This window comes from Schistocerca piceifrons, chromosome 8 (genome assembly GCF_021461385.2).
Source record: "Schistocerca piceifrons isolate TAMUIC-IGC-003096 chromosome 8, iqSchPice1.1, whole genome shotgun sequence".
Classification (NCBI taxonomy): Eukaryota; Metazoa; Arthropoda; class Insecta; order Orthoptera; family Acrididae; genus Schistocerca; species Schistocerca piceifrons.
In genome coordinates, this window is record NC_060145.1 from 257,224,974 (window position 1) to 257,297,062 (window position 72,089).

Consider the following 72,089-nt stretch of genomic DNA (forward strand, 5'->3'; position numbering starts at 1 on the left):
CGGTCTGCACGTCCAGCACGAACGCTGGTCCAACTGAGGCGCCAGGTGGAAATGGCATGGCAAGCCGTTCCACAGGACTACATCCAGCATCTCTACGATCGTCTCCATGGGAGAATAGCAGCCTGCATTGCTGCGAAAGGTGGATATACACTGTACTAGTGCCGACATTGTGTATGCTCTGTTGCCTGTGTCTATGTGCCTGTGGTTCTGTCAGTGTGATCATGTGATGTATCTGACCCCAGGAATGTGTCAATAAAGTTTCCCCTTCCTGGAACAATGAATTCACGGTGTTCTTATTTCAATTTCCAGGAGTGTATGTAATATAGCCTCCACATGCGGCAATAAAGGCGCTCACTCTGTCATCCAGCCGAACATATAAGTGGCGAATATTACCCTGGGATAACTTATTGCATGCCTGCCGGACTTCTTCACGTAGATCTGCAAGAGCTGTTGGCTGATGAGTCACTGAAGTCACTTCTCATCCCATCATAATCCACACATTCTCGATCAGAGGGAAGTCCAGAGATAGTGATGGCCAGGGAAGTTTGCTGAGTTTCACGGGCAGTGTATGGGTCAGCATCCCGCCCGCTTGACCGTGCGGTCTAACGCACGGCTTTCTGGGCGGGAAGGAGCGCCGGTCCCCGGCACGAATCTGCCAGGCGGATTTGTGTCGAGGTCCAGTGAACCGGCCAGTCTGTGGATGGTTTCTAGGCGGTTTTTAGGCTAGTTCCCCTTATTCCGCCTCAGTTACACTGTCGGCGATTGCTGCGCAAACAAGTTCTCCACGTACGCGCACACAACCATTACTCTACCACGCGAACATAGGGGTTACACTCGTCTGGTGTGAGACGTTCCACTGCCGAACTGCACAATAATCCTGGGTTTAGTGTGGGGTGGCGGAGGCGGAGGGGTGAGGGTGAAGTGGACTGCGGTAGTCGTCGTGGGGTTGTGGACCACTGCAGCTGCGGCGGGGACGGAGTCTCTCCGTCGTTTCTGGGTCCCCGGTTAACATACAATACAATACAGTGGGTCAGCATTATCCCACTGGAACAACACACCACCATCCTATTGCAAGAACGGCAAAAGAAAGAGTCTAAGAACATTTTGCATGTACCAAGAGCTGGTTAGTTTCCTCTCTATAAACACCAAAGGTGAAGGGGTGTTGTCTCTTATCGTACGCCAGATCATAAGGCCAGGATTGGGGCCAGTGTGACGAGTATACTCTACGAGACGGCTCTCATCAGGTCTACGTCGTACCCGCAAATGACCATCACAGGCATGCACGAAGAATCTGCTTTGGTCGCTGAAGACTACGGCGCGCCATTCCATCTTCCAAGGGATCCCCTGACGGCACCAGACGATCCGTGCACGTCGATGCTGTGCCGTGAGTGGAAGACCTGGCTAGAGGTGCAGGTGCCCGTAATCCCACGGTTAACATCCGGATCGCAACATGAGCACACAAGCCGTCTTATCTGTGTTGTAGTACCTGTACGATTTGCGACCACTGTCATTACAACACGACGATCCTAGTGGGCGTCTGCGCTGCGTGGATGTACAGAAACTGATGCAAGGTACGAGAATGATTACGTGGCCACTGATACCAGCGTCGTTGCACAACTGACGCAGCACGTCCAACTTGTGTGGCAGTTCCCCAAAAGGACTATCCGGCAACTCCGAAGGCCACAATTAGACTCCTTTCAAACTTGCTGAGTTGGCTTTAGAAAGCACGAGTGCGTCTCCGTGGCCTGCTTGCTTCACAAGTTTGCACCATACTGAGTCTTCTGGCTGCGAGCATTCCCTATTAAATGGTAGACATAGATAGCGCTCCGGTAGCTATACCACTACGCCGTCTGTTGGTGGACGACGTTGAAACCATTATCAGTACATCTACCATCCCCGAGGAAGCTTATGCCGTCATAGTTTTAAAGTCGACGTCATCTTTCCCGCTGTACTAATACTTTTCCGGTGGTGTATTTTATAATAAGTCACGTACTTTATTCTGGTTTATTTCCTCCTCATGCTAGCAATGTTGGCTGCCTTATTCCCAGCGTAGTCCCTCTTTTTACCACTACAAATAAATCACCTATAAACTCAATGGTTATCTATATTTCTGAATCATTTTTAGTACAGTTAAATAAATCACAACATTATGCCTTATAAAAAATTGTTACGTGTAAAGGCAGCATCTGATAATGTGTTATCGCTAATAATCTTACACAGAAACTACATGACTGACGAAGAACTACAGGATGTCCATAAATTCGCCTTACAACTTTAGAATTTCATTACAACGGCATTTGTTGAACTATTTTAACAACATTTCTTTCATTGTAATCAGTGTTTGTAAAAGTTTTTTGACAGAGTTTAGTAGACCTCTATATGGGCGCCTTTAGTTGCACGAAGCACATCAAGACGGTACTCGATTTCTTGCCATGTTCGCTGATGCATAGCGTCGTTAATGGTGCCAATGGCATTACGAATCCTTTGCTTCAAGTCAGCAATGTCCCGTATCTGTGTTTGATACAGGATATCTTGTACATAACCTCATAAAAAAAAGCCCAAGGGAGTGATATCTGGCGCCGGCCGCTGTGGCCGAGCGGTTCTAGGTGCTTCCATCCGGAACTGCGCTGCTGCTACGGTAAGTAGGCTATTTGCTATGTAAGTTGGCTGTTTATGTTTTTATGTTGGTAACGCCACGTAGCGCTCTGTATGAAAATCACTGACTGTGCTGTGTGCAGTCTGTGGCTGGTTTGCATTGTTGGAATATTTCCTATTGTAGTGTTGGGCAGTTGGATGTGAACAGCGCGTAGCGTTGCGCAGTTGGAGGTGAGCCGCCAGCAGAGGTGGATGTGGGAAGAGAGATGGCAGACTTTTGAGAGCGGACGATCTGGACGTGTGTCCGTCAGAAAAACGAAATTTGTAAGACTGGATGACATGAACTGATATATGTATTATGACTTTTGAACACTACTAAGGTAAATACATTGTTTGTTCTCTATCAAAATCTTTCATTTGCTAACTATGCCCATCAGTAGTTAGTGCCTTTAGTAGTTAGAATCCTTTATTTAGCTGGCAGTAGTGGCGCTCGCTGTATTGCAGTAGTTCGAGTAACGAAGATTTTTGTGAGGTAAGTGATTCATGAAAGGTATAGGTTATTGTTATTCAGGGCCATTCTTTTGTAGGGATTATTCAAAGTCAGACTGCGTTGCGCTAAAAATATTGTGTGTCAGTTTAGTGACGATCAGAATAAGTAAAGAGAAAAATGTCTGAGTACGTTCAGTTTTGCTCATCTGTTTGAAAATCAAATAACGTAAGGGGTTTACCAGCACAGTAATTCATTAATTTTTCTAAGGGGATGTTTCACTACTGTCGCGGGTTTGAATCCTGCCTTGGGCATGGATGTGTGTGATGTCCTTAGGTTAGTTACGTTTAAGTAGTTCTAAGTTCTAGGGGATTGATGACCTCATATGTTAAGGCCCATAGTGCTTAAGAGCCATTTGAACCATTTTTTTATGTCTGGAGAACGCGGTGGCCAAAGAAAAAGCCCATCCCTCCCAATCCACCTGCCTGGAAATGTTTCATTAAGGAACCGACCAAAATGCAATCTCCACTGTGGTGGTGCACCATCTTGCTGGAAAATTATAGTTGGTTGTAAGTCAATCAGTTGTGGAGCTACATATTCGGTCAGAAGGTCGAGGTAGACATCTGCAGTAATTGTTGACTCGTTGAAGAAAATGGACCAATTATTCGGTTGCACCACACATTAACTTTTGGACTATCGTTGTGAAGCTCTCTAGTCACGTGGGGGTGTTCAGATCCTCAGATTCTCACACTGTGTCTGTTTAATGTCCCAGAAACATGAAAAGTTGTCTCGTCACTAAAACAAACTCGCTTGAGGAATGCTTCATCCTCCGAAAGGCGTTCCAGTATATTGAGTGCAAAATCTGTCCGTTTTGGCTTGTCATTTGGCTCAAGTGTCTGTAACAGTTACACTTTGTAAGTGTACAACCGTAAGTGCTTGTGGAGGACCTTACGCACAGTTGAACGTGGTAGTTGCAACTGTTGACAGCAGTGCTCATGGACTTCGTAGGTGAACGAGTGAAGACGTTTAAAACGCGATCGATTTTTTCCTCGGATGTTCTTGGCCGCCTGCTCCTCCGTCTATCCAAAACTGTCCCTGTCTCCATAAATTTTTTGTGCCATGTACGGCTTGAAGAACGCGATGGTGGATCTCTTCCATACTTCTTTCTGAAGTTTCGTTGAGTCTGGACATCCGATTTTGTCTCAATAAACCAGGGCACACATTGTGCCTTCTCTTGAGGAGGCCATTTTATAGAGGTTCAGTTCCTTCCCCCAACAGATATCTGGAGCACAAAATTTTAGTGTATATAAAAACTTTAGTAAACAGAGGTTACAACAAAAGAAATTTTATTAAAATATTTCAACAACTGCCGTTGTAATAAAATTTTGAAGTTGTAAAGGGACTTTATGGACACCCTGTATTACGGCAACGCGTAAAATTTCATTCCGAAGACTGGTTAGCGTGGTAGTCTACTCGATGCAAGCTTCTCCATCACTTAATAACTAGTGCAATGTACATCCATTAGAAACTACTTACGTTTTCATTCCCTCTACGATTTGTACCCCCACACTCCCTTCCCTTAGCAAAATATTCATTATTATTTCATGAAGTGTCCCATCAGCTGATCACCTCCCTTTCTTGAAGTTGTGTTTAAAATTCTTTTCTTCCCAATACCATTCAGTGTCTCCTCATTACTTACTTGATCTATGCATCTAATTTTCAACATTTTTCTGTAGCACCACATTTCAGTTTGATCGTCCAAGTGTCACTTCCATGTAAGGCTGCAGTCCAGACAAGTGCCTTCAGAAAAGACTTCCTAATACATCAACTTATGTTCCATATTAAGAAATATCTCTTTTTCAGAAATGATTACCTTAGTATAGCCAGTCTGCACTTTTTTTATCCTCTCTGCTTCAGCCATCATCTATTATTTTCAGCACAGATAACAAAGCTCGCCTATTACTTTTAGTATTTCTTTTCCTTTAGTACTTTGTTGACGGCCACATCATGATATCTTTTCAAGACGATGTCCATTCCGTTCAACTGCATTTCCAAGTCCTTTGCTGTCTCTGACAGAATTTCATTATCACCGGCAAAGCTCAAAGTTTTAATTTCTGCTTCCTGAACTTTAATTCTTTCTCCAAATTTTTCTTTAGTTTCCAAAGTGCTTACTCAACGTACAAGTTAAATAACATCGAATGCGGAGTACAATCCTTTCTCAGTCTCTTCTCAACTACGCTTTCTCTTTCATGTGCTTCGTCTCTTACAACTGTAGTCTGTTTCCTGTACAAATTGTATGGCAGAGTGTAAGGTACAATATGACGAAATTTTGAGGACATAGTGTAACAGTGGACAAATATATGTGCTTACCAATAAAATTAGCACTGTAAAAGAAAAAGGATCTTAATGATAAACTCAACATCCCAAGTAACTGAAAGGTTGGACACCAAATTCGACGACATCAATCCCCAAAAATATCATTATCATTGTTTTGAACAATATAATTATCATCAATAGCAACAACTAAATCTAATACAGCTTTCGCAGTAAAACATTTTTTTTTCAATACCGAGTCCGGAAAGATTTGGCGGTTCTCTTACAGCGTACATTGTCTCCGACGCAAGAATGTTGTTGAACAGTGGGGTTAGCACTGGTTAGGAACCCAAAGTGAATCATGGGGCCGCTTGGGCCGATTATTCAAAGGAGGCGCCAGAGGCGCACAAAATCAATTTTTTACACATATTGCCACGGTCCATGGGTAGCATCTTTCACAAGAATGAAAACGTCATCGGTGCCAGATACGATCTTAAAATTTGTCAGCGAAGGAGATCAAAGAGCTTTGGAATAAAGAGTCATCTTCATTCAGCCAGTGATCTTGTCAAAGAAGAATGAGGAGGCGGCGGAGGATGAAGCCACCCTTTACCCCAAAAAAGGAAGAATCAGCAATGATCAATGGCTTGAGGATGTAGAAGGCAATGGAAGTCACTCCATTTAATACACCTAAAACAGTGATGGCTCGTATAAAATCATACCAATGTGCTATGGCCTGTAGCTAATATCCATGGAACTTCTGTACCATTTTCGTTTTGATGAGCTAAATAGATGCTCTGTAACTAGGCGTCTGGCTTTGCTTCGGTGTAACGCTTCACAAATTGCTCTTATTCTTGTGTTGGTTCCATTTTACTCAACTCCGTGTACCTGCAACATCACAGCGAAAACTTTTTTCTGTTGTTGCACCTAAGAGGGCACAGTTGGTTTGTTCGTTCTGCGCCGCATCATTACGTGGGTTCTTTTTTATTTATTCGTGTCAGAAGCATCCTAAAGGAATGAACGAAATCTGCATTCAGATAACATTTCTCCAAACCTGCGGCATTGCTACTGGCAAGCAACAGACACTGTTCTGCCATGGTAATGGAAAGAGAGGGCACTGGCACGTGTGACTGACAGTTTATTTTTGGCTACACTCGCAATGTAGCCACATGACTTAATCTATGACTTAGACCTAACAATTCTTACATGCAGGTAAAATTAACTAACGACTGCTCAACATTTTAAAAACACTCGGAAAAATGACAAATCGTTCCAATTAAGAGGTTCCAAAACCACAAACCAGAGGCAGTAAGTTTAACAAATGACACTCTTTATCACAAAGTTATAATATAGTTAATAATCACATGTAAGTAAGAATTAAATTTCAAATTCATATATTTCCTATCTTACGAACCGTTTCAGCATGTCCCAGTGGCAAGATGACGGCAACAGCGGCCGCCCTCAGGCAAACAACATTGCAAAACACTAACCAACTGGCTATCTAAAACAAAACAAACCGAATTTTAAGACCTAAATAATTATAAAACACTTACACCAAGAACACTGCAGGTGTGCTAGGTAACTTTAATGCTTTTAAAAAAAAGAAAGGCACTTCAAAGCTGCAATGAATTTTAAATAACACCAGCAAGACAGCTGGAAGATCATTTAAATTAATGGATGTTTCTCGTTTGTTATAGTGCAACAGACTTCAAATTTGCGCATTATCACAAACTGGGGTTAGATTCAGGAAAGAGTAATTCACTTAACAACTGGAAAGGCCCCCCACGTTTAAACACACACAGCGTAAAATTTAAAAACACTTAATAGCCTTAAAACACCCAAATTAACACTGTCAGCGATCATGTAATATGACTACTCAGGCAGGAGCCACTAAAACATTCCCGGCTCCAACAACAAGCCTGTGACTTGCATCCTCAGTACGTAAGGACAGGTGCTCACTATGAACAATCGTGCTGTGAAGTACCACTCAAATGACTCCACCAATCTCACTCTCTACCCATCCTGAAACCAAGATGAAATCAATACACTGCTGTAACCTGCGCAGAATAGCACCTTTTCTGCAGCACAGCGGCTAGGCCGACCCAGTTAAGCAGACTGCGATGTTTACTTCCGTAAAAATTCGCGGACTCCAGACGGGTCTGAATCAACAGCCTTGTTCGCTTATCGTTACAAAAGGTACACTGCGACAGGTTTACGTAACTTCACTAGCACTGCTAATCACATATCCCGTTCCATATACCATTGTCCACAGCATGTATCTCTATGCACCAGTATTCTGTCAGAAACCCCACCATCAAGCTCGCTTGACGGTCGGGATACAAACCAAGTCGAAACCGTTTGCTCGCGCTCTTCAAACCTCTGCGAACCCAACCCCTCACACTATCGGCGAGGCTAACCTCGCGCATAAGGTAATTACCGCTGCCATCGACCACAGACGGTCTCAAGTACTTTTGCCTGGCCTAAAGTCAACTTGTGAAATAATTTGTTCGTCCGTAGCCTTGATGGGTCTACAGAGTGCAGAAGTTGTGCAGTACTTTTTTAAGGTTCCAGGCAGCCTTTATGAAGTAAACTAAAGTGTAACTCGATGTCTTAATTGCGTAATGAGATCCTGTTTCTACGCCGTTGTCGTTTATCTTTAATTTTGAAGTCGAGAAAGAGTCGTTCAGGAACATGTAATGGCTGCAGTTACAGATAACTCGGTCGCAAACATAACGACAGAAAGGTGCGTGTTGATCGCCAAGTGAGATTTCGCTGCTTAACTTGACCGTAAAGAACAGTGCTGCCATTAGTTGCGAGGGACGCAATTACTCGCAAGTACACTAACCACAGGGTGGTAACGACCGTTGAACAGCTATAGTTCCGTAGAGCTTAATTACTCTGAGGCCTGTATATCCTGAAACTATAAGCTCTGAATCCGTGTCGATGTTTCCAGAGAAAATCTGCCACATTTCATGTACACAGATCGGCAGCAGATCGATACGCGAAGAGGCCGTAGGGCCGATTTTCATTGGTTCAAATGGCTCTGAGCACTATGGGACTCAACTTCTGAGGTCATTAGTCCCCTAGAACTTAGAACTAGTTAAACCTAACTAACCTAAGGACATCACACACATCCATGCCCGAGGCAGGATTCGAACCTGCTGCCGTAGCGGTCTCGCGGTTCCAGACTGTAGCGCCTATAACCGCACGGCCACTTCGGCCGGACCGATTTTCATTGTTTCGTTATTTTCAAAAATGGCTCTGAGCACTATGGGACTCAACTTCTAAGGTCATTAGTCCCCTAGAACTTAGAACTACTTAAACCTAACTAACCTAAGGACATCACAAACATCCATGCCCGAGGCAGGATTCGAACCTGCGACCGCAGCAGCAGCGCGGTTCCAGACTGAAGCGCGTAGAACCGATTGGACACAATGGCTGGCTCAATTAGATTAGCCGTCTGCTGTGGCCGAGCGGTTCTAGACATTTCAGTCCGCAACCGCGTTGCTGCTACGGTCGCAGGTTCGAATCCCGCCTCGGGCATGGATGTTTGTGACGTCCTTAGGTTGGTTAGGTTTAAGTAGTTCTAAGTTCTAGGGGACTGACGATCTCAGATGTTAGGTCCCATAGTGCTTAGAGCCATTTGAACCATCAATGAGATTGTATATCGAAAAAAGCCGGCCGAAGTGGCCGTGCGGTTAAAGGCGCTGCAGTCTGGAACCGCAAGACCGCTACGGTCGCAGGTTCGAATCCTGCCTCGGGCATGGATGTTTGTGATGTCCTTAGGTTAGTTAGGTTTAACTAGTTCTAAGTTCTAGGGGACTAACGACCTCAGCAGTTGCGTCCCATAGTGCTCAGAGCCATTTGAACCATTTTTTTACACCGAAAAATGTCCCTGTGCAGAGACATTTATTTATTTTAGTGTTCACGATTACACCGATGAGCCACAACATTGTGACTACCTACCTAATAGCCGGTATGTCCACCTTTGGCACGGATAACAGCGATGATGCGTCGTGGCATGGAAGCAGTGAGGCGTCGGTAGGTGGCTGGAGGGCATTGGCACCACATCTGCACACAAACTTCACCGAATTCCCATAAATTCCGTGTAGGGAGACAAGAGCTCTGACGCCACGCTCAGTCACATCCCAGATGTGTTCGATCGGGTTCTGATCTGGCTAGCTGGGGGGGGGGGGGGGGGAGGGGGGGGGGCAGTACATCAACTGGAACTTGCAACTGTGTTCCTCAAACCACCCCATAGCACTACTGGCCCTGTGACGTGGCGAATTATCTTGTTGAAAAATGGCACTGCTGTCAGGGGACATGATAGTCATGCAGGGGTGTACGTGGTCTGCAAGCAGTGTACGATACTCCCTGGCCGCCATGGCGCCTTGCACGAGCTCCACTGGAGCCAAGAATTCCCACGTTAACGTTCACCAGAGAATAATGGAGCCACGGCCAATCTGTCTCCGTATCGCAGTACAGGAGTTGAGGAGCTGTTCGTCTGGAAGATGACGGATTTCCGGCCTCTCATCGGCATGATGAAGGAAGGTATCGGGATTCATTAGCCCATGATACGCTCTGCCACTGCGCCAACGTCCAGTGTTATGGTCACTTGCCCATTTCAGTCGTAGTTGCCGATGTCGTAGTGTTAACTTTGGCCCATCAGCTGCGGAGGCCCATCGTTAGGAACCTTCGGCGCACTGTGTGTTCAGACACACTTGTTCTCTGCCCAGAATTATAGTCTGATATTAGTTCCGCTACAGTTCGCCCCCTGTCCTGTTTTAACAGTCCGCCAAGCCTACGATGTCCGACATCTGTAATGAGGAGTGGCCGCCGAACCCTACGATGTCTGGACGTGGTTTCACCATAGCACTCCTCCAACACCCGACAAGACGTACAGCTTCCGAAATGCTCGTGCCGAGTGGAAGGGCCATCACCATCTGCCCTCGGTGTAACTCGGATATATCGCGCGCCTTCCCCATTCTACGGACAGCACGCTCACTAATACTAAATGTACCATGCGTGTATCTGACTAGCAGTCATTCCTCTGCAAATGCTGCTGCTGTCGCCTGGCCGAGTTTATAATGATAGTAGGTCAGTGGTCATAATATTCTGGCTGGTCAGTGTATCTGTGTTGTGTGTTCAAATAATCTCAGTGGTCTTTACCTATGCTTTTCCTGACTATACACGTATCTGCCACACATAATACATCAGACACAACATCATCAATTCACATTATCACGTATAGTCGTTTACATTCCATAGATACTTAACTACTGAGATAAAACTTGCTTTAGTTTCTTAGATAGTAGATACACTCTGAATATTTCCTAGAAACATATATTTGTCGTGAAACTTGATACACTGTTTGACTGTTTAGTGTTAAATTGCGGCCCACTCGGCTTCTCAACGATAGCACTAACAAGGGAACCTCCCCATCGCATCCCCCTCAGATTTAGTTATAAGTTGGCACAGTGGATAGGCCTTGAAAAATTGAACACAGATCAATCGAGAAAACAGGAAGAAGTTGTGTGGAACTATGAAAAAAATAAGCAAAATATACAAACTGAGTAAATCATGCGCAAGATAGGCAACATCAAGTTTAGTGTGAACTCAAGAGCGCCGTGGTCCCGTGGTTAGCGTGAGCAGCTGCGAAACTAGAGGTCCTAGGTTCAAGTCTTCCCTAGAGTGAAAAGTTTAATTTTTTTTATTTTCAGTTTTTGTGACAAACTTTTATGTTTTCATCATTTTTTTGGGAGTGATTATCACATCCACAAGAAAACCTAAATCGGGCAAGGTAGAAGAATCTTTTTACCCATTCGCCAAGTGTACAGGTTAGGTGGATCGACAACATATTCCTGTCATGTGACGCACATGCCGTCACCAGTGTCGTATAACATATATCAGACGTGTTTTCCTGTGGAGGAATCGGTTGACCTATGACCTTGCGATCAAATGTTTTCGGTTCCCATTGGGGAGGCACGTCCTTTCGTCTACTAATCGCACGGTTTTGCAGAGCGGTCGCAAAACACAGACACTAAACTTATTACAGTGAACAGAGACGTCAATGAACGAACGGACAGATCATAACTTTGCGAAAATAAGGGAGTAAACTTTTCACTCGAGGGACAACTTGAACCAAGGACCTCTCGTTCTGCAGCTGCTCACGCTAACCACAAGACCACGGCGCTCCTGAGTTCACATTATCCTTGATCTTGCCTATCTTGCGCATGGACTACTCAGTTTGTATATTTTGCTTATTTTTTTCATAGTTCCACACAACTTTTTCCTGTTTTCTCGATTGATCTGTGTTCAGTTTTTCAAGGCCTATCCACTGTGCCAACTTATAACTAAATCTGAGGGGGTTGCGATGGGGAGGTTCCCTTGTAAGTACCTACCGGCGGACTATTTGTCTGCTGACGGCAATATTTTACATATGGTTTCCAAGGAGGAATTGTCAACAATCTGGGATATGACAGGAACGATCATTCGAAGTGAAAAAAGTCTAGCAAACATGGACTGTAAAATACACGACTGGCCATTAACATTGCTACATCACGAAGATGACGTCCTACAGACGCGAAATTTAACCGACAGGAAGAAGATGCTGTGATATGCAAATGATTAGCTTTTCAGAGCATTCACTCAAGGTTGTCGCCGGTGGCGACACCTACAACGTGCTGACATGAGGAAAGTTTCCAACTGATTTCTCATACACAAACAGCAGTTGACCGACGTTGCCTGGTGAAACGTTGTTGTGATGCTTCGTGTAAGGAGGAGAAATGCGTACCATCACATTTCCGACTTTGATGAAGGTTGGATCGTAGCCTATCGCGATTGCGGTTTATCGTATCGCGACATTGCTGCTCGCGTTGGTCGAGATCCAATGACTGTTATCAGAATATGGAATCGGTGGGTTCAGGAGGGTAATACGGAACGATGTGCTGGATCCCAACGGCCTCGTATCACTAGCAGTCGAGACGACAGGCATCTTATCCGCATGGCTATAGCGGATCGTGCAGCCTCGTCCCGATCTCTGAGTCAACAGATGTGGACGTTTGCAAGACAACAACCATCTGCACGAACAGTTCGACGACGTTTGCAGTAGCATGGACTATCAGCTCGGAGACCATGGCTGCGGTTACCCTTGACGCTGCATTACAGACAGGAGCGCCTGCGATGGTGTACTCAACGACGAACCTGGATGCACGAATGGCAAAACGTCATTTTTTCGGATGAATCCAGGTTCTGTTTACAGCATCATGATGGTCGAATCCGTGTTTGCCGACATCCAGTAAACGCACAGTGGAAGCGTGTATTCGTCATCGCCATACTGGCGTATCACCCGGCGTGATGGTATGGAGTGCCGTTGGTTACACGTCTCGGTCACCTCCTGTTCGCATGGACGGCACTTTGAACAGTGGACGTTACATTTCAGATGTGTTACGACCCATGGCTCTACCCTTCATTTGATCCCTGCGAAACCCTACATTTCAGGATGATGCAAGACCGCATGTTGCAGGTCCTGTATGGGCCTTTCTGGATACAGAAAATGTTCGACTGCTGCCCTGGTCAGCACATTCTCCAGGTCTCTTACCAATTGAAAACGTCTGGTCAATGTTGGCCAAGCAACTGGTCGTCACAAAACGCCAGTCACTACTCTTGATGAACTGTGGCATCGTGTTGAAGCTGCGTGGGCAACTGTACCTGTACACGCCATCCAAGCTCTGTTTGACTCGATGCCCAGGCGTATCAAGGCCGTTATTACGGCCAGAGATGGTTGTTCTGGATACTGATTTCTCAGGATGTATGCACCCAAATTGCGTGAAAGTGTAATCACATGTCAGTTCTAGTATAATCTGTTTGTCCAATGAATACCCGTTTATCATCTGCATTTGTTCTTGGTGTAGCAATTTTAATGGCCCTAGCGTACTTTCCTCGCGATCGATAGCCGTACAAAATGAATTCGAAATAAAATCGCTGACTGCGAATATAGTGACATCAGCTGTATTAGGTACAATTATATTTCCTATTGGTGACATATGAAAATTTATGCCGAACCAGGACTCGAGCCCGGGTTTCCTGTTTATCGAGAGCGGTCGCCTGAAATACTTCGCCTATCCGCGCACGCCTCCCGGACCGACCCAAACTTCCATGTTTCATACTGTCTACATCCTTGTCCTGGACAGGCGCAAATTATTATCACTCAGAGAATTTATTTCGAATTGATTTCGTACTTAACTGAAGTGTTTACAGGCACAGTAGCTCAGGGTGTTCGGTCACTACTGCCCTCTGTAATAAAAAAAACTGATCGAATGGATCAACAATGAACTTGAACGTGTATCATACGACGTCCGTCCCGAACAAATGCAACGAACAAAATGAGATTTAACTAAAAAAAAAATAGTGTTTAAGCGACCGCTTGCGATAAGGAGGAAATCGGGTTAGAACTCGAGCCGGCACAAAGGTGGAAGAGATTAGTGTTTAACCTGCCGTCGACAACGATGTCATTAGAGACGGAGCACAAGCGCGTATTAGGGAACGGTGTGCAAGGAAATGGGCCGTGCCCTTTTCAAAGGAACTATCCCGGCATTTGCTTGAAACCTACATCAGAATGCCTGGAGACGGGTTTGAACCGTCGTCCTCCCGAATGCGAGTCCAGTGTGCTAACCACTGCACCACCTCGCTCGGTGAGCTGGCACAGATGTTATTAACCAATAGGTAATATATCTACACCTAATACAGCCACCGAGCGAGGTGGCGCAGTGGTTAGCACACTGGACTCGTATTCGGGAGGACGACGGTTCAATCCCGCGTCCGGCCACCCTGATTTAGGTTTTCCGTGATTTCCCTAAATCGCTCCAGGAAAATTCCGGGATGGTTCCTTTGAAAGGGCACGGCCAACTTCCTTCCCCGTCCTTCCCTAATCCGATGAGACCGATGACCTCGCTGTTTGGTCTCTTCCCCCAAACAATCCAATCCAATCCTAATACAGCCGATGCCTAGATATTCGTACTCGGCAGCGAATTTATTTCGAACTGAATTGCAAGATTAGTTGATGAAAGCGATCTCTCATTAAACCTAGTACGCCAATCTGTTTAAAGAAGTGGTTCTGCCTCCAAAAATATGTTAGTAAAGATGGGGGTAGTTTTTTTAAGACAAACCGAATATAAAACTTGAAAGACACGAAGGAAGCTAATAAGTAAAATGATCGATAAGGAAAGCTACGGGTAATTTCCAGCAGTTTCATGTAGTAGTCGAAACTGTTTGCTATCGTAAATCTTAACTAAGTTTTTTACTTAGAATTTAGTTTATGACGACCAAAACAGTTTTTGTCTCAAGCAACTAACCAGAAAAAATCGGCTGGTCGCAGTCGACATTGAACTTGTGGAAAGATCGGCGATATGAATAGAATTGTATTACAGTCTGGATAGTGAAATCCTTAGAAATCTCTTACGAACTGCATAGAGGAAGTGCCGACTAACAAAAATGTACGACGTGACCAATGGCAACATCGATGTACACACATTTACACTGTTTGGTTTGCGCTGTCATGAAATTTGTGAAGCAAATTAGATATGCAGCGCGTTATTTAGGTCTACTTAGTTTCACGTGAGCTCCCGAGGCCCACCGCACGGCGTCCATGGAGACGAGGCGCTAGCCGGAGCTTAAGTTAAGTCTTAGTGTTGACTTAGTACTTATGTACCGCATTTTTAAAATATGACTACGCCTATTCAGGCTGTTTTGGTTTCATTTCTAGACCATGCCCTCGTAGACATATTATAGAATCAGGTATATCTTCTGAAGAAGACTCAATTACTTGGGCTGAAACCTAGGTAAAGGTTGGTTGCATTACCGCAGTCGAGGGTGATAGGTTCTTACATATTAAATCAGATATGATCAGGTTTGTCATCTACTAGTTTTGGCCAATAGTTCAACTAATTTTCCTCTGCCTCCCGTTTTGCCTGAGGTATGTGAAGTGAAATGTGTGTTCTTGTAGGACAACTATCCAATGAGTTACACCCAATAATATCCAAACATCAGATCCTGTACACAATTTATTAAATTGCCAATACTAACTCTTTTAAATAACAACAAATTCATATAACTTACAAAACTTAACAAATGGTTAAAGAGTGAGCTTTAAAAACAATAACGCTGGCTTGCCATCATAAAACCAAGAACCTTTTACAATAGTGCTTTTAGAGTTTATCCAAAAGACAAAATCCAATAATAAGTTAACTTGGCATTACAATTAATAATAATTTATATAAAAAAACTCTGAGAAAGATCATGGTGCTTGGCACCATAAAATGAAAGAAACGCAACACACAACAAATAAATATAATAACAAAATAATAATTTGATACAACCAAAGGGCGAGGGCAACTCCCAACGCAATCACAGAGGAGCGAGCTCTCAACACTTCGGAGCCTTCCCACTAAAACGGTCCCCGAAATAAACCGCTGAGAGCTCCGCGACATGCCTCCCGCAACAGCCCATTACTTACGCACCTTGGTTATGATCTGTAACAAACGGTAGATAATATCAACACAAGATAAAATTCAAAAATACAACATAACATCCCGGCAGCACATGATAACTACGGCGCCTTTAACTCGGGTGCTCTTAATAAGTGCCCGAAGCCAACACACACAAATCTCAAACAATTCTCGCTTCCTAAAAGGAAACAATAAAAGTCAAGCGCACATGAATAGTCAAACCACAGTCTTAGAAGTGCCTTAATGACACCAAACGCGACTATTCCACCTAGTTAATAATAACACGGTAAAAAAAATACAGAACATACCACTAAATGCTGTTACACAACCAAATTGACTAGATCGTGTTGTTCAGGTCCCAGAAGACCACATATACCAAGCAGCAGTAATTCACTATGTATATACTGTACAAAACCACCCTTCTTAGGCAGACTTTACCTAACACATCGACTGCCAAATGTACCATACATGAACGCAACTCCGGGCAGGACTCCAGTTGAGCAAATAAATTAGTACCAACAAATATCGTAACGAGCCACACACACAGCACAAAGTTCCAACAACGCCGTCCCATATCAGAAAAGTTCAGAAACCGCTGCTGGAGCTTCCAGGGGAACATCTGAAGAGCCAACCGAGCCCACACTCTAACCTCGCAGACGACTCCAGAATTCAGCAACTAGTTGTCTCCGGGCCGGAGTATCACAGGACCCCGCCGGACCTCCACATCAGACAGGCAGGAAGAACAAGTACGCCGACTCCAATTAATCACCACCGCATGGCCAGCACAGCGGCGAGTCGCCTCCGCTCCAGACCACTCTGCTCATATTGCGAGGTACAACCACCTTAGCGCTAGTCACTAGCCGGTTAGGCAGAGCGAACGTCACGTTCCGTGCAATACCCGGAAAACCAACTACCCTCTCGCTTTCCGCCGGCCACCGCAAACACACACCAGCGACGTCATAGCAAATCGCCACCGGAGCGCCACCCGCGCCAGGACAGCGAACTTTAATCGATTACAGTGCGCGCTCTGAACAAGATCACAGGTTAACGGCGCGCGCCATATCATGGAGTATGAGAATTCTGAGGGACCGACTGCCGTGGATGTTGCGGGAAGAACTCTGTGGTTGGTTAGGGCAGGACCTTCCCCGCTGCTGCAATCGCAGCCAAGTTAAAACGGCGGTCGACCATACGGGATGGATGTAGGGTGAGGGGTAGGGTGGGTGATCAATACGGGCGGTGGGACCGCCCCTCGCGGTGACTGCGACTCATCGCTGTCTCCACCAGGCGACGCTGGGGGCGGTTGGGGGCGGGGAGAGGGGGGATGGACGCAACGCCCGCATGGCACAGGGACAGCGAGGGGAGCAACCCTTTGGGCTGCCACCCCGCCCATCAGCGGCCCCACATGCGCACTGATTTACACCACGCAGAGTGCCCTGCCGAGATCGGAATAAAATCGCCGCGTGAAACAGGTGACAATTCATCGCCGTCGCAAAGAAGGGTGCGGTCGCTCTGTGGGGTGTGGCCGCGGGATATTGCCAACACTCGATATACGAGATCACCCATTCAATAACGAGAGACGTCGACGTGTAGAGCGTTTGAGGAGGAAATTGCCACACCTTAAGAGCAGACAGTGTGATCTCGAAGCCTTCGTCGTGATAAAGAAAAGGGGAACGTCAACTGCAAAAATAAATACTGCAACCAGTCCCTTAAAAAATATATCTCTTTGTGTTGGCAGAAGAGCCAACACCGTGTTACGATTGGAGGCCGAAATGCACGCGTTTTAGCTCACGCAGGCTGGCGTGAGGAGGGAAAAAATATACTGACGTAAGGTCTGGAACATGACAAGGAATGAGAATTAAGAAAGCGGACGTAATTAATTTGATACTTAACTTTAATCCATTAATGACGAACGTCGCTCTTGACGGTACATGATTGACAATATTCTCTGTTCAGAAATGGTTCAAATGGCTCTGAGCACTATGGGACTTAACATCTATGGTCATCAGTCCCCTAGAACTTAGATCTACTTAAACCTAACTAACCTAAGGACAGCACACAACACCCAGCCATCACGAGGCAGAGAAAATCCCTGACCCCGCCGGGAATCGAACCCGGGAGCCCGGGCGTGGGAAGCGAGAACGCTACCGCACGACCACGGGATGCGTGCTATTCTCTGTTCAGAATACATTCTTGAAGTAATTATAGTAACTGAATATGGCGCCTTGCTAGGTCGTAGCAAATGACGTAGCTGAAGGCTATGCTAATCTGTCGTCTCAGCAAATGAGAGCGTATGTAGACAGTGAACCATCGCTAGCAAAGTCGGCTGTACAACTGGGGCGAGTGCTAGGAAGTCTCTCTAGACTAAACCTGCCGTGTGGCGGCGCTCGGTCGGCAATCACTGATAGGGGCGACACGCGGGTCCGACATATACCAACGGAAGGCGGCCGATTTAAAGGCTACCACCTAACAAGTGTGGTGTCTGGCGGTGACACCACGTATCTTTACTTTTGTTCATACTTTCCAGGCCTGTTTAGGTTATTTTTGAGAAGTGTATAGTCTCTGTCAGTCCAAATGTTCATTAGAGTACGGTGTAAAAGTCGAGTAAATCGGTCTAGAACTTTTCTAGATTTTTTGGTAACTGCGTTACGCCTTCTATATATTACGTGTATCAAAAATGGTTCTGAGCACTATGGGACTTAACTTCTGAGGTCATCAGTCCCCTAGAACTTAGAACTACTTAAACCTAACTAACCTAAGGACATGACACACACCCATGCCCGAGGCAGGATTCGAACCTGCGACCGTAGCGGTCGCGCGGTTCCAGACAGTAGCGCCTAGAACCGCTCAGCCACCTCGGCCGGCTTACGTGTATCCAAGATCGGAGGAAGGGCAGCATCGGTCTTCAATTCTTAATCTGTTTATTGCATGCCGATTTCAGCTAATGTGTAACTATCTTCAGTGCTACATGAATACAAGATCGTAATGGAAATAATGGAAATAAAAATAGAAATTAAAACCTGATAGTAAATTTGCTAGCTTGTAAACACTAAATTTACATATGAGTTATAGCCAAGTCATGCTGACTCATCGTACGTACATTACAGGTAACAAACATGTGTTAAACTGATCTTGCTGGTTACATTTCTATGCAGCTGACCTTGGTACGTAACGACACTATTAACTACTGCTCTCTTTATAGCTGAAAATTTTGCCTTACATTTTCCTAAGAATTATTTAAAAATATAGTAATGTAATAGCCTTACATAATTATAATGGCATCGTTAAATACTGGAACCCATTCAGCACTTACGTTAAAACCAAAAGGAAATATCAACTTGCAGGTATTACGTACACATTTTGTAAATTGTAGGAAAAGGGGAGAGAAAGGAAAGGGACTGTTAATATGAGCCACATCAGGACTTCGCGAGGCATAACCGAGCGACGTGGCGCAGTGGTTAGCACACTGGAGTCACATTCGGGAGGACGACGGTTCAATCCCGCGTCCGGCCTTCCTGATTTAGGTTTTCCGTGATTTCCCTAAATCGCTCCAGGCAAATGTCGGGATGGTTTGTTTGAAAGGGCACGGCCGACTTCCTTCCCCGTCCTTCCCTAATCCGATGATACCGATGACCTCGCTGTTTGGCCTCTTACCCCAAACAATCCAACTCAACCCGAGGCATCAGCGGTGACTAGTGAAAATGTGGGCGGGACCGGGAATCGAACCCAGGATCTGCTGCTTACCAGGCAGTTGTGTTAACCACTGCAGCACCCGGCCACGGCGTTCATCACCACTGCGGGGACTATCTGATCATACCTCCCGGCTGACCCACGTTCCCACACAGCCCCACCTATCTGCAGTGCATGTCCATGTCCTCCATGCTCCTACGTAGGGATTCCTGCAGGAGGTCGGGCGCAATCGTGCATCCGCACCGAATTTGGTGGATTCAATGTTCATAGAGGGAGGAGGAGCGGATAGAGGTTCAGGCCACTCTCTTGTCCTAGGGGTGGGAAATTGCCCCTAAAGGCGGAAGAATCAGCAATGATCAACGACATGAGGATGCAGAAGGCAATGGAAACCGCTGCATTAAAGACACGAAATGTGTATCCACAGGACATGTGGCCTGTAATTGAAGAAGTCTCATGATGATCTCTCCATTGGCAAAAGATTCCCGAGTAGTCCCCCATTCGGATCTCCAGGAGGGGGCTGCCAAGGGGGAGGTTACCATGAGAAAAAGATTGAATAATCTACGAAAGGATAACGTTCTACGAGTCGGGGCGTGGAATGTCAGAAGCTTGAACGTGGTAGGGAAACTAGAAAATCTGAAAAGGGAAATGCAAAGGCTCAATCTACATATAGTAGGGGTCAGTGAAGTGAAGTGGAAGGAAGACAAGGATTTCTGGTCAGATGAGTACTGGGTAATATCAACAGCAGCAGAAAATGGTATAACAGGTGTAGGATTCGTTATGAATAGGAAGGTAGGGCAGAGGGTGTGTTACTGTGAACAGTTCAGTGACCGGGTTGTTCTAATCAGAATCGACAGCAGACCAACACCGACAACGATAGTTCAGGTATACATGCCGACGTCGCAAGCTGAAGATGAACAGATAGAGAAAGTGTATGAGGATATTGAAAGGGTAATGCAGTATGTAAAGGGGGACGAAAATCTAATAGTCATGGGCGACTGGAATGCAGTTGTAGGGGAAGGAGTAGAAGAAAAGGTTACAGGAGAATATGGGCTTGGTACAAGGAATGAAAGAGGAGAAAGATTAATTGAGTTCTGTAACAAGTTTCAGCTAGTAATAGCGAATACCCTGTTCAAGAATCACAAGAGGAGGAGGTATACTTGGAAAAGGCCGGGAGATATGGGACGATTTCAATTAGATTACATCATGGTCAGACAGAGATTCCGAAATCAGGTACTGAATTGTAAGGCGAACCCGGGAGCAGATATACACTCAGATCACAATACAGTAGTGATGAAGAGTAGGCTGAAGTTCAAGACATTAGTCAGGAAGAATCAATACGCAAAGAAGTGGGATACGGAAGTACTAAGGAATGACGAGATACGTTTGAAGTTCTCTAACGCTATAGATACAGCAATAAGGAATAGCGCAGTAGGCAGTACAGTTGAAGAGGAATGGACATATCTAAAAAGGGCCATCACAGAAGTTGGGAAGGAAAACATGGGTACAAAGAAGGTAGCTGCGAAGAAACCATGGGTAACAGAAGATACACTTCAGTTGACTGATGAAAGGAGGAAGTACAAACATGTTCCGGGAAAATCAGGAATACAGAAATACAAGTCGCTGAGGAATGAAATAAATAGGAAGTGCAGGGAAGCTAAGACGAAATGGCTGCAGGAAAAATGTGAAGACATCGAAAAAGATATGATTGTCGGAAGGACAGACTCAGCATACAGGAAAGTCAAAACAACCTTTGGTGACATTAAAAGCAACGGTGGTAATATTAAGAGTGCAACGGGAATTCCACTGTTAAATGCAGAGGAGATAGCAGATAGGTGGAAAGAATGCATTGAAAGCCTCTAGGAGGGCGAAGATTTGTCTGATGTGATAGAAGAAGAAACAGGAGTCGATTTAGAAGAGATAGGGGATCCAGTATTAGCTTTGGAGGACTTACGGTCAAATAAGGCAGAAGGGATAGATAACATTCCATCATAATTTCTAAAATCATTGGGGGACGTGGCAACAAAACGACTATTCACGTTGGTGTGTAGAATATATGAGTCTGGCGATGTACCATCTGACATTCGGAAAAGCATCATCCACACAATTCTGAAGACGGCAAGAGCTGACAAGTGCGAGATTTATCGCACAATCAGCTTAACAGCTCACGCATCGAAGCTGCTTACAAGAATAATATACAGAAGAATGGAAAAGAAAATTGAGAATGCGCTAGGTGACGATCAGTTTGGCTTTAGGGAAAGTAAAGGGACGAGAGAGGCAATTCTGACGTTACGGCTAATAATGGAAGCAAGGCTAAAGAATAATCAAGACACTTTCATAGGATTTGTCGACCTGGAAAAAGCGTTCGACAATATAAAATGGTGCAAGCTGTTCGAGATTCTGAAAAAAGTAGGGGTAAGCTATAGGGAGAGACGGGTCATATACAATATGTACAACAACCAAGAGGGAATAATAAGAGTGGACGATCAAGAACGAAGTGCTCGTATTAAGAAGGATGTAAGACAAGGCTGTAGCCTTTCGCCCCTACTCTTCAATCTGTACATCGAGGAAGCAATGATGGAAATAAAAGAAAGGTTCAGGAGTGGAATTAAAATACAAGGTGAAAGGCTATCAATGATACGATTCGCTGATGACTTTGCTATCCTGAGTGAAAGTGAAGAAGAATTAAATGATCTGCTGAACGGAATGAACGGTCTAATGAGTACACAGTATGGTTTGAGAGTAAATCGAAGAAAGACAAAGGTAATGAGAAGTAGTACAAATGAGAACAGCGAGAAACTTAACATCAGGATTGATGGTCACGAAGTCAATGATGTTAAGGAATTCTGCTACCTAGGCAGTAAAATAACCAATGACGGACGGAGCAAGGAGGACATCAAAAGCAGACTCGCTATGGCAAAAAAGGCATTTCTGGCCAAGAGAAGTCTACTAATATCAAATACCGGCCTTAATTTGAGGAAGAAATTTCTGAGGACGTACGTCTGGAGTACAGCATTGTATGGTAGTGAAACATGGACTGTGGGAAAACCGTAACAGAAGAGAATCGAAGCATGTGAGATGTGGTGCTATAGACGAATGTTGAAAATTAGGTGGACTGATAAGGTAAGGAATGAGGAGGTTCTACGCAGAATCGGAGAGGAAAGGAATATGTGGAAAACACTGATAAGGAGAAGGGACAGGATGATAGGACATCTGCTAAGACATGAGGGAATGACTTCCATGGTACTAGAGGGAGCTGTAGAGGGCAAAAAACTGTAGAGGAAGACAGAGATTGGAATACGTCAAGCAAATAATTGAGGACGTAGGTTGCAAGTGCTACTCTGAGATGAAGAGGTTAGCACAGGAAAGGAATTCGTGGCGGGCCGCATCAAACCAGTCAGTAGACATGACAAAAAAAAAAAGGGGGAATCAATTATGTGAACGCGCACGCATTCATATAACGTATATATTTATACACTGAAGAGCCAAAGAAACTGCTACACCTGCTTAAAGCGCCACATCATGATGTGGCGTGGACTCGACTAATGCCTGAAGTTGAGCTGGAGGGAACTGACACCATGAATCCTGCAGTGCGAGTGGGTGGAGATCTCTTCTGAACAGCAGGTTGCAAGGCATCCCAGTTACGCTCAATAACGTTCATGTCTGGGGAGTTTGGTGGCCAGCGGAAGTGTTTAAATTCAAAAGAGTGTTCCTCGAGCCACTCTGTAGCAATTCTGGACGTGTCGGGTGTCACATTGTCCTACTCGAATTGCCCAAGTCCGTCGGAATGCACAATGGACAGGTGAGCAGACAGGATGCTTACGTACGTGTCACCTGTCGGAGTCGTATCTAGACGTATCAGGGATTCCATATCACTCCAACTGCACACGCCCCACACCATTACAGAGCTTCAACCAAATTGAACAGTCCCCTGCTTACATGCAGGGTCCATGCATTCATGAGGTTGTCTCCATACCCGTATAGATCCATCCACTCGATACGAGACTCGTCCGACCAGGCAACATGTTTCCAGTCGTCAATAGTCTAATGCCGGTATTAACGGAGCAAGGCGAGGCGTAAAGCTTTGTGTTGTGCAGTCATCAAGGGTACACGAGTGAACCTATGGCTCCGAAAGCCCATATCGATGATGTTTCGTTGAATAGTTCGCACACTGACATTTATTGATGGCCCAGCAATGAAATGTGCAACAATCTGCGGAAGAGTTGCACTTCTGTCTCGTTGAACCATTCTCTTCAGTCTTCAATGGTCCCGTTCTTGCAGTATTTTTTTTTTTTTTTTTCCGGACGCAGCGATGTCGGAGATTTGATGTTTTAACGGATTCCTGAAACTCACGGTACATACGTGAAATGATCGTACGGGAAAATCCCCACTTCATCGCTATGCTGTGTCGCATTGCTTGTACGCCGATTTTAATACCACGTTCAAACTTCTTTAAATCTCGATAACCTGCCCTTGTAGCAGCAGTAAGCTATCTAACAACTGCGCCATACACTTGTTTTATATAGGCATTGCCGACCGCAGTACCGTCATCTGCCTGTTTACATATCTCTGTATTTGAATCCGCATGCCTATACCAGTTTCTTTGGCGCCTCAGTGTATATTGTATACATAAAAAAATATACAGCCTACGACCGTCCGAACGTTCATTAGAGTGTAAAACTGTGAAGTAAATCGGTCAAGCACATTTCCATATTTTCGGGAGAAACGTCGAGGAACAATTTGTCTTTCTGTATGTAGTAGTCTAAATTTTTATTGGTGTCTGGTGTAAATACCATACAACCAACATCACATTGCCAAAGAAATATATATTTAAAAGAAATTTATGTTAGTACATGTAGAGCACTGTAGAGAAAAGTCAAAATACACTTATTTGATCTCTAGATTGTATTGCAACCTTTTCATTCGTTTGTATGATAGTCTCAGGAAGGTAAACGTTAAGCAATCCATAGATATGGTACGTTCCCACGACAGACACTACTTGCAGTGGTAAAGTAGCTTTACATAGTAACAGACCCACAGATATATGTACAAATTACAATATCTTGTAACGTTTATGATGATTCAGAAAGTTGTTGCATTTTCCAATGCGAAGATCGTGTTTGTGCTCGTGGAAAATTGGTGTCTTTAATTTGCTTCGTCTCATGCACAAAGCCACGTCCTGCCCGCGCTACCAATCACATGAAAAGAAAATGTCATTAAATCACTTTTTGACCTTGAGTTGGATGAACAGGTTAGGGAGTTCAACTGCCGGCTGTAATCCAGCGGTCAGTGAAGATATTTTTATAATTTTCAGAATATCTGTAGGGTGTGGAGGTGTGCTCAGACAGTCTAATAGTTTGCTACTGACTGTGTCATTATTTTACATATCGACTTTGATTTTTATCTGAAGTGATGTACGGAGCAAAAAATATATAAATTTGAGTATTTTTAAATACGCTTCATTTATCATTTTCTATGGTAGATATTGCCTTAATCTAGTTCATTATTGGTAAATTAATTAAAATTTAAAGAATAGGTTAAGACGACTGCTTTCAATAAGCAGGAGCTACGTATTCTGATCCTGGTCTCATACAAATTATCATTTATCACGACATACTCCAAACGATGTCTGGTAGGTATTTTCTTGTACATTCTGTAGATATTGTTCTTATTACATGATGATTCTGATAGCATTTTGTCATTTCAGCTATTGCTGTCCAAGCGCACAAATTATCCAGTAGAAGAAATATCAGTGTCTCATCTGTGTCAGAATTGTTAGGGCGTGCTGAAAAGTAATTCCTCCGAATATGTTGTCCTGCATTTACCCAGTAGACTAAACTGTGTGGTCAAAAGTGTCCGGACAACCCCAAAAACATACGTTTTTCGTATTAGGTGCAGTTTGCTGCCACCTACTGCAAGGTACTGCATATCAGTGACCTCATTAGTCATTAGACATCGTCAGAGAGCAGAAAGGGGCGCTCTGCCGAACTCACGTATTTCGAACGTGGTCAGGTGACTGGGTGTCACTTGTGTCATACATCTGTACGCGAGATTTCCACACTACTAAACATCCCTAGGCCCACTGCGTCCGATGTGATAGTGAAGTGGAAACGTGACGGGACACGTAAAGCACAAAAGCTTACAGGCCGACCTCGTCTGTTGACTGACAGAGACCGCCGACAATTGAAGAGGGTCGTAACGCGTAATAAGCAGACATCTATCCAGACCATCACACAGGAATTCCAAACTGCATCAGGATCCACTGCAAGTACTATGACATTTAGGCGGGAGGTGAGGAAAACTTGGATTTCATTGTCGAGCGCCATCTCATAAGCAACACATCACGCCGGTAAATTCCAAACGACGCCTCGTTTGGTGCAAGGAGCGTAAACATTGGACTATTGAACAGTGGAAGAAACGTTGTGTGGAGTGTGGAATCACTGTACACAATGTGGCGATCCGTTGGCGGGGTGCGGGTGTGGCGAATGGCCGCTGAACGTAATCTGATCTGCCAGCGTGTATTGTGCCAACAGTAAAATTCGGAGGCGGTGGTGTTATGGTGTGGTCGTGTTTTTCATGGAGGGGGCTTGCACCCCTTGTTGTTTTTCGTGGCACTATCACAGCACGGGCCTACATTGACGTTTAAAGCACCTTCTTCAATCCCACTGTTGAAGAGCAATTCGAGGATGGCGACTGCATCTTTCCACACGATCGAGCACTTGTTCATAATGCACAGCCTGTGTCGGAGTGGTTACACGGCAATAAAATCCCTGAAATGGACTGGCGTGCACAGAATCCTGACCCGAATCCTACAGAACACCTTTGGGATGTTTTGGAATGCCGACTTTGTGCCAGGCCTCACCGACCGACATCGATACCTCTCCTCAGTGCATCACTCCGTAAAGAATGGACTGCCATTCCCCAAGAAACCTTCCAGCATCTGACTGAACTTGTGCTTGCGAGAGTGGAAGCTGTCATTAAGGCTAAGGGTGGGCCAACACTATATTGCATTCCAGCATTACCAATGGAGGGCGATACGAACTTGGAAGTCATTTTCAACCATGTGTCCGGGTACTTTTGATCACATAGAGTATGTTGATTCAAGTTGTGAGCCTCTGACCCTAGAGGGCTCTGATGTAGTAACATGGGTATATGTAGCGTAACTATAGGGTGGCAGTTATTGAAATATACGAAATAATATCGTCATAACTTCTGAACGGTTTGCGTTAGAACGTTCAAATTGCACGTTTGACCGCGCGGCATGATAATAAACAATATGATTTGGTTTAGTGACGAAACCTACTTTTTTTTAAAATAATTCAAAAGCCAAGATCACGTAAATTCTGTTTACTGGATAACCGATTTCAACACACTAAAGATGCCATCATCGGATCCCAATGTAGATTAACATTTATAAACCATTCGGATATAACGACACATGAGGCAGACCAGCCGATATAAAACCATTGTCACAAAAAATCAAAAAACAACTGCTCTCATGGTCATTATTTTCCATAAAATATGTAAAACCGAAGTCACAAAATAAAACTATTTGGTACATGACAGCTGCTCTACTAACAACGCTCGGCATCACACTGCTCATGTGTGTTGAATCCGGTTATCCAGTAAACAGTATTTAAGCGATCTTGGCTTTTGAATTATTTCTACAACACAGTGATCGCTCCACTACGCAATACGTGTTCACCACTTTTTTTGCGTGTGTTCGTCAATAAGCAAAAGTGGTGTATTTGGAGGACTGAGACTCCGCATTTCGCGATCGAGAAGTCTCTTCACGCTCAACGAGTGACTGTTTGGTGTGCAATGTCCAGTCACGGAATAATCGGTGAAATATTCCTTGATTACGCGGTGACTTCCGAACGGTATGTGACGGCTTCGGAAAATAATTTCATTCCCATTATCTAAAGTGACCCTAATTTCGGCAAGATGTGGTTCATTAAGACGGAGCTCGACCCCATCGAGCAGGAGAGTGTTTAATGTCTTGGAGGAGCACTTTGGGGAACGCATTCTCTCTCTGGGGTACCCACAGGCCTCGATTGGCCGCCATATTTTCCGGATCTAATGACATGCGACTCCTTTGTGTGGGGCTACAGCAATAACCCCAAAACCATTGCTGAGCTGAAAACAGCCATTTATGAGGTCATCAACAGTATCGATGTTCCGACACTTCGCAGGGTCATGCAGAATTTCGCTACTCGTCTGCGACATATTATCGCCAATGATAGCAGGATTGTCGAACATATCATAAGCTATATCCGAACATCAGTAGTGACGTTTACATGTGGAATAAAGCGTGTGAACGTCGTAGTTTGTAACTAATTTACGTTTTTTTCATATAGTTGAATAATTATCACCTTGTATGTCGGTGCGTGCTGTGATCGATTTTTTACCATAGAAGTGTTCATCGAAACTCTCTTCCAGCATGACAACGCCAGAGTACACACGAGCACTGTGACCTCTGCAACAATCCTTGAATTCTCTGTCATCAATCATCCTCCATACAGTCCCGACTTGGCCTCATCAGATTTTCACGTGGTTCGAAAACTTAAAGAATACCTTCGAGGACTTGCCGATGGTGATGAAGTAGTGCAGGCAGAGGTGAGGTTGTGACTCCGTGAACAGTCAGACATTCTGCAGTGACGGTCTCAACGAAGTGGTCTCTCATTGGGGGAAATGTGTTCGTTGCTAGGTTGACTACGTTGAGAAATAAAAATGGAGAACGTTACTAAAGTTTCTTCTATTTAAAAAGTTTTAAGACTTTTCACATAAAAAATTCGGTGACATTACTTTTCAGCACGACCTCGTATATTGAGCAATGTTTTTTGTTGCACAGCTCTGATAAGCTTTAGAAATGACATTTTGTAGCTTTGCAAGCTGTTCTTTTAATTTTTCTTTAATGTGTGATCGGTTTGGGTCAAATACCGCTATGCAGCGTTTGTCAAACGTCCTTGGTACAGAAAAGGATGTTTCAGAATTGTAGTAAGAACACAAGTAGTGCTTACGGATTGTACTTTTACTACAATTTTGAAATATCTTTTTGATCTAAATCTTTCCGTATCCGTAACATGATGGAAACGTCGTGCATATGAGTCTTAAGAACTGAAATAAACGGTTTAACAATATCTTGTTGCCCAACACAGTGCGCTGTTGTTTCAAAGAAAATTGGGCTCGCCCATCCAACGATGCGATACGGTACACCACGCTCCTATTTTAGGACGTGAAGCTGGTTTCATGAAAGACATGTGAATTATCAGTTGACCAGCTTCTTGTGTTTTGAATATTCGCGTATCGGCTAAACTGAACCCGCGCTTTATCAGTGGTTTATCAGAAGGTCAACAAGTGACCGAAATCATTTGCAGTTGCCTGGACGTTCTTTTTTTGCGGCGGCATCAGTTCCTGCACACAACGAACATGGTGTACATGAAGTTGTAGCTTCTGAATCGGTTTCGGACCACTAGCATATGAAATCATACATTAGACAGAAAATCTCCTCAAACTGTTTTAAGGCGAACGTAGTATCATGCTCTTTACCTTGGCTCATTTAGCGTTCGTCGAAGTGGCCAGTCGCCACCAGTTTTTCTTGTCGACAACTGATACGCATTCCCAGAGGCGAGCAGTTAATCTCGCTGTAGCTAATCTGTTCGTATCTGCAGTATTTCCCACGAAATGCGTCAACAACACGTGCATGCGGACAACTGGCAAAGTACTGTTGAACTGTGAAAAGTCGCTGCTCTTGGGAAAGTGACATGTCTACCAAGCAATGCACTGCACAGTACTACGGACGTCATTTGACCTATACCCACTACGTCAGCGTCTTCGTTCGTTGTCGATAATAGCTATAGTGCTATCTTGCTGTCATTGATTGAACGGATTGTTGCGTCACGCCCTAGTCAGGAGCATAGAACTGTGTGGAGCCAACGCAGCAAAACAATGTCACAGGGAGAGCAGTACCCTCACTATGGTGACCACGCATTGTGCAGTGAGGAAACGTACTCGGAGTGTAAGAGCGCTTATTCAGGAAGCCAAAGAAACGGAATACAGTAGCCAGCGCCATTGAAGGGTGAATTTGGTCTAGGCTACAGTTCCGACAAGGTTCCTTGAGGCATTGACTAAACAAGAAAAGAAGACCGAATGATGTCATCGCCAAGCCACGCACCCGTTTACTAGGCCTGTTGTCTCTGCCAGGATGGGGGTGCGGCTGCTGTAGAATTACAGTCCAGCAGACTCTCATAACCCCCGCCCCCCTCCCTCCACCGATCAAACCCTCATTCTCAGATGTACTCAGTCGTTCTCAGATGTTCGCCGACGTTCCCTGTGCACGAGTGTATCGAGGTGTGTACATGATGCCAACCACTGCTGTCTTTGTAGCCTGCTGACTGCGATGTGGACACTGCTGCACTATCAGATAAAGTATCCAGTCGCCTTATGATCCACACCTCGAGCAGAACAGACGTCTTTCTTGGGAGGCAGAACCTCTGGCTCTGTGTTCCATGACCGGCCACCAACACAACATGAAATGCCTCCCCTTCCGTTGCCCACTTCAATTTGTTGTTCGATCTCCTGTACACTGTCGTGATAAGGCGGATACCGCAACCTTCTTCCCCGTTCCCTGCCAATGTAAACTGGTGTTCAGTAACGGGAGGTAACCATGTATGTTGGAGACCATGTGCAGACGACTTAGCGCCTTTGCACCAATGGCTCACCCTCAGTGTGACTACATCCTGTTGGAGTCTGGGCTGGAAGCGTCTCAGCCTCTCTGTCATCGTGCACTGGTTCCTGGAGGATTCCATCGATGCTAATCATCGCCCAGACGGGCAGAAGCCTTCGACATCGACATGCTGGAAGCACTGGTTTTTGTACCATCCAACCCTGTGCTGTACTCTGCAGCCCAGCGTGCGCCAGTAACCTGGTTGGACTGCCCTACTTCCGCTATAAAACATAACCTCTGCCAGCTACAACTGTTCTACTGATCCAGTGGGTGACACTACTTACGCGCGCTGCTGCCCAGATGTGCCTCCTGATGACGACTTGCTAAGTCATCCCAGCGTCGACAGTGTCTCCATTGCTTCACCACGGTACAGGTCTTACAAGATGTGTCACTTCGACTAAAACACCTGAGCTTGCGATAGCTATCTCCGCCATCGTCATCAGGCGTTAAGATCACTGACTGAGGCCGCCATGGTGTTCTGCTTATAAAGATGTAGAGACAGCGTCTGGAACTTTCTAGAGAAGGCCGGAGTCATGCATGCACGGAATTCAAAGTGGGCATCTCCTAGCAGCTCTTTCCCACTGCAGGACTGAGTAACCTCAGACGGCACAAGGTGATGGCGGCACGTTTGAAACTGCGCTCCAGGGGCCGAAATTTGAATAAACAGCAAGTTTTAATAGAGACCAGGGGTACACTTATTAGGATGTTCAAACATGGCTCTAAGCACTATGGTACTTAATATCTGAGGTCATCAGGCCCCTAGACTTAGAACTGCTTAAACCTAACCAAGATACGGACATCACACAAATCCATGCCTGAGGCAGGAGTCGAACCTACGACCGTATCAGCAGCGCGGTTCCGAACTGAAGCGCTTAGAACCGCTCTGCCACAGCGGCCGCCTCTATTAGGGTATGGGGCGATCTTTGGATACTGACAGAAGGCAAGGACATAGGTTTGATACTTCGAGGGAGCGGCTGAGGTGGCGCCGGTCCCTCACCCTGAGGCCCACGAGAAAGACCGGCCGCGGCGCTTACGTCACAGCACGTGACACAACAGGTCTTACGAGTGCCAGCAGTCGTCTTCAGCGGTGTGCAGAAAACTTTCATACAAGTTTAATAATTCTCAACTTTACGTTTAAATGCATGTAAGCTCTCGATAGCACACAACAAATTTAAAACCTGTAGTGAGTACCTCTTTATTGACCTTCTGATTTCGTCTGGGACCTGCATGGAGCGAAGTATCACAGGCAAGCTGACTAGTGTCACACCACAAGTTTGTTGTCAGGCCTGTTTCTCTCATAGACCCCGCCTTCGCACCATCTGATGTCACGCTGTTAGGAACTTTCCAACCTCCCTTCCACTCTTGTGTCACTCAGGCCCTCTCTGCAAGGATCCAGACGCTACCATTACATCTATATAGGCAGAAGACCGTGCGAGTCCTGGCAACCAGAGATTTTAACTCCTGATGATGATAACGGAGACAGCTATCGAAAGCTTGAATGTTTTATTCGGACTGACGCGGCTTGTAAACCGAGAAGACTTTGTTGAAGCAAGCCACTGCGGAAGACTCTGAGGACAATATTTGTTCTCACGTGCGCAACTTCTCAGGCAGTACACCACATTAAAGAAAGCATTAAACAGCAGCTTACGTTGTTGTATAATGCCATTTATACATTAATTAGTCTTGTCCGAGCGCTGTCGGGGGGGAAGCCTATTGCAGGCCATCAGGGGTGTTGTTAGAATGCTAATGGGAGTTTTTTTTGTGTACTAGCTACATTGTCTGGGCGAGCCTTACATGTCCGCTGCAGGTATCGACAGCAAGTGGTGGAGAGGCGCCTCCCGAATGGAACAGCTGTGTGTGTGTGTGTGTGTGTGTGTGTGTGTGTGTGTGTGTGGACACTCGTGGGCAGCGGGGAGAGCTCTAAATCCGCCGCCAGCTCCATTGTGTCGCTACAAAGGGCCCTACGTGCGTCGGGCGACGGCTGCTCTGGCGACGCGGCGTGTTAGAGGAAGAAAGAGAGAGAGAGAGACAGAGACAGAGACAGAGACAGACAGAGAAAGGAAGGGAACGCGCTGGACATCGAGCCCGCGTTCACCACAGCCTCATAACGACGCTGATAACAAAAAAACTCCCCGCTTGTCATCTGCTCTCCATCTCCCCTTTCCCTAACTTCCTCTCTCACTTAACTTCACTTATTATATACGATGCTGAAAAGTTAATGAGTGTGAAAATGTAAATTCAAAAGGTCGTAATTACTGCACCAGCTACTTTCCATCTGCATTTTTAGTGTGTTGAATGTGGCGTCTGCGTTTATTTTTTCTACATTTTACGATGTCTAGGTGAAAAATACGCAGGGGTCGTCTTTATGTCGATGGAAGTTTTATTCTATTTACGTATGATGTAATTACTTAAGATAAATGTCAACTTCGTTTGCAGAATGGTTTCTATTGTAAAGCAGTCTCAAAAATACATATTGTGGTTGTCCTTTGGAACTGCTATTGACACTGGCAATTAATACAAACTGTGCTTTGTATTTAAGGATGGAAGCATTCGCAGTTCATGATCATGGTCTGCGATGAGTTGCGCTTTTTTAGAGAACATTTATGGACATTAGTTTACGTCATTAGTTACCTATCAGCTGCTAATCAAAGAACATAAGCACCAATACCATAATGATACAGAAGAATAGACTTCATTTCATTGCATATAGATGTGTTTTGTGTTATAATTAAGTAACTAAGGCAGCAGATTATGAAACAAATTTGAAACACGAAGTTTAATGCTCATTTAAGCAAGAAAATCATCTGAATTGATGCAATGAAACCTTTCGAGTTGCTTGCTGCATAAGATCTCGGTTCGAGCGGGACTTTCGCAAATCCCTTTCTATCTCCCATTAAAGTGTCAGCATGCCACTGTCCTGCTCAGGCCTCCATAGTATGTACTCTATTTAGCCGCACGCCACATGATTAGAATGCCCACTGAATTTTATGAAAAAATTCGTAAAGTCATCTTTAGAGATATAAGAGATCAAGATGGCGCAATTTTGTCCACGATAAATTGACAGCAAATAGATCTCGAAGTAAATTAGACAGTGGTGATTTATCAGTTTACACCATCACAAGTCACACGTAATGATGAAAAACGGATACAAAAATTCAGCCGTCATACGTTCGCGCTCGCAAAACTCGAAACGCAATCTGTCGATTGACTTGAAATTTTTGGACAACGTTCCAATACGTGCATGTTTTTTTATCTGTTTTAGATTATGTATCACACATAAACTAATGTGGCCGAGCGGTTCTAGGTGCTTCAGTCTGGAACCGCGCGAACGCTACGGTCACAGGTTCGAATCCTGCCTCGGGCATGGATGTGTGTGATGTCCTTAGGTTAGTTAGGTTTAAGTAGTTCTAAGTTCTAGGGGACTGATGACCTGAGAAATTAAGTCCCATAGTGCTCAGAGCCATTTGAACCATTTTGAGCCATAAACAAATACGTAACATATAAAGGGGAAAGGTTGCTACAAAAACCTCCAAAAATTCTTGATTGATATACTTCCTGTTCTTATTCGCCACTCCAATGAATATAAGCATGGTCATTGGCTGTATATCTTTAATATGTGTAATATATAAATATATAAGTAATAGATACAAGGGAAACATTGTTGCCAAAAATCTCAAAAATGTAACTTCAAAGTCTCACAGAATATGTCGGTCTGGGTCAACTGCTGAACATGAAAGGAGGCCTAAACCTAGAAATATTTCGACGAACTAAATTAGGCTGACAAGCTGAAGTCCAAAATGTTGGTCGAGCTGAAGAAAATAGTTTATTACAAATGTAAACTGCCAGAAATAACTTATGGCTGTAAGGCATGGAAACTGTTCGGCTGGTCCCAGCGGAGGTTCGAGTCCTTCCTCGGGCATGGGTGTGTGTGTATGTCCTTACAATAATTTAGGTTAAGTAATGTGTAAGCTTAGGGACTGATGACCTTAGCAGTTAAGTCCCATAAGATTTCAGACACATTTGAACGTTTTTGTAAGGCATGGACGATAAATGGGGTCATTGTCAGGAAACTAACAGTAGCCCAAAGAGGAATGGAAAAGTTAATATTGGGATAAACAGAGAAAGACAGAAAGCAGTTGATATCAGGTACACAACAAAGCTCAGTGACTCAACGGAAAGAGAGAATACCTTGAAATTGCCGTGGGCTGGTCATGCTAATCGAAGACAAGATGACAGGGGGTCAAAACAAGCTCTATTTTGGAGCCCAGTTTACCAGAAAAGACCAAGGGGAAAACCACCAGACAGATGGAACAGAGGCTCAAAACATACACACAGACTGAAATGGCAACAGAAAGCTCAAGATCGGAAAAATGCTCAAATGGCTCTAAGCACTGTGGGATTTAACATCTGAGGTCATCAGTCCCCTAGAACTTAGAACTACTTAAACCCAACTAACCTAAGGATATCACACACATCCATGCCCGAGGCAGGATTCGAACCTGCGACCGTAGCGGTCGCGCGGTTCCAGACTGTAGCGCCTAGAACCGCTCGGCCACCCCGGCCGGCCCATCGCAAAGGTGTTCTATAGGATTTAGGTCAGGACTCGGCACAGGCCAGTCCATTAGAGGGATGTTATTGTCGTGTAACCACTCCGCCACAGGCCCTGCATTATGAACAGGTGCTCGATCGTTTTGAAAGATGCAGTCGCCATCCCCGAATTCCTCTTCAGCAGTGGGAAGCAACAAGGTGCTTAAGAGTCAGTGTAGGCCTGTACTGTGATAGTGTCACGAAAAATACAAGACGAAAAATACAAGGAGTGCAAGCCCCCTCCATGACAATCACAACAACACCATAACACCACCGCCTCCGGATTTTACTGTTGGCACTACACACGCCTGCAGATGACGTTCACCGGGCATTCACTATACGCACACAATGCCACCAGATCGCGACATTGTGTACCGTGATTCGTCACTCCACACAACGTTTTTCCACTGTTAAATCGTCCAATGTTTACGCTCCTTACACCAAGACAGATGTCGTTTAGCATTTATCAGCGTGATGTGTGGCTTATGAGCAGCCGCTCGAGCATGACATCCAAGTTTTCTCACCTCCGCCTAACTGTCATACGTACTTGCAGTGGATCCTGATGCAGTTTGAAATTCCTGTGTGATGGTCTGGACAGATGTCTGCCTATTACACTTTACCACCCTCTTCAACTGTCGACGGTCTCTGTCGGCCAACACACGAGATCGGCCTATACGCTTTTCTGCTGTACGTGTCCCTTCACGTTCCCACTTCACTATCACATCGGAAAAAGTGGATGTTTAGGAGTCTGGAAATCTCGGGTATAGACGTATGACACTAGTGACACCCAATCACCTGACCACGTTTGAAGACCATGAGTCCCGCGGAGCGCCCCAAACTGGTCTCTCGCGATGTCTAACGACTGCTCAGGTCGCTGATATGGAGTACCTGGCAGTAGGTGGCAGAAAAATGCACCTAATATGAAAAAGGTATGATTTTGGGTGTGTCCGGATACTTTCGATCACATAGTGTATCTCTTATGCACATTCGCCGTTCACGGCAGCGTACCGATATTTACACTGTCGAGTCACATTAACGCGACCACCAGTCAAGAGCCTGAGTAAACATCTTTTACTGCGCCGACGTGCATTAAGAGAGTCAGTGAAGTTCTGGGAGCTACCGACAGGGATGTGGAGCCATGTCGACTCGAGTGCTGTGGCCAGCTGTGCTAGGCGTCGCGGTTGAAGATCCGTGTCGCAGACAACCCGATCGAGGTGGTTCCTCAGATTCTAGAGTCTAAATCCGGAGAGTTTGTTGGGCAGGGGAGTACGGTAAACTCACATGGTGCTCTTCGAACCACCCATTTGCACTGCGAGCTGTGTGATACGCTGCATTGTCCTGCTGGTAGATTCCATCATGCCGGGGAACATGTTCCCCCAGGATACCTGCATACTGCCTTCCAGGGTAACGAGATCACTCAGGGAGCGCCACGAAAACATAAACCGTAACGCTCTCTCATCCGGCCCCGAAACTTCCGACGGTTGTTGCAGGTTGCTCGATAGAGCATAAAACGTGATTCATCTGGCAAGGCGACCATTCACGGCTCATTGGACTTCCAGTTACAGTAATGGCTTGCAAATTCATGTCTTCGTCGCCAAAGAACAGCAGTCAGCAAGGGTGCATGAATCAGACGCCTGCTGCAAAGGTCCAATGCCCGTTGAACGGTCGGCTCTTTGGTTCATCTGGGCGGTCAGTTGCTCAACAGTTGCACATCTGTTTGCCCATACACATCACCGCAGCCGTCGTTCATACCTGTCATCTATGGCCAGTGGCTCATTACAGGTGCCTCGGCGACAGTTTTGGATAACGCCGTTCTGTCAAGCACGATATACTTTAACTTCGGCAGCACGCCGACAGTTAGAAACTTAGGCGGTTTAGAAATGATTGCAACCTTGGCCCAAAAGCCAACAGCCGTGCCCTTTCGGACGTCAGATAAATCGTTCCACTGCTGCATTACGACAAAGACTGCGCTATTTTTCGCGTCTCAAATGGTTCAAATGGCTCTAAGCACTATGGGACTTACCATCTAAGGTCATCAGTCCCCTAGGCTTAGAACTACTTAAACCCAGCTAATCTAAGGACACGACACACACATACATGCCCGAGGCAGGATTAGAACCTGCGACCGTAGCAGCAGCGCGCTTTGGACTGAAGCACCTAGAACCGCTCGGCCATAGCGGCCGGCTTCCGCGTCTCCCCGACACACTAATTTTCTCCACGGCTAGTGATGGCACCTGTCATCTGTGAGCGGTTATTGCACGTTGACATCGAACGCAGGTAGTGGTCACATTAATGTGACTGGGTCGCGTATTACCACACGGCATTGTCGAAATGTAATGTTTAAAACGCTGAATAATTCCAGTAATTAATATGTATTAGACTCTAAAATTCGTCCTCACATTCATTTTCACCAGCCGTTCACCAAAAGTAGCGAACTTAAGCCTGAAAAATTCGCATCCATGCCTCTGTTACGCCTCCAGCTCGTTACGCGTTTGTTCTCTTTTTCCCACAACTGGATAACCTTGTCGAGAGACGTATGTTAGTGTGGATATCGATACTTCTTGTTATCAGCTCCCTCTCCATCCGTTCGTCTCTCGATCGGCGTGGAGAGCCAGTTTTTCGCGTTAGTTTTCAGCCAGTAGAATCACCGCCAGCAAACGGAACCGCCCCCCACTCGATGGGATTTCGCGATGCGAGCCCTCATGAATTTTTTAATTTTAGAGATTCGGCGGCTGTTTCTCTTTTTGGGTCGTGACCCCTACTGAATACTGTGCTCTGCGTCTGTTTTTTCTTTTTTTTTGTCGCTTTTTGTCGGTGCCAGGCAGTGAGGGAGTTTGTCGCTTTCCTATGGGGAGGGGGTCCATCGACAGCGAGGGATGCACGCAGCCGACTGTTAGATTCACTGAATCTTTCAACGGTCGTATTTGCTCCACACTGAATCGGTAGGCGCCCCTTCCCACCACCCAACTGAATGTATAGTCACTGGGGTGGAGGGGGGGGGGGGTGGGGGGGGAGAGGGGGAGGGGAGTTGCACACTTCAATTCGATGATGCTAGCCTGCGTCAGCAGTGTGAGATTCTCTCTCTCTCCTCTCGCAGCACTTCTCAGAAGTGAGTTCGGCGGAAAAGGAAGATTCACAAAAATACGAAAGGGCTACGAAAAAAAGCGCAGTACTTGTGGGTATAGGCTAATGGGTTCCTATAAGATAGGCAAACTGTGCCGTGACGGTTACAGGTAAGCCGACAAAGCGGTCAAAATACTGACCGCCGTGGACCCTAGTGCCAGTAGGTTGGGCATAGTAATTGTGCTGCACAATTCATCCAAATGGCCGGCCTCAGAGGAGAACACGGCAAGTGCTATAATCCCATTTTCCAGAAACTTCGTCCCGTGGAAAACAAAGTCAAAGTAAACGAATATGTTTCGGCTTATTCGTAGATATTCGATCGTATCTGAGCAAAAAGACGGTCAAAGTTTCCGACGTAAATTATGTGCCTTTCAGAGCGCGGTAATGTCAGCAGAAAAGGTGGTACAGTGGCTAACGTAGAGGGTCTCATTTTTGCAGTCCGTGTTCGATACCCAATTATTGTGTCTATTTACTTTTTTTCATTTATCTATCCATGTCCGTAGAAAGTTACTACAAGAATGTTTCTCATCAAGCTTGGGGATCCAAGAACATTATATTAATTATGGGAAGATAACTGGGTTTCACGGTAAGTGTTGTGCATTAATTTATATAATATTATTTTTAACCGTTTCAATCCTCTTTACGAGAGCTATTCAGAAAGTAGGCAACATTTTGGCATTAAGAAGAAACTAAGTACCGAAATACATTTTATTAGATACATCTGAAAGAACGACTGACATACTACTTTTCCACATAGTCACTACACACACTGGGACACTTATCACAACACTGAAAGACCTTCGTCGTAAAATTCTGCCGCCTGAGACTTCAGCCAGTGCGAGACGCCCGCATGGAGTTCCGCATCGTCATCAATGCGCTGCGTTGCAAGCCAGTTCATCTTGGGAAACAAGTGAAGGTCGTTTGGTGCAACGTAAGGGCTGTAGGGTGAATGAGGGAAAATTTCCCATTTGAATGAATTAAGTTCTTTAGTGCGGTTTGCCGTGTGAGGTCGGGCACCGTCGTGCAATACCAAAATTTTGAACGTCAGTTTTCCTCGGCGATTGTTCTGAACTGCTCTTCTAAGGCTGTGCAAAGTTTTACAGTACCGGGCAGAATTTATGGTTGCTCCAAGTTCGAGAAAATCAATAAGAAGCACGCCTTGCCAATCCCAAAACACTGTAGCCATCAGCTTCCTTGCTGACAAGGTTTGCAAACATTTTCTTGATTTTTAGGGGGATCTTGTGTGCCCCCACTCCATGGACTGTAATTTTGTCTGGCAATTGACGTTTTTCACCCAAGTCTCGTCACCGGTTACGATTCGATCCAGTAATGAATCACCATATTTGTGGTAGGCCTCCAGAAATGTCAACGTTGCCCCAATTCGCTGTTCTTTTTGGTGGTCGGTAAGAATTTTGGACAACCATCGTGCACAAAGTTTTTGGTAGCCTAGCTTCTGAGTGACAATTTCAAACAACAAACACCGTGAAACTTCTGGAAAGAAAAGCGAAAGCTGCGTTAGTGTGAAGCGGCAAGATCGTCAGTCACAGTGCTCGGGCGTCCACTCTTCATCATGGATGTTGGTTCGGCCATTTTTAAACCAAATGCACAATTTACGGACCGAACATTCACTCATTACGTTGTCTCCGTACACTTCGCTCAGTTCACGATAAATTTCTATAGGTTTTAGGTGTTTTGCCAACAAAAACCGTATCACAGACCGCACCTCACAACTGGCGCGATTTTCGATTGCAGCGCATATTTCAAATTCGAATATTGAAAAAACCAGACGGGCAAACACGTTCCCGCTTTCACGGGTGGATGCCGACTGAGCTACCGAGCACGTACATACCAAAATAGAAGCGACCGGCACGCGCCTAGCGTCGTCAGACGCAAACGTTCCCTGCTCTCTGAATAGCCCTCTTAAATTATCGTATTTTTATGTTTCGTTCTTATATTCTCTTCTTCTTCTCTTGTACCTTTTTCGAACATTTTCGCAGGATCGGCATGGTTAGGGTCGGATTTGGCGTGTATAATTCAAGGGGTGGCCGTATGCTCTTCCCATCGCCACCCCGTTACGCGAGTGATGATGATAATGATGATGATGATGATTGATGAGGACAACACAATCACCCAGTCCCTGGGCAGAGAAAATCTTCAACCCGGCAGGGAACCGAACCCGGGACCCTGTGATCCAGAGGCAGCAGCGCTAGCCACTAGACCACAAGCTGCAGACATGTTTCGTTCTTATATTATTTCCTATCTACTTTTATTCTTATGTTTATTCTTCACAAAGATTTCGTGCATTCCATTATATGACATCTATCATAGAAACAGTCGAAACACAGAAATTCTGAACACAACGAGCACCTCGTGAAGACAGGTTTTCCACAGTGACGTTTCTTCGTATGAGTCTCACTCGGAAAAGAAACGTCGTTAACATTGCGTTGGCAATAATTTCAAGTGGCTCTGAGCACTATGGGACTTAAAATATGAGGTCATCAGTCTCCTAGAACTTAGAACTACTTAAACCTAACTAACCTAAGGACATCACACACATCCATGCCCGAGGCAGGGTTCGAACCTGCGACCGTAGCGGTCGCGCGGTTCCAGACTGAACCGCCTAGAACCGCTCGGCCACACCGGCTGGAGGCAATAATTTCGACGCAAATCACGCATAACGGATCACTTTACCGAAAACTTGCTCTTGCAATTGATTATGAATCAAGATAAATTACACCAATTTCGCCGAAAACAATCTCTAACAAATTTGTCATTTATTTATTTTAAATACATCCACCGCGCATACAATTAGTAGACGAATAAGGACAACGATATTTGATATAATTTGGAAAACATTTGTACAGTGATCTCCTATGCAGATGGGTAAATAAGAAACAAAAATTAAAATAACAAACGGGTTTCGAAAAATGGGCGCAAAAGTGTGAATCAGCGACGCTATCCGCTGTGCCCGCATCTCATGGTCGTGCGGTAGCGTTCTCGCTTCCCACGCCCGGGTTCCCGGGTTCGATTCCCGGCGGGGTCAGGGATTTTCCCTCCCTCGTGATGGCTGGGTGTTGTGTGATGTCCTTAGGTTAGTTAGGTTTAAGTAGTTCTAAGTTCTAGGGGACTGATGACCATAGATGTTAAGTCCCATAGTGCTCAGAGCCATTTTTTTTTATCCGCGGTGACACAGCTGCCATTGCACTGTATCGCTGAAAGCCACATAAAATACCTTGAAAATTCTCTCCATCGTTTCCTCCGAAACAGGAGAGTATCTATCGATTGTGTGAAGTCGGATTATAGCATTTACCGTGTTCTCCTCGTTAGTGCACTAAAGGCATCCACCTGGGTCTTGACTTCTGCGTGTTAAGGTAGGCCTTTTTATGAGAAGGAGGCAGAATTCTGTACTCACATTCTGTGGAAATATCCTCGACTCGTGTACCTTCAAACGTTGGTGGCTGCAGTTTTTGGAAGAGCTGACTACCGTATTCCGCGGGAATCAAATTGTGTTTGAACCACTAATGCGACCCAAAATCTAAGCGCATTTTTATTTGTACTGATGGGAGAGCTCATCGACACTCAGTAACAACCTCTACGATGAAAACTGGCAATGTTACAGCACGTACAGAAAATAATCCAGCGCCAATCGAGATGTTGGCATACGGATATATCGAGCAGAATTTGACATAAAACGACCGTCTTGAAAGTGGCCATCTTATTGATTGCAAAGTTTTTTGAACAGAATTACGGCTTTGTGCTAGGCGGTAACCAACTTCAAAATCTACAATAAAAGTAAAAGGAAAATTATTACTGTCTACTACACTAAGAGATTATAAAACAAAAACAGTAATTGCAATATAAACACGATAAAAGTACTGCATAATTGCTGTATTGGCCATTAAATAAGAAATCACCAGCTGATGAACCAATGACTTCATTGGACGCGTATCTTGTAAAACCCGTCATCAGATTGTCATAAGCGTCTTGATGATCATATGTATGAAGGCAGTATGTAACAAACAAAGCTGCCATGGCTGGCCGTTGACGATGGCAAAACTTCACCCAAACGTGTTTGCGTGTTAAATAAGAAGGTTCTGTGTTTGCTCAAGACAGAATTTCCACACATATTTCCATAATAATGTGTTAGGAAACAAGAATTGTCATTTTCTAAATAATTGTATTCTATGGCGTGTCCCACGCCTCGTGCTCTAAGTGTATTTGCGCTGAACCAACACAGTATCTGCTGATTGCGGCAAAGGTTTAGCCTTGGTAAATTTTTATTGTGAAACGGATAGTAGGACTTTACCTTTGAGGGGGTTGCTGTGCTGTAGAAATTTTCACGTGTCGTAGATCATCTTGTGTGACTGTTATAGAAATTTTCGTGAGAGATATGTTCAATGTAGGTAATATAAATGTTGAGTGGGATTATATTTTCTAAATGGTGATTTAGACTTAGTAACATTCACAGCCAGAGGACAAAAAATAACTTAAGTTTCTCATGATCCGTTCCGTGGCGACAGCAGAAATTTTGTACTGTATTACGAATCCCATGTTCGCTAGATATTTTGGAAGCAGTTTCTGCAGCCGGAACCTGACGTACCCGAACTTGAGCACTTACAACCGAAAGTATTTAGAACATGTATTTGGCCATTATTCTGTGAACTCGCTCCTTGAACGTTTTTCACACGATGCATGACAATTTTCTTCAAAACAACGTCGTAAAATCTACACCTCATTCGCCTGCTGTTATTTTTCTGCCTTCCTGATTTTGGATAATCGTTTGTGCACAGAAGGCCACCACGAAAACGATTACACCAGTTAGATTCTGTGATTCGTGCGGCCACACCACTATATCACTATCAGAAACTGAGATCTGATCCACTGTCAACTCGCCGCTGTCTTCACATCATATGTTCAACATACACAGTGCTTTTCACTCTTGCAGGCTCTATCTCAATCTCACCTTGCTTAAGAACGATACGTGGTAAGAATAAAACCATACTTCCGCTGATGCCTCACTTCACCTCATATGTTTTTTATTATTGTTTATACACTGCATTATTCTGAGAACGTAGAGGCCGCTTTGTTCTTACCGTTGTTATTGGGTCTGCTCATCTCACAGATGTGCGAAACACAATTTACTAGTCGCCCGGGCTCCCAGGTTCGATTCCCGGCGGGGTCAGGGATTTTCTCTGCCTCGTGATGGCTGGGTGTTGTGTGATGTCCTTAGGTTAGTTAGGTTTAAGTAATTCTAAGTTCTAGGGGACTGATGACCATAGATGTTAAGTCCCATAGTGCTCAGAGCCATTTGAACAATTTACTAGTAGAAAAACTGTCACTACAGGTACAAAACTCTAGTTACAGTCACTACAAATATAGGTTAATAATAACAGTATTAAGATCCTGGACTGATATTCTGTTTTCTCTTTTCATTCTGTCCCTAAAATCAGATTCTAAGGTATCGAAAAATCAATTACCGATTTTTGCTCCATTATTCTAATTCTGTTCAACTCCTCGTCTCTACTAATTTTGGCACCCGTGTGTCATGAAATAGTGAGCATAGGGATACTATCGCTATTTTATTTCCTCAGAAACGGTTATCAGAGAGAGTGATCTACGCGCCATGTGCTACACAGGGCCAGAACTGTTACTGATAATTTCCATTACGTCCGTATATTACTGCGTATGTTGCTGTGTGTATTGTTCCGTAGCTGTATTAAAGGAGATTGCGAGCAAATATTTGGCAGTCATTCTGAAAGCGCTCGTTGATGTGCAGCTGGGTGTACGTAACATTGAGTACACAGAGCCACGATTGGACTTGTGATCCCTTTAAGAGTTCCAGGTAGCGCCGGATTCGGACAGTTCCGTGGAAACCCGTATTTGCTCCGAAAGGATGCCTTTCCCTCCGTTATGTGATTGAGGTAGCTCTGTGGACATTTCACAGAGTTCCGGGAACCGTTCGTGCCGTAGCAGCCGTGGAAGAGCAAGCACACTTGGCGAACGTCAAAGGCATGATCAGTGGGGTTCTCCGAACCTATACGGCGTCATGTCACGCTCCGTTCCGAGTCAGATATTTTATTCTTGATTCACACTTCACATACTTCAGCTGGTACACCGCACATCTGTATATTGTTGATCAGTCAGTAACTGTATTTCATATTTGACCAATTAAAGTACAGGAGCTTTTTTATTTCTTCCTGAATATATGTATTTATATTATGTACAGCAGGATACATATCAGTCCCATTGCTTGTCGTGCACTAGTTTCAAGTTAACGAACGTTTACCAATACCTGAGCTCACACCTTGGAATCCACTGTCTTTTTATGCTAGTACGGTCAGGAATTGTGGCAAAAACAGTCAACACCATCACTGCGCGGTAGCGATGGAAATGTTGGTGCCACTAAAGAGGAGTTACTAAATACAGTTTTCCGAAATTCCTTCACGAAAGAAGACCAAGTTAATATTCCAGAATTCGAAACCAGAACAGCCGTTAGCATGAGTGACATAAAAGTGGATACCTTAGGAGTGCGAAACAGCTCAAATCACTTAAGAAAGGCAAGTCTTCGGGTTCACATGGTATACCAATCAGGTTCCTTTCACAGTATGCAGACACAGTAGCGCCTTTCTTAGCAATCATATACAACCGCTCACTTGACGAAAGGTCTGTTCCTAAAGACTGGAAAGTGGCACAGGTAACACCAATATTCAAGAAAGGAAATAGGAGTAACCCATTGAATTACAGACCCATATCACTGACCTCAATTTGCAGTAGGATTTTGGAGCATATACTGTTCTCGAACATTATGAATCACCTTGAAGAAAATGACATATTGATACATAACCAACACGGATTCAGAAAATATCATTCTTTATTCCCATGAAGTAATGAGTGCTGTCGACAAGAGATCTCAGATCGATCCCACATTCCTAGATTTCCAGAAGCGACTATTGCTCAAATTGCCTGCATATGGAGTATCGTCTTAGTTGTGTGACTGGATTCGTGATTTCCTCCCACAGAGATCACAGTTCGTAGTGATAGACGGTAAATCATCGAGTAGAACAGAAGTGATATCTGGCGTTCCGGAAGGTAGTGTTATAGGTTCTGTGCTGTTCCTTATCAATATATACGAGCACTCTGTGACCAAACCTTAGTTTTTTTAAGGGTTTCCGCATTGAGAGACCATATTTTAACTGCCGGAACTCGAAATTGGTACAACACGCTGATTTTAAGATTCCCACTCCAAACACAGCAATTTTGAAAGCCACAACAGTATACCAGCAGCACTTCAGCCCAATTTTACATTTCTGTTTTGAAGTACCTTGCTATCTTTGTCCTGGCATGGGACACCAACTATGAAGGATACGTTCTTTCTTATTCTTGCAGCTGGAGCCAAGTATAAAAAGTATTTTCGTTATAAACCATTTTTATCGTTTCTGTCTCAACTCTGGCCCCTAGTTTTTCACGTGGTGCGCACTAGTCGTGCCAGCCAAGACTTACCTAGTCCTCCTGCGTCTCTCTGGCATGCTTCAGGGCAACATCTTTGATCCAGATCGTACAGGACTCAATTCCCAAAAGCTCTTCATGATGGTGATAACGTAAAGAATTTTTTTGACTTTATTATGCTCCTCGAGAGGGAAGGTAACAATTGCTTTTAATGTTAAGTTTTCAGTGGTGGTGGTGGTGGTGGTGGTGGTGCATTGGGGGGGGGGGGGGTGGTACGTTTCATTTGTGTGTCAAACGAAACGTCACAACTTCATAATATGGGGAACACGTTAGCTACGTACAATAGTCGAACACGAGAAAGACTCTCAACAGCTTCATCTGTTTTGCGCTCTTTCTCGGGAGAAGATTGGTGGTTCGTTCTCTTTTCGGAGAACAGTCTTGGATGAATCAAGTACCATGAAGTGTCGTAGATCTGCTCGTAAGTTTCATTTCTGAACATCAGGAAGCACCACCGCATTGGCACCTGCATGCGACAGTAATTCTTAACAATCAGCTGCTTCAGCCATAGGCGGGCCAGTATGGTATGGGCGTACGGATTTCACATCCCATCATTGACTCCCGGAGACCTCACGAAACTAGATTTTTGTGAAGGGCCGTGACTCCGTCTATGTACCTTTCCTTCCAACGACTTTGGATCAACTGCGACGATGCATAGCAACAATAGTGAACGTGGTCTGGAGGTGCGCGCATGAATATTTGTAAATGGTGAACGAATTATAAGAATTACGCGAGGGTTGTACGTGTGTGCATAAAAAAATATACCCATATACCCTTGTAAAATTCAGATGGTTCTTTTGAAAACAATGACGTTGTAGTCCTATTGTGAGCTAGAATATTAAGCTCAGATTTCTATCTTCAGTCATATAGAAGGTGTGCTTCTTTCAAAAGAGATAATTCTTAGGGCATGTTGGTAATTTTTGTTTTGGGATCGGTTAACCACAACTGAATGAAATGAATGAACAATTTTGTGCCATACACCTTTCGTCTTTATTCTTTGCAAGGCATCTTCGATATACAAAGTATTTTTGTTTACACTACTCAATCTACGTTTAAGACATCATACATGTACATATATATAGATTATAAGCAGTTCTGACACTTTTTGTTTTTCTGTTTCAACCCATTATATAACTTCCTAAAAGGAAACAAAATAGTATAAACAAAAATATGTACATATTGGATCCCACGGAGTATGCCTTTCAAAGAATAAAGGGGAAACGCGTATGGTACAAAAATTATGTTTCATTCAGTTATGGTCAGACGGTCCCAGAGCAAAAATTATCAGCATATCATAACATTAAATGCAACTGCGGACGACAGGACTACAAAATCCAGACTATTATTTTTGAAATACTCTAACAAATTTTTAATTTATAATAATAAATTTACAGAATTGCTGTCGAAGTTTTTCTTATAAATTTTTCCTTTGGTTGTTGAAGTTTAGCCGCACTTGAGGCCAAACAGTGCGATATCATCAGTAAAACGACGGTAGTTCAGAACATGTTCATTATTCTGTATTTCTTAATTATTTCCGCAGTGTGATTATCTGAAACCTTCATTCGGAACGTAGTAAAAAGTGGGTACATTCATTCCTCATTCGGTTATTTGAAGAATGCAACAGCCATGTATAATAAAGCTTTAGATTACGTTTTAAGTTTGTTGGAAGCTGGCAAATGCTTACATTATCAAAAACTGGATCAGTGTAGTCTGGGTAATTTCCGCGCTAAACGAAAGCTAGTTTTTCACGGATCTCAATTTTGTGACGTTATATCTCCTACCTGACTACGATGCCATAATTATGCAAGTATATCCAGTGATACTCCCGAATATTGGCTGCCAAATGGGTTACGAATAGAGTTACTGGTAAAAAGGTAATAACTTAAAACGTCATCCCTTCTGTTGAAGTTTTACTGCATGAACAGCAAGAAATTTAGGAAGCGATAATTTTTTTCCTTTCATCATTTCGTCGGAGTGTGTGCGAAAAAATATTCAAAAGGATTAAAAAGTAGTGTGTAAAGTTAGTTGAAGTCGCTACGTGTTTCCATTCTCAAACACTGGATGAATATAGTCTGGATAGTTTGAGCGCAGTGAGTTTCTCTCCCTCAGGATACAAGCACAGTTTCTAACTGTAATACTTGTGTCTTTAACATGATATTGCAACGTTTAATGAGTAGTTTATTACAGCTTTTTATATTTTTAAATTAGGTCAGCAATTACATGAAATACCGAAAATCAAATTTTTGTTGCCCCTGGAAGCTGTTACATATGTAGCCTGCAACCAGGAGTTTACACCTAGCACCGGTTTAGCCATTTAGTAACATATGTGTCGGGCACTGGTGCTCGAGCAAGTGCATGTTCCTGTGGTCATTCACAGCGATCACGTGCTGACTCAATGATAACACAGTGACGATGTCGCCGTATACGACCCAGTGTAGCATGGCCATATCCAACAACAACGACGAGGAAAGTTCGACACGTACATGACCGTGGTGGGTTTGATGTTGACAGCAGATAGTTTACAGATGATATCCATCTTCAGTTCCTTGGATACGGAAAGAAGCGAAACTTCTTTTTTTGAAAAATTGTTTGGGTTCCACAATACTCTGCCTTTTGCCTAGCGTTTATTTCGCCATACAAGGCTCGCTATTTTCAAGCTGTCGCAATTTTAATTAAGTGTGAGGGCGAGCTATGAAGTATCTTATGAAAGTATGTATTGTTCCAATTACTTACGATGAAATCTGTAACTAAAAAATGGTTCAAATGGCTCTGAGGTCATCAGTCCCCCAGAACTTAGAACTACTTAAACCTAACTAACCTAAGGACGTCTCACACATCCATGCCCGAGGCAGGATTCGAACCTGCGACCGTAGAGGTCGAGCGGTTCCAGATTGAAGAGCCTAGAACCGCTCGGCTACACCGGCCGGCACCTGTAACTTGTACCGAAATTAATATATTACTAGTAATAGATGCAATATCTGTGAATAACAAACAAATGTGAAACATATTTCACAGACTGTATACGTACATGAAAAGTAAAAAGCAAATTTCTGTAAGAAAGCTACATTCTGTTTTCTAAAGAAACAAATGATTTGTGTAGTAAGCGAATACGTCCTCTTCTAATGTTTCATTTCCCTGTTAGCATTCGATGTACTAAGATATCCGTTGTCGAGAACTATAAACCGTGTATTTTTATGGAGTAAAAACAACTTACATTCATAAACAGCACTGTCACAAATGATTCAAATGGCTCTAAGCACTATGGGACTTAACAGCTGAGTTCATCAGTCCCCTAAACTTAGAACTACTTAAACCTAACTAACCTAAGGACATCACACACAACCATGCCCGAGGCAGGATCAGAAGCTGCGACTGTAGTAGCCGCGTGGTTCCAGACTGAAGTGCCTAGAGCCGCTCGGCCACCGCGGAGGGGAACAGCACTGTCTCCAGCTAATGTAGTAAGCGTTTTTATATTACTATACTGAATTTGTTAATGGTTTTTTTGTATTTTTCAGGTAGATGTATCAGGGAGTTGTGCTCACATTGTTTGAAAGCAAGACGATATTTTCCTTATGGCACTGTGTCGTTTAAATATTATATTCTCAAGTCGGACTTGATCTGTTTTTTTCTTTGCAAAGTCCGATCGAATTTTTATTACCACATTTTACGTGGAAGTCACAATAGTATATTTGCTGTCACCGAACCTTCAGTGATTGACGCTCAAAATCGCGAAGGCGTAATACATCGAAATAATAATGATTCAAGATCCTAAAGACATTAATTATGTGTGGATGTGCATAAAATTTTGTAGCCAAACCATGGAAACGCATTCGTCATCTGTTTTTCCCGAGACAAACTCATACCCATGCATAGCCTTTTTTATTATCTGCCAGTAAGGAAAGCTACGTTACAGAATGTCCTTCAGTCGACACCCTTTGTTCTCGATAAGGGAAGAACACCGTGTGTGCCATCTGCGTAACGTGTACCCCCTTGTTCTGTGTATTGTCGTGTTTCAGTTGTTTGTATACTGTATTTTCTAAGGTAGGCACTGGGAACCAGCCCAGAAATTGTCTAAACGAATGTGGAAAATCACATAAAAGACACACATAAGCTGACTGGTGTGCCAGAAAATACCCGTTTATCCGTCGTACGGTCGACCCGGGTTTGATTCGCCTCCCTGTCCCGAAACTAGCGCTCTACGCGTTAGACTCTTCGACGAGGTTCAGTTCCAGTGTATTATAATTAATACCGAACCGAGCGAGGTGTCGCAATGGTTAGCACACTGGAGACTCGCATTCGGGAAGACAATGGTTCAAACCGGCGTCCAGCCATCCAGATTTAGGTTTTCCGTGATTTCCCTAAATCGCTCCATGCAAATGCCTGCATGGTTCCTTTGAAACGGCACGGACGATTTCCTTTCCTCTCCTTGACACAATCCAAGCTTGTGACTTTGATGTCGACGGAACGGTAAACCCAATCTTTCGGGTCGGCTGGTGTGGCCGAGCGGTTGTAGGCGCTTCAGTCTGAAACCGCGCGACCGCTACGGTAGGTTCGAGTCCTGCCTCGGGCATCGATGTGTGTGATGCCCTTGGGTTAGTTAGGTTTAAGTAGTTCTAAGTTCTAGGGGACTGATGACCTCAGATGTTAAGTCCCATAGTGCTCAGAGACATTTGAACCATTTTGAAATGACAGCACGATTCTTTCGAAACTAGTAATTGGAATAAAGGTCTTAAAATCAAGCGAGCTTGACTTTCACAAAAAATACATAGATGGGGACTTATTCGACAGGTTTTCATTTCACTTACATTTGTGCTAACTAGCTAGTACTTCATACTGAAATCAGTTGCCAGTCGTAAGCACAACAGCTAGTTTAAGAACCCACATTTACTTTAACGCTTTTACTTCTATGAGCGCTACTTTTTTAAGTCCGATAGGTCGCGAAATTAAAACCACAGGGAAAATCCGATAGATTTCTACGCAGGTGTGTTGCGCATCGTCTCTAGAATGCACGTCGTTCGCTTCGCGTCGCACTTTTCAGTTCTGAGCACACAGTGAGGATGTAAAGACACTGGAACAATAGAGCCCCCCTGCAGGTGTGAAATGCGTGCTGTCATTTGATTTCGTCTGCTGAGCGTTTCCGTCTTACTTCATGCAGCCCACATAACGTTAAATGTCACGCGTGACAGCAAAGTGCAGCAATGGTGCAGGAAGTTCCAAAAACGATGATGCAGGTGGTATGGCAAGGAAACGAGTGTCAAAAAAAATTGGTTCAAATGGCTCTGAGCACTATGGGACTTAACATCTATGGTCATCAGTCCCCTAGAACTTAGAACTACTTAAGGGGCTCCGGAAAGGCTCAAAATCATGAAAAGTTCAATTTTTACTTTTTTGCGTTTTCTGAATCTGCAGACTATTACCTTTTAATAGGTATATAATTTATTCAATTTCGAAGACTACAACTATTTTTAAATTTTTTTTGAAATGTGTTCTACATGGGTGTGACCCACTGTGGCGCTGTTAAACTGCTGTCAAATGGTGTTATTATTAACGTCCGTGTTCATCAGGTACATTTTAGTCTGCCTCATGCAATAATGGAGGTGATAAAACCTATTTTCAGAGACTTAGCAGCACCTGAACTGTTGAAAAAGTGTATTCACGGAAAAACTCAAAACCCCAATGAAAGTGTAAATAGTGTTATATGGTCGAGAATCCCCAAGACTGTATTTGTTGGAATAGAAACACTTCACTTTGGTGTGTATGATGCTGTTGCGACTTTCAATGATGGCAACATTGTAAGGTGCAAGGTATTTAGAAATATGGGAATGAAGATAGGTTCTAACATGGTACGAGCGATGCTTGCTTTAGGCAAGGAACGCCTTCGGGCTGCAGACAGGGCTGTAAAGGGTCTAGAAATACAAGCAAGAGTAAACAGGAGGAGGAACAAGAGGAAGCTGGAGGAGGAGTTTGCAGAGGATGAAGATAATCCATCCTATGGACCTGGAATGCACTAAAAAGTTAATCCAATCTTTGTCGCTCGATTCCCAAAACTTTTATTTTCTCATACTAATTAAATGTTTTCTAAGATCTTCCAAACATATTTGTTTCAAACTTTCAGTAAATGTTACACAGTACCTTCTGCATAATTTAACACAACCTTTTTCCAAAAAACTGTATATTTTTGAATATATAAATAAAAAATTGCAAAAATGTTGTGAATTTTCATTACAATTGAAAAAAATCATCTTTAATAACTGAACTAAAATTTTGTAAAATCCCTGTGTTAAGTTGTAGCCCATATTCCAATAAATAATCTGTAAAAAGTTCAACTTCCTACCTCAAATACTTTGTGAGGAAAGATGTAATTTATACGCGTTATTTTAACATTGCAAGTATAGGGCGTTCCAGAGCCCCTTAAACCTAACTAACCTAAGGACAGCACACAACACCCAGTCATCACGAGGCAGAGAAAATCCCTGACCCCGCCGGTAATCGAACCCGGGAACCTGGGCGTGGGAAGCGAGAACGCTACCGCACGACCACGAGCTGCGGACAAACGAGTGTCAACCGATGACCTTGCTCAGCGGGTGGATAAGGCGATTCGAGAAAATTGTCTACGAATGGCGGTTCAGAATAGGCGAGTAAGCAAATGTCGTCATCAGACGCTGTCCTTCTTCATGACAATGCTCGACGGAACACCGTAGCTGCAGCAAAGACTATCCTGCATCGTTTTCGATAGGAGGAGGAGGAGATTAGTGTTTAACGTCCCGTCGACAACGAGGTCATTAGAGACGGAGCGCAAGCTCGGGCGAGGGAATGATGGGGAAGGAAATCGGCCGTGCCCTTTCAAACGAACCATCCCGGCATTTGCCTGAAGCGATTTAGGGAAATCAAGGAAAACCTAAATCAGGATGGCCGGAGACTGGATTGAACCGTCGTCCTCCCGAATGCGAGTCCAGTGTGCTAACCACTGCGCCATCTCGCTCGGTTTTTCGATAGGAAGTGTTCGATCACCCACCATACAGTCCAGACTTTGTTCCCTGTGATTCTAAACTCTCTGCTCACATGAACCGCCCGCTAAGAGATCAGTGTTTTGGCACGGACTACGACCTGCAGGCCAGCGCAGAGATTTGTTGGAAAGCGCTGGGGGCTGTCTTCCGTGACGAGGGCGTCGGAAAATTGGTACTACGCTACGACAGATGTCCAAGTCGCTGTTGTGACGATGTAGAGAAGTAGCTGGAATGTGTAGCAAAATGTTCCAAATAAAATACGAACCCTGGTACTATTAAATTCTGTAGAAAATCAAAATTACAACTTCACCACAGTTATTAAAAGGAAATAGGAAGCCCGGGATCACTGGTGATGGACAAGCTTGTGATTTGTTTTACAATTTTAATTTGACTAAGAACAGACTTTATTATAAACTTCAATTCGGACATTTGCCCTCTTACTGATGCAATATACAAATCTTCACTTTAATTGAATTACGTAAACGCGAATAAGAATCATATTTTGAGTCCGCAACCAAATCATAGATAGTAGGCATGGTGAATAATCAATCATAAACAATCGTTCTTGTTTAACCATATCTCAAAAGACTAGTAACACTATACACTTCCAACCCAAAGTTACACAGCCACATAATACCACAACTTCATTAAAAAGAAAAAAAAACCGATCTTAAAGCTTAATAAAACTAAACTCCCCACATAATGGTCCACAGTGAAACATGCTCATACTAAAAATGCAAAGTGCGCCAACCAAGATCGCAAAACTGGCACACAGGAAAAATAACAAGTTGCACAATCGTTAAAGATACACAAATGATCAACATCAGTGTCAAATAAGAATGGCTAGTAATAACTCAACCAGTAAAATAACTTACAGAAAATCTAATATTAACAAAGTGGCCTCACTTAACTTTAGAGAACAGCGTTAAGGCCCACAGCAGTATTTGTAAGCAATGACGCTACGGCCGGCAGGCAATACGAGCGTTCACTCCCCACGGCTTGTGCACAGACTCACTAGCAGGCGGTATATATATATTTATATGTAGTCCGACCGGCCTCACAATGAGGGGTCCTGACAAGAACCCATAACCGCACCGATGCCAGGAATAGAGCAGACTTAACAAATGGCCTGCAGCACAAATACATATCAATGAAAACAAGGTCAAATCACAGCTACACTGGAATATATAATAAGCATGTCCCCAAATTCTTATGGAGCAATAACAGTATAACATTACCCGTCTGCCAGAAAATTAGCGGGGAAACTAAGAGATTACTTCCAATTGCCTTAAGGCACTTTCATCATTAAACAAACGTACCAAATCCTGCCATGACAAATGAGTAAACCATTAACTCTACAGCTGCCGGGCGCGTAGACAACGGCAACCAGTCCCCAAGCGGTCAACATGTCCTAAAACAAGTTAAAACTTGCATAAAAACCACTTAAAACACACACTCCACAGATTATGCGAAACGAAATGAGGAACATCAGCCTCCTTAAAATAGCCACTGTGGAACCAAGTTCAGAACCATCTCCGGCAGCTACCCATGCCACAATAAGTTTCAACTATCTTCTTAATTAAACACAGAATAAAAGTCATACGTAACTTGGAGCTTGAAAATTACGAGTCGGGAAGCTGTTCAGCGTGAGACAACGAACCCACCACAATTTTGCACGTCAAGGCGCCCAATGATCGGCACCGTACATCCGGCGCGACAAAAGACACGGGCGGCGAGCACGGCGAGGCCCATCATGCACCACGGTTAGGGACGCCAGCCTGTTTGCAACACACGTTGGCTCGTTGAACGCCGACCCGTCACACGTTCACCCGGAAAACTGTGGGGGGTGGGGGGGGGGGGAGCAGTCAAAGATAGCAAGGCAGCCGAATATCGATATCAGCGGTGCAAGTAGAACACAGTAGTGCCAGCCGCCATGGCTAAAAATACTCTGATTTTAGTGATTTCCATTCCGTAACCTTGAAAAAAAAAGTAACATTCCTATTATCGTTAACATTCATCCGTTTCAGTTTTAGCTGATATTATGATGCAACATGGACGTGCAGCGTTAACTATTTACTTCTGTTTACATCAGAAAAATAGAAAGTTCATGGATCCGTGGGATTCATAAAGTGTTTCGGGGGCATATCCCCTCTTTACTACCGCGCGCGCGCACACACACAGAAAGAGAGAGAGAGAGAGAGAGAGAGAGACAGACAGAAAGGGGGGTGGGGGAGAAAGAGAGGGAGAGAGAGGGAGAGAGGGAGAGAGAGCGAGAGAGAGAGAGAGAGAGAGAGAGAGACGCGTAGGCAAGCTGTTTGTCTACGTCTCTGGCTCGTCAGAGTTCAACGTCTTCCACTAATACTTCAAACCACTGAAGCAAGTTGCCTACCGCGGTAGGGATGTATTGCCGCAGCTGTCAATTCTCGCGGGAGAGGGCTGAAGTCGAGTGGGCTATTCTGAGCTGTACCCGAGTGTCGCATTTTGCTAAGTGTCAAACCTCAGAGCACGTGTGCCGAGCGCCGGCTAGAGGCCACGTGTGAAGTGGCAGCTGCGAGCAGCTCTCGACGCCCTAAAACTGTGGCGGGCTCTCCTGGGCAGTGCTCCGCCCCTTGCCTAAGCCCCGGGTTTGTCGCTCATTGTGCACGCTGAGAACACCTGCGCCACCGCACGTGGTGGCAGCTGGGTATCACGACACGTGAACGGCGCTGCCTGTAGGTTTCATCCATCCGTACTGCCAAACTCGGATATCAAGTATCACACGCGTATGAAAAGCCTAGTCGGTACTGGTGCTTGCTGCAATGTGATATTGCTTTTGCGACATGACAGCTGTCCCACCGTAGAGGGGAATTTGATGGACAGCGCACTTGTGCAAGCTGTAGTGACATCTCCGTTGTTCTCAGCTTATTTGCCGCTGATTACTTTTTCATTGAGACGGGCAGGTCTGAAGTTCGATCCACTTACATGTACTGTGCTGATCTCTGCTGTACTGAAGTGTTTCCGAAGACGACAGAATGTCAGTAGGAAATACTCGAGATGCAGGGATGCAATACTACCACAACACAGCGTTAGCTCAGGCACGAGGGAGAAATACCTTCTGATGCCGTGTCTTCTGATGTAAAGCAGATTTAAAGATTCGGATTTTGCTCAAAAAGGGAATTGCAAGCTCCACTGCAAACCAGAAACATGCCATCAATCAGTTTTTATGTATGGACCAGGCACTGACTTGAACCTCCACTGCTCATGGAAGTCAGGAAAGTGAAGTGATCTGCTTGTGTCAGTCTTCATCTCCTACGTCTACACCTTGCGGTGTATAGCACAAGTTACTTCTGTACCACTGTCAGTTCATCCCTTCGCTGTTCCAGTCGCGAATGGCTGGCAGGAATACCGATAGACGGTAAGCCTCTCTGTGGTCTCGAATCTCTAATTTAATTTTCATGCCCTTTCCAAGAGATATACATACACTGATAAGCCGAAATATTATGACCACCGCCCACCGCGACGTTGGATGCCGCCTGCTGACGTTGCGGGCACGTGACACGTGACGCGGTAACGGAAATACCGGGCGATAAAAAAGTCAGTATAAATTTGAAAACTGAATAAATCACGGAATAATATAGATAGAGAGGTACAAATTGACACACATGCTTGGAATGATATGGGGTTTTATTAGAACCAAAAAATACAAACGATCAAAAAATGTCCGACAGATGGCGCTTCATGTGACCAGAATAGCAATAATTAGCACAACAAAGTAAGACAAAGCAAAGATGATGTTCTTTACAGGAAATGCTCAATATGTCCACCATCATTCCTCAATAATAGCTGTAGTCGAGGAATAATGTTGTGAACAGCACTGTAAAGCAACTTCAGATAACCCCCAAAGCCAATAACCGCACGGACTGAGGTCTGGGGACCTGGGAAGCCGAGCATGACGAAAGTGGCGGCTGAGCACACGATCATCACCAAACGACGCGCGCAAGAGATCTTTCACGAGTCTAGCAATACTTTTTTTTGTTCTAATAGAACCCCATGTCATTCCTAGAATCTGTGTCAATTTTTACCTCTCCATCTACATTATTCCGTGGTTTATTAAGTTTTCAGATTTATACTGACTTTTTGATCACCTGGTATGTAATCGGAGCAGACACGGACGGCGGATTACCCTAGTAAAGATATGGGCTGCAAATGGGGAAATGCGTGAGGTAAGCGACTTTGACAAAGGCCAGATTATTATTACGCTGATCCTATCAACGAGAATCTCGAAAACGGCGAAGCCGGTTGAATGTTCATGTACTAATGTCGTGAGCATCTACGGGAACAGGAAGTTGATGGACGGTGGAACAACCATTAGGTGCTAAATGGGTGGACGTGCACTACTCTTCACATAACGTGGGTTTCGGAGGCTTGTCTCCTCTGTAAAGTAGGATAGATGGTGATCTTTGGTACCTCTGCCGAAAGAGAACAATGCTGGTGCACGCACACGTGTTTTGGGGCACACCGTTCATCGTACATTGTTGAACATGTGAACATGGAGTTGCGCAGCAGACCACCCGTCCGTGTTCACCCTATTGACCCAGCGACATCATCAGTTACGATTGCAGTGGGCACGGGACCATCGGGATTAGACCGGCGATCAATGGAAACGTGTCGGCTCTTCGGTTCAATAGGCAGATGGCCCTCTCCACAAACGCAGTCCTCGAGGGAAACGGCAGCTCGAAACGTGCAGCGCGCCCAGGACGCAGGCTGGTTGGAGCAGTATTATACTATTGGAGACATTCTCCTGCACTTGCATGGGACCTGTGGTGGTAATCGAAGACACGCTGGCAGCTGCGAACCACCTGCATCCTTTCATGCTTGATCACTTCCTTCATCTTTCAGCAGTATAATTGTCGGTGTTTTGGAGGCAGAACCGTGATGCAGTGGTTTGAGGAGCAATAGAGTAAAGTCACGTTGATGCCTCGGCGACCATATAGGCCTGATGTAAATATTATGGAACCCATCTGGATCCCTATTGGGCGCCATCACATCTCACGCGGATCAGCGGTGCGTTATGTACTCGAATAACATGACCTGTGCATAGACTTCTAGTGAAACATATCTCCACAAACCTACCAACAAACTGTCTGAGCCCTGATAAGCAGAAGCAGTGATATATTTAGTTCCAAAAATTGGCAATCAAGCTATTAAGCAGGTGGTCATAATGCTTTGGCTCAACAGTGTATTTTTGTTACTCTGGGAAGTTTAACAGCCATGAAAGACGGCGTAAGAAGCGCTGTCGTAAACAGACTGTGATTGACAAGCATTGGAGTCGAGTGTCACGCCTTGTCAATAACACTCGTTTTACATTCCGACAGGAATTACTGCTGTTAATTACTGCCCTCTGCCAGGAACTTAAGTGCGATTTGCAGAGTATCCATGAAGATGGAAATGTATATGTCAAGGAAAACAGATCCATATCAACCAGTTTCTGAGCGGAAAGGAACTGCATGCAATGGAAACTGAAGTCGGGTACCTTTGGAAAGTCCATTGCTAACACTGACACATTCAGTTGCACGTCTTCAATGGCCAAACATAGTAGAAATTGGACAGAAGCTGACTGCTAGTGTATACTGTGGTGAGAAAGGCATGACTGTGCCTGTTTTTTTTTTTGTTTGTTTTTTTCTGGTGAAGCAAATGTCGACTGTAGAGACGGCCCCATGGGGCATTTAAACCAAGTGTGAAGGGTGTATTCCAGGCTGAAGATTGTCTGTGTTGTTTTCGGGGTGTGTTCTTACTATGGCTTCGGCCCACTCGCTCCGGTTACCGACACCATGATCCACGTTGTTTAGTTCAACATACTCGTAGCCACGTGATTTCCGTTTTTCTACATCTCAAGTGCAGTGTGGACACACTCTTCTTCAATGAAGACAACATATATATTGCACTATCCAGTCACATTAACGTGACCATTTGTCAAAAGACTGAATAACCGCCTTTCTGCAGCGCAGCCAGTTGCGAGATGTGCAGGAAGAGTGTCAGTGAGGGTCTGTAAGGAACCGACACGGATCTGGAACCATACCGACTCCAGTGCTTGGTGAGATGCGCTAGGTTTCTCGGCTAAGGATGGACCGCGCGAACAGCCCGATCGAGCTGGTCGCACACATTCTCCGAGGAGTATTATGGCCAGGAGAGTAGGGGAGTGTTATGGGACCATTGCTTTTCACAATATATATAAATGACCTAGTAGATAGTGTCGGAAGTTCCATGCGGCTTTTCGCGGATGATGCTGTAGTATACAGAGAAGTTGCAGCATTAGAAAATTGTAGCGAAATGCAGGAAGATCTGCAGCGGATAGGCACTTGGTGCAGGGAGTGGTAACTGACCCTTAACATAGACAAATGTAATGTATTGCGAATACATAGAAAGAAGGATCCTTTATTGTATGATTATATGATAGCGGAACAAACACTGGTAGCAGTTACTTCTGTAAAATATCTGGGAGTATGCGTGCGGAACGATTTGAAGTGGAATGATCATATAAAATTAATTGTTGGTGAGGCGGGTACCAGGTTGAGATTGATTGGGAGAGTCCTTAGAAAATGTAGTCCATCAACAAAGGAGGTGGCTTACAAAACACTCGTTCGACCTATGCTCATCAGTGTGGGATCCGTACCAGATCGGGTTGACGGAGGAGATAGAGAAGATCCAAAGAAGAGCGGCGCGTTTCGTCACAGGGTTATTTGGTAACCGTGATAGCGTTACGGAGATGTTTAGCAAACTCAAGTGGCAGACTCTGCAAGAGAGGCGCTCTGCATCGCGGTGTAGCTTGCTGTCCAGGTTTCGAGAGGGTGCGTTTCTGGATGAGGTATCGAATATATTGCTTCCCCCTACTTATACCTCCCGAGGAGATCACGAATGTAAAATTAGAGAGATTAGAGCGCGTACGGAGGCTTTCAGACAGTCGTTCTTCCCGCGAACCATACGCGACTGGAACAGAAAGGGAGGTAATGACAGTGGCACGTAAAGTGCCCTCCGCCACACACCGTTGGGTGGCTTGCGGAGTATGAATGTAGATGTAGATGTAGATGTATCCATTGTGTACTGTGTGACACGTTACTTTATTCTATTAGTATATGCCAAAGTGCCGAGGAAAGCACTCCCCAGACCATAATGCTCCCTCGTGGTTGCAGGATGTTTTCTTTCTAACGTTTCGCGCCGTACACGCCAATCACCATCCGTCTGATGGAGGATGAAACGTGATTCATATGAAATGGCCATCTGTCACCACTCAGTGGACATCCAGCTATGGAACTGCGCTGCTGCTACGGTCGCAAGTTCCAATCCTGCCTCGGGCATGGATGTGTGTGATGTCCTTGGGTTAGTTAGGTTTAAATAGTACCAAGTCTAGGGGACTGATGAGCTCAGATGTTCAGTCCCATAGTGCTCAGAGCCATTTGAACCATCCAGTTACGGTACTGACGTGCCAATTCCGGCCTTCGTCGCCGATGGACAGCAGCCAGCATGGGTTCAGCAACCTTCGCTACACGGTCGTTGAGGATACACAATTAATAGCCCCGTGGTTCGTCTGCGCGGCTAGTCGCTCATCAGTTGATCGTCTATTCACCCGTACGCATCTCCGCAGCCGTCTTTCACACCTATCATCCATGGCCGTAATGTACCACAGTTGCCTCGGTGCCGGTTTTGGATAGCGCCATTTTGCCATGCACGGTATATTTTAACCGCGGCGGCAAACGAACAAACTTTGCGGTTTCATAAATGCTTGCACCCTTGGCCCGAAAGCCAACCATCCTGCCCTTTTGGACATCAGGTAAATGGCTCCATTTCTTCTTTACGACAAAGACTGCACTGTTTTCCGCGTTCCCCTCCACTGTTAGTGGTGGCACTTGCCGTCTGTGAGTGGTTGTTGTACGTTGACGGTTTGGTAGCTTCAGGAGATAAGTCCATCAATGAATGGCTTCAGTTTCATAGGACAGATCTGAAGAAACGTGAGGGCTCTCTTCCTTGCCGAATTGAGTTGATTATCGAACGGTAGACTCGACGTTACATGGTAGAAACCTGTTGTTCTCCTGATGGTAATTTCTTTCATAGTGTATGCTTATTTACAAGATTAGGATTCCCTTCCGTACACTAAGCTCAGATGTAAGTAATTAAGAGTGATTTATTCAGACGTACAATTGACATTAGAACCTGCTGGTAGAATGTTGATAAAGTCACGTCTCTGTATACTCAACATCCTTAAAGTCCTCTCTATCTGGTTTCATATCTCTACTTTCTGTAAAAACAATGCTCACTCGTCCACTCCGTTGCAGTAATACAATAGTACGTTAGTAGCGCAGCAAAACATAAATTAAAGATATCGCCTTCCGTCATAATGGCCAATGAGATATATTATCTGTTTCAGGACATATATTTCGTCATTTGCTCGAGTTTAAACTGTTGGTGCACCATTTCTCCAGCAACCAACGGCGGATATAATACCGTATCGAATTCGAGGTCCAGCAACATCAAAATCAAAATATTTTTTTGCTGATTCCCTTTGAAGGCTTTTCAGATGTTCACACGTACTTTCGAGCGTTTTCTGTACATTCTGACTCATGTCTACGTCAGCCGCTGAAGCCACCAAGAGCATCCTTTGTTAGCAGGGTTCGATCCAGAGCGAGAGATATTCAGTTCCTTCACAAACATTCACATGTCAGTTCCTGCTACATACGCTCGACGATATCACGGGATATGAGTCCTGAAAAAGATAATATATCTCATTGGTGTTCATGATGGAAGAAAATATTTCGATGCAGTCTTGTGTTAACCCTGGTAAACATGAATATAAAGATCTAGTATGTATGTATCATGCTCAATGTTACGTTAGTGCCTGCACTGCAGGTGCAAAACATGTACCAAAGAAGGAACCGATGCAAGAAACCACGTTAATACAGTGGAAAGGTATGGCCCTTCCGTGAATTAGTGGAAAATGCTCCATGTTATGCAGGGTGCCAAATCAGGAGCATGTGCAGCGACTCTCGATGATAAGATATATGTTGCTGGAGGCTTCAGTGGGACATTGGTAGGACACTTAGAAGATGTAACAAGTCCACTAAAGAGACAGCTTACACTACACTCGTTCGTCCTCTGTTAGAATATTGCTGCGCGGTGTGGGATCCTTACCCGGTGGGATTGACGGAGGACATCGAAAGAGTGTAAAAAAGGGCAGCTCGTTTTGTATTATCACGTAATAGGGGAGAGAGTGTGGCAGATATGATACGCGAATTGGGATGGAAGTCATTAAAGCAAAGATGTTTTTCGTCGCGGCGAGATCTATTTACGAAATTTCAGTCACCAACTTTCTCTTCCGAATGCGAAAATATTTTGTTGAGCCCAGCCTACATAGGTAGCAATGATCATCAAAATCAAATAGGAGAAATCAGAGCTCGAACAGGAAGGTTTAGGTGTTCGTTTCTACCGCGCGCTGTTCGGGAGTGGAATGGTAGAGAGATAGTACGACTGTGGTTCGATGAACCCTCTGCCAAGCACTTAAATGTGAATTGCAGAGTAATTATGTAGATGTAGATGTAGATTTAGATCTCGCGATCTGGTTTGAAACCCATTGCTCTCGGTGGCCTCAGCGGCTAACTTGAGTCGGAATCTACAGAAAAAGCTCCAAAGTACGCGTCAACACTTAAACATCACTCAAAAGGAATTAGCAAAAATATTACGATTTTGATGTTGCCAGAACTCGAATTCTGTAAGCTATTATATTTGACGTTGGTGGCTGGAGTAATGGAGAGCCAACAAATTTCATGAAGACATATGACTGAAGCACGAACATATCACGGAATACGAGTCTTCAAAAATATAAATGTTATAAATTCTTAACAGTTCAATTAAAGAGCCAGTTAACTCGTAATAAAAATATAGACGTACAGAACGATTTGATGTCTATGTCTTCGTTCTCGGACGCGCTCTCCGGTTGCCGGTGGAAGTGAGTAAGGATCAAGCAAGGGACAGACAGGATGCAATCAGGAGCAAAAATTTGCATTTAAATGATATGGTCCGAGTGGCGGGGAAAATGCGATCCACGGCTGCGGCACGTGTTCCATTTCGACGAACTCAGAAACCGCCCCTCTCTGGATGCTACACAGTGTGCGACAATTTCTGCATTAGTGATTGCGCCTGCGTTCTCCCTACATTTATTGCCGTTCTTACATATGTTACCGGGGTCTTCTTCAGCGCTAAAAATTTTCCTTTCGTTTACTATTGTGGATTTCACAATTGTATCTGTTCGACAAAAACTGTCCACTGATTAAGTTACTGAGGTTTATGGAAATACTGTGGACAGATGACAGAGTAGTGATGGAAAACCCTATTCTGTGGTACTGCTGTCCCACCTGTTACGCTTCTTTAAATTTTCAGCGTTTTTGCTTCAGTCTGGATGGGATGGAATCGTTAAATACGGGACGCCACGGTCCACTTTAATCTGTCTTCCACTACCTCACACCTGAAAAAGATCTCCCACAGCCTATGTTACCCACGCGAAGTAAGTCCTTTGGAATGCATGCCACAGCATAAACAAGACATGGAAACACAGGTCCAAAAGAAAGATTAATGTAGATGTGATTCTGTTGATGATGGCGTCTGTGAGATAGAGTGAAACTTTGCTTGGTATCTTAGTCGGACAGCGCCACATTGAGCAGTAATTGTATGTTGCAGTTGTACCTTGTTCGGCCAACTTTAGGGAAGCCGTCTACTTTCTCTCGATTTATTTCTCTGCATAGCACGTTGAGCCAAATTACAAATTTTATACTTTAGATTGACGACAGGCTAATTAAAATTATGTACTTGAGTGCAGCATAGCAGTTAATAAAAGTAGTTACGTCTGTCACTTTGGGAATGTGACTGTAGTACATCACAATTGTGTATAATTCTACTTGAATTAACCATTTTGGTAAATTTGATGGTGATTACTGTTTGTAAAACTGCTCATTGTCGTCCTTCAAAGCGTTCTCGTTATCTCTCGACTACCCAGGCGTTTTGGCGAGAGATATGGAGATACTGCTGCTATGAACACTTTGCTGTTGTGGCTGTGTGGTACAATTTAATGCCTGCTCGAAAGTCGCTTAGCGGTGAGCATCGGCCAGAGTCATTACTGTGTAACATCTGTTCTTCTTTTCCTACCCTTCCCAGATAGACCACGCAACCAACACAGCGCTGACATGCGTTGATTTCACTGGAACGTAACACGTAAGTCATGTGATGCCCGACGAACAATGCCTCACACAGGCTCCACACCACACGGCGACGAAATGCGTTAAAGCTTGTCTTCCAGAGTTCGGTCTGACTCAGGTCAACATTAACACCCAGAAAGCTGACGCAGATATTATTTTTAGTGGAATTCGCGTATTGCTGTTTTGGGTTCTTAACTTGAGGTGGAAGTTGTTAGTTGATTTATGTAAATTAAACACATAATAGAAATAAAAAATAAGTAATTTTGTAAAGGATAACTGCTATAATATGCATAATAGAAAGTCATTCTTACCGTAAGGCAGCTTGCACAATGACGGCTAACTGGAGGAAAGGCTTGGGAGCGGTGTTACTCCTCCCACAAGCATCACAAACATACTCTGATCTTTAATTCGCCGTTATTTGACGCTGCAAACATCCTTCCATTCACGAGGCGAGGTCTGTTTGGTCGAAGAATAGCTCTGAGCACTATGGGACTTAACTTCTGAGGTCAACAGTCCCCTAGAACTTAGAACTACTTAAACCTAACTAACCTAAGGACATCACACACACCCATGCCCGAGGCAGGATTCGAAGCTGCGACCGTAGCAGTCGCGCGGTTCCAGACTGTAGTGCCTAGAACCACTCGGCCATCCCGGCCGGCTGTTTGGTCGAGTTCTGTCGTATTCAAACGTGAAATGATCATAAAATCTATCCTCATCAAGGTGTAAATAAGTATTAAAGTATTGAACAGTATACACCTGCACAGCAACAATTAGTCATGGAACTCAGTGCATCCAGGAGAAAATACTACCCAGCTTGCAGATATTGTCTTCTAGTAAGGGCGATAATGGGATCAGACTTCTCACCAGCTCACAACTAATATCCAGTCACTTACAACACCGAAGGTGGGCTCACCTGTGAATAGAGTGGCCCCCTCCATTGCCTGCAGTATGCGTTGGCTAGCCCACCGGAAATGCAACATACAGCGACGAGCGTTGAACAGCAAACTGTTTTGTGTACAGAGTCAACTGTATTCAAATAGTACACAAAGTCTGACGTTCCTTGGTATGTACAATAGACGCCCACTTTGCATGTTATACGTTTATCACTCTGCGCATGCGATTACTTGCAACTTGAGACTTTTTGCAGATGATGGTGGTGGTGATGATGGTAGTGCAGTGCCGGTTCTGGTAATGTTGGTGACCATACTGCCCGCTAAAAGTCCTAGTACTGAGTTACATCTTCCCGAAAAGTTAATCCAGAGCAGTGAATGGCAACTACATCTTTCAAAGAGAAATGTGGAGCTCAGCGTTCCACGAAACATAGAAAGACCTATTAGTCTTCGATTATACCAATTAATGAGGAACAACTAGATACAGTCGTGAAAATATCCGGAAGCAATAATGTATAGAGATATGATGGGGGATTGATCACATCACTTCTAATTGGTAGCATTATGTACTTTGTCCACAAAGGTTATTATTTACAAGACACTTGTACGGCCCATATATGTGAGATACACATCAGGTCGAACAAACAGGTGAGTGAAACGTATACAAAAAGCATAACTAGGACGTACACAGACCTGTCTGATTTGCGGCAGAGTGGAAAACTAATGCAGAATAATCTCATATGGCAGACATTCGTATACTATACATTTCCTGAACACGCGACAGGAAAATTCTAAGAAACAGATTTCGCTTTGGAAACTATGGATATTATTCAGCCATCGGCGAATCTTTCCTATAGAGGCTCTGAAGATAAATTTAGATTGCACGGTGCTGACTCATTAATGTGACCGCCGCCTACGTTCGACGTCAACGTGCAATAACAGCTCACAGATGGCAGGGGGTCAGCATTATCAGTGGAAGCTATATAAAGCGTGTTAGGCGTCGCGGAAAATAGTGCAGTCGTTGTCGTAATGCGGAAACGGATCGATTTATTTAGCGTTCAAAAGGGATTAATCTTTGGCTTTCGGGAAAGGGTGGAAGCATTTTCCGCAACGGCTAAGTCGGTAAACAGTTCAACTGCCACCGTGGTTAAAAAATACCAAGCGTAGCAAAATGGTACTATACGAAACGAGTGCCGAAATGACGAGGGTGTAAAAAGGCTACGGAGATGTGTACGGGCGAATAGTCATTGAATTACAGGCCCCTATCACTAACGTCGATTTGCAGTAGGGTTTTGGAACATATACTGTCTTTAAACATTATGGAGTGCCTCGAAGAAAACGATTTAAGGACTCATAGTCATCACCGATTCAGAAAATATCATTCTTATGAAACACAACTACCTCTTTATACTCTTGAGGTAACGAGTGCTATCGACAGGATGTCAAATTGATTCCATAATTCTAGATTTCCAGAAGGCTTTCGACACCGTTCCTCACAAGCGTCTTCTAAACAAACTGCGTGCCTACGGAGTGTCACCTCAGTTGTGCGACTGGATTCGCAATTTCCTGTCAGAAAGGTCACAGTTCGTAGTAACAGACGGAAAGTAATCGAGTAAAACGGAAGTTCAAATGTGCGTGAAATCTTAAGGGACTTAACTGCTAAGGTCATCAGTCCCTAAGCTTACACACTACTTAACCTAAATTATCCTAAAGACAAACACACACACTCGAACCTCCGCCGGGACCAGCCGCTAAAACAGAAGTAATATCCGGCATTCCCCAAGGTAGTGTTTTAGGCCCTCTATTGTTCCTGATCTATATTAACGACATAGGAGACAATCTAGGTAGCTGTCTTACGTTGTTCCAGATGACGGTGTCATTACCCGTCTTGTAAAGTAATCCGACGGAGAAAACGAATTGCGAAATGATTTAGATAAGATATCTGTATGGTGCGAAAAGTGGCAGTTGACCCTGAATAAAGAAAAGTGTGAAGTTATTCAGATGAGCAATAAAAGAAATCCGCTAAATTTCGATTACGCTGTAAGTCAAACAAATCTTAAGGCTGCAAATTCCACTAATTACTTAGGGATTACAATTACAAATAACCTAAATGGGAACGATGATATAGATAATGTTGTGGGTCGAACAAAGCAATACACTGACAGAACACTTAGAAGGTGCAACAGGTGTACTAAAGAGACTGCTTACACAACGATTGTCCGCCCTATTGCTGCGCGGTGTGGGAACCGCATCAGGTGGGAGTGACGGATGACATCGAAAAAGTACAAAGAAGGGCAGCTCGTTTTGTATTATTGCGAAATAGGGTAGATAGTGCCAATACATGATACGTGAATTGGAGTGGCAATCATTAAAACGGCGATTTTCGTTGCGACGGGATTTTCTCATGAAATTTCAATCACCAGTTTTCTCCTCCGATTGCGAAAACATTCTGTTGAGACCCACCTACACAGGGAGCAATGATCATCATGATAAAATAAGGGAAATCAGGGCCCGCACAGAAAAATTTAAGTGCTCGTTTTTCCCCCGTGCCATTCGAGAGTGGAACGGTAGAGAGATAGCTTGAAGGAGGTTCATTGAACCCTCTGCCAGGCACTTTATTGTGAACAGCGGAGTAATCACGTAGATGTAGATGAACTGTTTAGCGACTGACAGCCCACATGAACCAACTGGCTACCAACAGCGTCCCCTCAGCGGGAGTTCAGCGAATGTTGCTACGCAAGGATCTCCATAGCAGGCGCATGGTTCACGAATTCTTAATGCTGCTGCTCATCGGCCACAAAGGCTGGATTTGGCACGTCAGTAAGGCAACTGGACGTCCACTGAGTTGCGTAAGGTGGCCTTTTCGGATAAATCACGTTTTATGTAGCGTCGAACAGAAAGCATCCTGGAATAATCTTTAGCATGGTCCAGGCGGAGGAGGTAGCGTTGTGGTCTGGGGCATTTTTTCAGTCTGGAGGGCACAATGGTTCAACACAAATATTCATCTATCCTAGGGGACCATGTTAACCCATACATGCAGATTGTTTCTCCTCTGCACAATGGCATATACCAGCAGGACAATTTAACCTGTCACACAGCTCGCGGTGCACGTATGAGGTTCGAAGATTACCAGGATGAGTTTAACGTACTCCACTGGTCACCAAACTCCTCGATTTAAGCCCGATCGAGAATCTGTGGGCCACCTCGATCAGGCTGTTCGTGAGTTAGATTCTCGATCGAGAAACCTGGGACAGCTGACCAAGGCACTGCAGTCGGATGGTTCCAAATCCCTGTCGATACCTTCCAGAACCTCAGTGATACTCTTTCTGCACGTCTCGCAATGGTCCGCACCACCAAAGGCGGTTATTCAGGCATTTGACAGGTGGTCACGTGACTGTGACTAGAGACTGTAATGAGGATCCACACTCCATTAGTGAAAACACACATTTCATAGTGATTAATAGCATGTACAATTACATTCTTAAGTACAGTATAGCATTACTGAGATAACATATCCACAACATTTGTGTCAATTGATTGATTGTGGTCTTAAAATAGAGAGCTGCTCTATCTTCGCACGGGTAACACCATGTACCCACGGCCGGAAGACTTTTCCAGCGTAGCGGTTATAGGTTGCTGTATATACGCAGACCTTCCTCGAGAATCAGTCTGTCTGTCAGTGGAACACATATCAAAATCCCCACACGAGCTCCTTAGAATAGGCTTCTCATACAAACAGAAAAACACGGTGTGTGACTTTAATTTACTGTCGTGTGTAGATTGTCACTTCAACCTAAATCTTGTATTCGCAAAATATATATAGTACATCACACCTTTAGTTCGATAGCATGGGATTATTGATGTACGTTCCTGACGAATCTAGAGCTACATATACACTCATAGCCTATTCCACAGGCCACCGTTCCGCGCATAGCAGGTAGTACCTTGTACCACCGCTAGTTACTGACTTTCAAAAATGGTTCAAATGGCTCTGAGCACTATGGGACTTAACATCTGAGGTCATCAGTCCCCTAGAACTTAGAACTACTTAAACCTAACTAGCCTAAGGACATCACACATATCTATGCCAGAGGCAGGATTCGAACCTGCGACCGTAGCAGCCGCGTGGTTCCAGACTGAAGGGCCTAGAACCGCTCGACCACAGCGGCCGGCTCACTGACTTTCTCATTGCAAATGGAGCTAGTAAAAAATGATTGTCTACATGCTCCCATACGAGCCCTGATTTTTCTATGTCTTCGCGGTCCTTACGAGAGAAATATGTTTGCGGCAGCAGGATCATTCTGCAGGTCTGTCGCAATTGTCGGTTCTCTAATCCTCCACAGAACGCCTTCTACCCTCCAGAGATCCTCATTTGAGTTCACAGATCGTTTCTGTTATACTCGCATGTTGATCGAATCTACTGGTAAGAAATCGAGCATCTTATTTTCTTCGACGTCTTCCTTTAACACGCTCAACCTGGCGCGTACCCCGGTGGCTCACGCTAAATCCTCTAATCAGACGGCGTGTACCGACAGTAGCTCACGCTCGACGCTATCATTTATGGTACCAGCAATAGAATGGCGTAGAATTATTATATGTCACCCACGAAAAACTAAGAGTTTGTAGTGACCTTCCAGTGAGAGAACTTTCTGAACGGAAAATGGGCTGATGCCACTTTCAAAATAAAAGATAAGTATGTTACAATAGTAGGTCAGGGGCTTTAATACGACCACCGCCCCAATGTGAGAAACAATGAAAGTGGTGCTGCCAGATGAAGGAAAGCATGAATACGCGCACCGCCCTACAGCAACAAACCAATTTTCAGCGTCGGTGTGAAAGTGTTAATCCGTTCTGATGGGGACCACAAACACTCGAGCAGTAGTCAGAAACTATCAGAAATGTTCTGTACACAGTCTTCATTTTGGAAGACCTACAATTTCCTAGAATTCTCTCAATAAACATAAATCGACCATTCGCCTTCCTTATAACCGACCATATGTGGTCGTTCACTTTCCTGTTGATATGCAACTTATGCCTAGATATTTTATCGATGTGACTGTGTCATGCACCATATCACAGATATTAGAGGATTTTTTCCTATTTATCTGCATTAACTTACATTTTTTTCACATTTAGGGCAATCTGCCGTTCATGACACCAAACTGATGGCATCCTGTAGCCTCCTACAGTAACTCACAAACGACTCTCCACGCCACAACATCATCGGCAAACAGTCGTAGATTGCTGCTTACCCTGCAGGCCAACGTGAGATCGTTATGTATACAGAGAACAGGGGCGGTCCTACCATTCTTCTATTGGGCACTCTCGACGACCCTTGTCTGCAATGAACAGATCAACCTTCAAATAATATTTTGAACGTTGATATGTGACTGTCAATTTTCGCGGCTACGCATATCTGCCACAATAGTGCAGTCATATGTTGGGAACTGCACAGTCTAGAAGGCTGTGAATTGCTTTGTTTTGTGCCTACTGCTACATCTCAAAAGTTGGCATTACGAATAAACAAATCAGTCCTTTGTTTCTGATACCAGTTTTCGTTGAAAGTAGTGTGATTATCGGCTTTTTGTGTAGTAAGCTAACTTCTATTGCTTTATATACACAAATAAAATGACTTAGCGTAAAAGTAACTTCAAGAAATAATGTTTCTGAGGTGATTACGCCCCGTAGCGCATCGAAAGGGAAAGTAGCTTTAGAACCGGGTGACAGTGGTAAAAGTAATGATATTATGGACAACGTCATTATTGATCTTCAAATACTTGGAGAGATTTGGCAAATCCTGAGCTACTAAAGAAGTGTTTACATGGGACGATCCAGAATGTAAATGAGTCCTTCAATAATGTTGTGTGATGCCATGTGCCTAAAAATGCATTTGTTGGCCTTATGACTCTGAAGTTAGCAGTGTCTGATGCTGTAATAACTTTTAATGGTGGGAACTATGAAAGACTTAAGGTTCTGGGGAAGTTAGGGGGTAAGATTTGAACAGAACACAGCTGAAGGACTGCGGAAACTGGATGAGCTTCGTGTATGTGAAGTAGAGTTAGCTGCTCGTCAAATGACAAAAAAAAAGAGGAGGTGGCAGCACTGGGCTTTTGTGACACTGAAAAATACAGACTATGGATCACGGTAATTCTAGTGCATAAAAGACGAGGAAATGTAAGTCTGTATAAGAATTCGTAACAAAAAAGTTTTAAACTTCAATAACTCTGAACTACATTTTTTGCAATAAATGACCCGTTTTCTAAAAAAGTACTGATGTTAGAGACATGAAATTTTCACAGCATGCCAAGTGTGAGATTCTACACATATTGAACTAGAGAAATTAAAATATCTTGAGTTGTTTTGTTTTTGTGTTTATTTATTTACAAAATTCTGTCAAAAAATTGTTTGAAAAAGAAGATAACATGCCCCACAACACAATTTTAGTAATAATTCTAGTTCATTGTATCTAGAAAGTTGCGTTCAATAATTATGGAAACTTGTAAGTTAGTGTCTTAAAAAGTTTCCAAGATAATGGGTCACAAAATTCAGTAATTTAACGTTGGCGGCATAGGACATACAATGTCTTCTTAAGGGTCGTCCGGCGATAATATTCCGTCCATTTTGTTTTTTGTTAGTTTCTGGCTTAAGACAGGTGCTCATTCAACTATCTCAACAGTGGAATATCAATCATTACGATAGGAATATAGGGATATCACAGCATCCAGTCGCCGAGAAGAGAAAATCTCCGACCCGGCCGGGAATCGATCCTGGGCCCCTTCGCTCGGTAGCCCGCCGCGCTGACCGCTCAGCTATCGAGGCGGATTGTCTTACGTTCATGGCGCTCCAACACACGTAGGGACAGTTACTACAAAATGACACATTTCTTCGCGGTACATCACATTCCATCTCACATGGGAGTATACAATGAGGTTGCAAAAGTCATGGGATACCTCCAATATCTTGTCGAACCTCCATTTGCACTGAGTAGTGCAGCAGCTCAACATGGCATGGACTCAGAAAGTCGTTGGAAGCCCACTGCAGAAATATTGAGCCATGCTGTCCCTTTAGCCGTCAATAATTGCGAAAGTGTTGCCATTGCAGGATTTTGTGCATAAACTGACCTCAACTCACCCCTCAATTATGTCCCATAAATGCTCGAGGGGATTCGTGTCGGGCGAAATTGTTAGCCAAATTATTAGCTCCGCCAGAATGTTCTTTAAACCATTCACGAACAATTGTGGCCTGGTGACAGGCTACATTGTCATTCACAAAAATTCCGACGTTGTTTGGGAGTGTGATGTGCATGAATGGCTGCAAATGTTCTCCAAGTAACCGAACACAACCACTTCCTGTCAATGATCTGTTCAGTTGGACCAGAGGAGTCAGTCCATTCCACGTAAACAAAGCCCACAGCGTTGTGGAACCACCGTCAGCTTGCACCTTTTTGACAACT